The 72,089-nt window shown below is 33.8% G+C and overlaps 1 protein-coding gene and 1 long non-coding RNA gene across 3 annotated transcripts; one reads left to right on the top strand and one right to left on the bottom strand.

Annotated features, from left to right (window-relative positions):
* Positions 1-21,196: 21,196 nt before the first annotated feature.
* Positions 21,197-32,118, bottom strand: LOC134477903 (uncharacterized). Its single transcript, XR_010050188.1, has 2 exons — positions 31,982-32,118; positions 21,197-31,877 (listed from the first exon to the last, which is right to left on the bottom strand). It is a non-coding gene; the product is annotated as an uncharacterized LOC134477903 (long non-coding RNA).
* Positions 32,119-32,155: 37 nt separating this feature from the next.
* Positions 32,156-46,887, top strand: Pex2 (peroxisomal biogenesis factor 2). Of its 2 annotated transcripts, XM_023561677.2 has the most exons (4): positions 32,174-32,351; positions 40,384-40,409; positions 42,674-42,782; positions 45,657-46,887. In XM_023561677.2, exon 4 carries the CDS (start codon positions 45,674-45,676, stop codon positions 46,586-46,588), a length of 915 nt encoding a protein of 304 aa, XP_023417445.1. In that variant the 5' UTR covers positions 32,174-32,351; positions 40,384-40,409; positions 42,674-42,782; positions 45,657-45,673; the 3' UTR covers positions 46,589-46,887. The 2 variants fall into 2 exon arrangements, with proteins under 2 accessions (XP_005008306.1, XP_023417445.1); XM_005008249.4 differs by lacking the exon at positions 40,384-40,409 and having other exon boundaries at positions 32,156-32,351.
* Positions 46,888-72,089: the final 25,202 nt, after the last annotated feature.

Genomic DNA, 72,089 nt, shown 5'->3' with positions numbered 1-72,089 from the left:
TGGCTGGACTGCAAAAGCTACATCAAAGAGATTACTTAGTAAAAGTAAGGTCCAATATCATGGTCTTTAGGCTTGGTTGTGTGTATTCCCAATGAAAGGTGGTAGTGGTGAATTTTTGACATTGCCAAGTAGCAATGTGATGTCACAGGATTCACAGAAAAGGTGAATATTCAAGAAAAAGAATGTATTAATGAGTGCTAAAATCTTAAAGAAATGAAGGAAGATAGTCTCTTCAAGTTCCTTTTGAACGAAATTATTATAAAGAGAAAACAGCCTACAAATAATTTCAAATTAGTTCAATTAACTACCTTAATGTTTCTATCATGATATAATTTATTCTATTCACAAATCTTTTGTGAATTTCATGCAACTCCTGGTCAAATTATCACATATTCTGTTTTGACAAAATAGAAATTAATAATAAGTTGCTCAAGTAGAGAAATAGCATGAATTTGGTGTCATTTTAATTGAGTAACAATTATAATATTTCCATATTTTAAAGGAACAATATTTGTTATTTCTATTTTGGGGGTAATCTTAGTATACAACTTAATAAATAGGTATCAAAACATTTGAATTGTAGGATGGACATATATTATCAAAGCCATTAATGCAAAATTGAAGTTCTTAATTATTTCTAAGTTGTATAAAGTGTTAAATAATGCAGAATACAAGAAAGAAAAAATTGTGTTTTTTTCCTTTGTTTCCATCAAGGTACAGTGTAATAATCTTAAGAAATTAAAGAGACAAATGATCTGATTCTTTCACATTCATCTATTTCACTCTATGAATAGACAAAACAAATTTTGCTATTATTTTATTTCTTACCACTGTCACAATGTCATTTTTTTTTCTTCTGGAATTCAACATACAATAATTTGGGTTATTTGACTTCCTTACTTCAGAGTATCAGTATATATATATAGTGTACATTAGTCTTATTTGTGTTTATGATCTTAAGAAATAATGACAGACAAGTCTAAGAGAAATATACTTAAAATTAAGAGACAAGCTATGGACTAATACTTTAATAATGAGAATTCTAAACATAATAAAATAATGACCAATCTCTGACCAAATTGATAGATAAATATTTTTGAAGAATTGATTGTCATAAAAGAAAAAGATTCAAATAATGAATATTGCATTTGGAAAAAAACATGCTTTGCATAGAATTTATTATGCACATGAAAAATTAGGCATATATATATATATATATGTGTGTGTGAAAGTACATTCATTAAAAATGAATACATATTGATATTGGAGAATATGCACTTACATGAAAATGCATTCTTGGAATTAATGATAAATTTGTTTTCCCTAGTAAGAATATCTTCCCTAACTTCCTTTATGGTAATGATTTAAAAGCAAATTTCAGGAAAAAAAAATTATTTTTAATTAGCACATAGCACAAGAAAATGTTGTGGACAGTTTTAAAAATCAATTTAATTAAAATGAAAACTAAGCGCAACTGAGAAGGAAATAAAAGAAATATCATATACCTTGGAGTCAGTCAGAATCCTGCTGACCTATATCACAGTCCTGCTACATTATTAACTTTCCGGAGCTTCAATTACAGCCTCATTAATGAGTCTGGAACAAGTGAGTGTTTTCACAACTTCTCTAAGCAACACAACTCTGTCTTCAAATGAAAATTCATATGGAAAAAGAAAATATCTTACATCCTTATAAACAAATAAGTAGAGAAAGAGTGTCTGTCCAATAATCAGGCACCATAGGAGGCAAATTGAAAGCCACTGAACCAGCTGGTGCCACTCAATGGTAACATTTAGGAATCCCTAAACTGGTAATGTTTTATTAATCACAACAGCAACACTTATTGAAATCTGGCCTAAATGCTTTATATACTTTACTTTTCATTTACTCATCTAACAATATTAAGTAGAAAATGAAACATAATTCAGTAATTTACCCAAAAGTGACACAGCTGGTGATAGAAACAAAATTCAAATCCACGACAATTTGACTCCAAAGCCCATAAAAATGATATAGAACCATCCAAAAGCTTTATTTTGAGAATTTGTATATCAAGGAATATTTTATTTTATGGTGTCTTTCCTTTGGTGGTACTGGGGATTGAACTCAGAGCCTTGTGCATGCTAGGCAAAGACTTTACCACAGAGCTACATCCCCAGCCCAATATTTTGTTTAAGATTTTTTCCTAACTTAGAATTTTGTTACTATTTTATAATTAAAACGTAAGTAAAAGGGGATTGTAAAATATATATTAAAAATAAAAGACTGGATTTCATCCAGAACCAAATTGGTAATTCTGTTAAAATGTGGATGCTGAAATCTCTGCCTGAGCTGCCTCTTGAAGTTGACCAGGTCATGCTAGTGACTGCCAAAAATCCAAAATTGGCACTTGTTCTCAAGTCAGAGTACAGGGGCTGGCCAGCTGGAAAATTGCCTACGAAGTTCCCATAATTTGAAAATCATCAACATAAATTTTCTCCCTAAAACGAATGCTTCTTCTGGGGAAACTGAATGTGATTCCAGAAGGCTGCTGACACATTTTAGGTACTTTACCGACAGAATGTCCAGGAATTGGCCTGAATTTATGCTCATAGTTCCAAAAGTGACACCCACTTGAAATGAATGGAAATGAGCACAGAAGTCTTAGTTTAAAAACATCCATCCATAGTTATGTCTGAAAAGGGACTCAGTGTTGAGTAAGAGATTTTGTCTGTGGTAGGATCTTCCATCAGTGTTCCTTAAAATACCTGTTGCTGCAAAAAATCATAGCGACTTTTGGTAAAACTGAGCGTAGAACTGAATTCTCTACTTTTGCCTTACAAAATTGCCCTTAATTATACCAAAACAACTACTAACAGAAACATGAACATTTAATTAAACACTAAATCACTTAAGGTCTACTCAAGAAAACCAAGATTCTGATCATCAACTTGCACAATATCTAGCTCTAAAATCAAGTTACATAAGCTGTTTGTTGGAACACTATTTCAGGGTACTTTCACAGACTTCCTCTTTCCTATTGGAGAACTCGTAGCACTTGGATTTGTTTTTTTTTTTTTTTTTTTCATTTATCCTGTGATCTTTCCAATGCTAGAATGAATACTCATCAAAGATGATATACATGAGAACATTCCAAAGAATTCCCAGTAAAGAACGATGTCACACATCGTACTAGAGAGAAAAAACCAAAGAGGGTGCTGAAGCAATCACAAACAGGGTAAGAGTGCCAGAAAGGAGAAGCTGCGATGTTTACATATGTGGCTAATTTGAAGTGCTATCTTTCTGATAGAGGATTAATTCTTTCAAAACATCTGTTTCTTTCAAAAAAGTGATAGACAAAACTATTATTTGGCCTGATGTCCAAACATACAATGATTTAGATCACAAAATTCCTTTGCAATTGGATTTAGAGTTATTTGAGCTATTGAAATCTTTTTATTTTTGGCATCAAGATACAAAGTCAATTTAATGATGAAACAAAAAATATTTAAGTAAATATATTCATTTATCAAACACTGAGTGTCCTTTGCCTAACGCTTCCCTCTCAGTTCTGTTCAAATGTTGCCTTCTGCAGCAGATCATGCTTGTCCAGCTAATCTAGTTGGCTCCTGACAGTTTTGTCTTTATTTCCTTACCCCATCTAATATCATCACTAGTATGTATCTGAACTTACTCACTTTTCATGTCTATTTCTATCCCCTGCCCATCAACCACCCTCAGAAAGCAACTTTTTCAAAAGAAGAAATTCAATCACTAGTGCCACACCTTTAGTTCTTTAAACAGTGTCTGGATCCTGTAGATGCTCGATTTATATTAAGAAAATAATAAACACTTACCTTATTTTGCCTATTGTATACTAAAGGGTGATTTTGAATATAACATTTCAATAACCTCTCAAGAAAATACTACAAAATTGCTACATTTATAAAATAAATTTTGGCATTGAAATGTCAGGTAGATCAGGGGTAAAGAATTGCCTGGAATACTCAAAGCTCTGGGTTCAATCACAGGACCAAAAGAGAAAACACACACACACACACACACACACACACACACACCAACCACGTGTTTAGGAAACATTCTCCTACAATTTCCCAAGCTCATAGTTCATAGAACATAAAGTCAGTTTTCACAGAGTGTAATAACCGTTGAAAGACATCCTTGTTCTCAAGATGTCTTCAGTACCATACACTTGCCAGATTGAGTTCCATCTGCCTTGTTCATTCTATGTTCCAGATGTATGAACAATCACCAAGCCCACACGAACTTTCAGTGATTTTTTTGATTCATAAACAGCATGAAGCACTGAGAACTACTGAAAAAAAACACCCACTTAGCTCCAAGTAACCCAGCTGTGCACAAATGCTAAGGCCTATTTTCACACACCATTAAACTAAAAACAATTTGTTTCTCTGCAAGATAGTATAATTGACTCTACTAGCGACAATCTATTTATACTGTTAAAAACATTAATGTGTCTTAGTTAATTGTATTATTAATTTTCTATACAAAAATGAGGTACATTATGTATTTTAGAATCTACTCACTGTTTTTGATAATAAAAAGTACTGTCATATGGTAAAATGTATTTCATTTTCTTCTGTATATAGTTCTATTTCATCTCTTAGCTTCAAAGTTAAGTGAAATAGTTTCTGAGCTCTAATATGGAGATAATATGTAGTGCTTAATGAATTCTACAGGGTAGAACTCAGAGAACCTAAAGGAAAATAGCGATCTAGCTGTCAGGATGCTGAATCTTGAATGATTACAAGAAGTATATTCTTATAGAAACAGTCCATTTGGACTATGACATACATGTGATATACATTATGTAAACTGTATGTATACATTATTTGAAACTGTTGAGGCTTTATGGATATTCTAAATACCTTTCACATGGCTAATATATTCTATCATGTCATTCATGGTAGAAATTTAACAATTACAAACATACCTCTGTTCTCACATATTTGTTATTGTAGACAAATTTTAAATTTACTATATTGTAATTTTAGATTGGAAATATGTCTTAACCAGAAGTATTTTGTCATATTTATATATCATTATCCAGACTAAGGAACATATACCTATTTATTCAAATCTCATTTTTCATTTATGAATTCTGTTTGTTGTTAGGTTTATTTGAGAGAGCTGAGGTTTTTATAATTGTATACTTTTCTCTACATAATTTTCTTGCTTATGATTTTTATTAAAAGCATTTTATATATATTTTGGCCAATTAAATTACTGGATCATTTTATGCATTCTAGATACTATTTTTCCATTAATTCTCTAGAGTTTTTCAAATATGTAAACATTTCTTTAAATAAGGATAATATTGCCCAATCTTCAGCAATAATCTATAAACATTCTTTACTAATATCCTTGACTAATTTCATTGTTTACATTTCTCAGAAAAAATATTAAATAGCAGTGAAAAAACTAGGTACATATGTCTTATTTTTTATTTCAGTGGGAATTCTTGAAATTTTTCAGAATCAAGGACAATGTTTGCGGGCCAAGGATATAGCTCGGTGGCATGGTGCCTGCCTGGCAAGCACGAGGTCGTGAGTTTGATTCCTGGTATAAAAAAAAAAAAAATCAATGTTTGAAAGTGGAAGAAGAGTATTCTCTTTCTACTTTACAAAGAATTTTTTCTTCTTGAACAGTAGGCAGTTGTACTAGGAGATTTCATATAAATGTTCTTGAAATGCTGAAATATATCATACTTGATCATGGTATACTATACTTGTAATGTAGTACTGAATTTCATTTGCTGGATTTTATTTACTATTTTACATTAATATTCATAAGTAAAGTTGTTTATCATTTTCTTTGCTGTAGTGACTTTGTCAGAGTTTACCTCAATATCATATTTTTAAAGAATGGAATGCTTTCTTTATTTCCTATCCCTGGAATAATTTAAATTGAATGAGAACTGCCTGTTCATTGAAGATGTACATATTTCTATCCATGAAATTTTCCATATTAACACGTGGGCTCAAATTTAACAATGTCATGAACTCTTTCATTGATCATTATTTGATTTAACATATTTGCATGTCTTGCATTGATGTTTATTTTCAATTTCTTACAAAATTAAGAAATCTATTACTTAAATAATTAAATTCAAAATTGGATGTGTTTTGTGCAATATTTTAAATGTATAAATGTAGTAGTTTTGGAAGGTTATATAAAAATATTCTCAAAGATATTCTTCGTTGGTCTTCCACAGGATAGCATAAAATGAGGATACATGGTCAATACCATTAGAAGAGCCTTTAAAACAAATATTGATTACTTTTTTTACAGTATTTCCAAATATCCTGTAACATTTTTATATACATTTTAACTCTTTTAATGTGTGTAACGTTTTCTATAACAGATTATATAACTTTTCCCACTTTATATTAAGGAATATCTTGTGGACATACATCTTCTGGTACAAACTTTAGGAAAGAAGTCTAAAGAAATTTGAAGAGTAAGGTTATTATTGCATAAATATTTTTCAGGATCAAGATTATGATACTCTATGAAACAGTCTCTTCTAGAAAAACCAGAAATATTTTCAGGATCAAGATTATGATACTCTCTGAAACAGTCTCTTCTAGAAAAACCTATCAGAATACAATAAAAATATAATTTTATGCATGAAAAACAGAACCAGTGGAAATTTAAAAAGTCATATTTTAGCTTAAATAACTAGGGACCTTGGGCAATTTATCTCTTATATTACTTAAAATACTGATATTTAAGAAAGAGATATTTGATTCATTGTAAATATTGATCATAAAATAGAAGTTATTTACATTTATTACATTATGGTATGTACAATTTACAAATGATGAAATTGTGTATTTTTTCTAAACAGCCTGTGTGTAAATCTACAGGGACTCAGTCTTTTACAAATTAACCTATAATTGGATCTGGAAAAGTTTCAAAGTCTTGAAGAGTGAAAAATAAATGCTAATGTGAGACTACAGGTTTTCAGTAATACATGTACATGCAAACAACATTCTCAGAAGTTGATATTTTCTCATGTTTTTGAGGCCTTTTAAGGGAAAAATAAATGGGCCCCAATTTTAAAATTATGCTCAAGAACTCAAAATGTGTGAGTAAAGCCTTCTTCCACTTGAAAATTTCTTTATATTTCTTAAAAGCTTACTATAATCTCAGGTCAGGTTAGAAAAATAAGTAACTGAACTTTACTGTCTGTAAGTCCTTGAAGAAATTCAAAGGCCAAAATGGTAACTTTAAGGATAGTTCTTCAAGGTAAGCTGCCTCACATATAATGGCTTCCTGAATTAATTTATTAAAATAAATTTCTAAATCACAATAAAGAGACGATACTAAAAATCATCAAAAAGAAAAAGTAAGTTTAGCAGTGGTATGCTAGAGCTACCTTGTGAAGTTCTAACGTGCCAACTGTGTGCTTCTCTTCATTCGACATCCAAAAACATCACATTATTAACAGCTGGAAATCAGCTATGGGGGGAGAATTTATACCTTGGAAATTGGTAAATATTTTTCTCAGAATGCTGGTTGTTAAACATATAATTATGCAAAATGTATTAACTCCACAACAGCTAATTACACAAAGCATATTAATTATGCTGTTTATGATAAATATAATATAAACTATAAATTCATTTACTCATAAAGATCAAAAATTATATGTACTATATAGGAAACATATTATTAGTTTAACACTCCAGAAATTCTAACACAACTGATGTCTCAATTACAATTTTATTATTGATCTTATTGCTACATAAAATTTTAAAACATAATAAAAAATTAGACTACTTAGTTATTTCTTATGAGAAAGTCAAGCTTACAAAATTTAGGGACTAATTTGAATGGATTGGCATATGAGATGGACATATACTTTTTCCTATATGATAATGTATTTATATATCTCAACATCTTTCCCTAAATTTATAAAAATCTAAATAATACAATTGGTACTTAGGTATCCAGAAAAAATATCATTTATGTATTTGATTCTAAATATTGAGTAGATTCTTGCAGGAGTCATCAATGATTGCATCAAGAAAATTATTTAAGATTTGCTGATTTAAGTATTTACTTAACATATTCAAATTTCTGTACATTGACTTCGATCATGAATTGGCCACAAATTGCTTTCTCGGTGGTATAATATTCTTTTACTGTGAAAATCCTATTTCATATAAAATGTATAGTCATTTATTTTACAGCATATTGAAAAATTTTAATAACAAAGTAGTGCTATAAGATCAAAAATATCAAAGAAGGTATCATTTTTTGAAGCAGATCCTATGTAATACTTTAAATATGCCATGTCCTGAAAAGACTCATATGTTTAGAACTGGATCTATGGAACATTTAAACCTTGGGGGCTCTATACTGAATCATTGGATGAATCCACTAATGACATCATAGTTTGGTGACATTACTGGGAGGTAATGGAAACAGGAAGAGAGATCTAGTTGAAGGGGGTAGATCATGAGTGTGTGGCCTTAAGAACTATATGTGGTTCCCAAACTCTTCCTCTCAGACTTTTTCAGTTTCACCCTTTCCCAAATGCCATAAGGTGAACAGGTTAGCCCCACTACACTTTTTCATAATGCAATTCTGCCTCAGCAGAAGCACAAACTAATGAAGCTAGGTATGAATTGAAACCTCTGAAACCATAAGTTAAAATCATTTTTCTTCCTTTAAGTTGTTTCTCTCAGATGTTTTCTCACAGTGATGGGAAGCTAATACAATTTGATAAAAGTATTTATATTAACACATCTTTCTGAGCCTACACAGACAAAAATATATTTAACTTATATATATATATATATATTTTTTTTTTTTAATTACACAACTCAAACCCTAAAATCAACAATGCAAAATTCTTGCTAGGAGAAAATAGATAATTCAAAAATACCATTTAAGGTTTAACATAGCTAACAGCATTCCTATACATGGCCCTCTGCTGCTTACTAGCCACAGAAAAGGGAAAATAGGACTGAAAGTTGATGCCCAACTCTTGGCAGAATAAAAATGTTTCTTTTTAGGCAGACAGTATTTACTCTTGAAGTTTTTTAGTAACTTCAGTCTTACTGATTGGGTATTTTAAGACTACACTGGGGGCTGGGGATTTAGCTCAGCGGCATAAGCGCCTGCCTTGCAAGCAGGCAGTCGTGAGTTCGATCCCTGGTACCGATAAAAACGAAAAAGACAAAAAAAAAAAAAAAAAAAAAAAAAAAAGACTACACTGATGAGTTTACAGAAATTAAGTAGCTATAAAAGCAGTTACAAAAGTCAAATGAGTGGAAACAAATGTACCTTGTACCTTACTGTAATGGATACTGAACATGATGGGGCACCAATGAATGAGAAATATCTCTTAGCTGAGGGTCATGAGAGTTTTCATAGAGGTTTTTCCTTGAAAAAAACTTTAAAAAATGTTTTTTGTATGTGACAGATATTTCAAGTATGGAGCAGCACAAGAGGAGAAACAAAGGCCAGAACAGCAGGGGACATTCAGAAAAGTGCTAGTATATTTAGTTCTGTTGCAGTGTAGAGGATGGCAAGGATGGAATAAACCTGAAGGTCACAGCACATAGCCTGTAATAGATACCAGAACAAGAGAACTGAGAATATTGACAGTGTCTACTCTGACAGAAAATAAGCCTAAACTGTAGGCAATAAAGAAATAATAATAAGAAAAAAAAAAGATTTCTAGGCATGGAGTTCTCAATGTAGGAGTTAGGAAGCCAGAGATTTTAGTAAGAATGAGATATTACAAATTAATCTTCCAGAAATAAATACAAAATTCTTTCAGACCCAGAGAATTTCAGTGGAGTTGGATCAGGAAGCAAAAGTGGGGATAGCTGAAAATCAGGCGTTTAGGGAAGGAAAAGACTAAGATCTGGTTGGAATGCATCAATGAGGAACAGTGGTAAAAAGGAAATGACAAGCCATAATATAACTATGTTCTTTTACCTTTACATAATTGTAAATTATTTTGCTAATTATTATTTATCCTAATTCAGTAACTTTTGAATTACAATGGTAGTGGAGGATGATATATTTTATCTTTTGACTTGTCAATTTTGTTTGTAAAGGGACACATCCCAATTGGATGAGAATGAGTGTGTCTGTGTGTATGTATCAGGAGAATAAAAGAAAGCAACTTTGGATTTACAGTCATGGAATGAGGCCATTTGTTATTTGTCAGATACATGTTTAGATTTGATTATGATCATTTATCCAATTAGGAAACTGAAATTTAGCAAGATTAAGTAAGATGAAGAGCTAAAACTAAAGACCATACTATTGACAAAACCTCAAACCTTAACATTGTATCAGGATAATTGCATAAATATTTATGTAGGCATAATAACACATAAAAGAGAATTAAAGATTAGGAGTAAGGACTAGAAGGTGTTGAGTAATGCTAATTCCCTTTACTTTGAGATCAGATGTTTTCACTGTTTATGAATTTGTATATGCACAATTGTGTAGGTAGCCATTTATTTTCTAACTTATTCCAGAAAAATTTCCTAAAAGTTCAATGATCATATAGTGTATGTAGTGTACAATGACTGAATTTGATTACACAGATACAAAAGTATTTCTAAAGAAAATTTTTCAAAAAAAATTATTTTTAAAAAAGGTTACTACTTGCAATTTGTAATATTCTAATTACTCATAATTTCATTAATTTATTTATATCCATTGTAAGATATTGAGCCAATATAAAAAAGATCAAATAAATATGCACAATAAGGGCCCTTGAATATTTCTTTATCTAGCATTTACCATTGAAAATAAGAAATGAAGGCACAAAGCAAGTTATATTTGCTAACTACAGCTAGGTTGCTTAGATCATGTTATTATAAAAAAAAAGAGCATACTATGCTGACTAAAAGTATTCAATGCTTGTGATATGATCTAACATGGCAAAAAATCCTAATCATTATCCCCTTTCTTGAAACATTTTTAAAGTATTAAATCAGTTTTCAACCGTATGTTTGAATTACATGACTCATTTGAAAACCTTAGAGTTTTTTCTAAAGTAATATACATGGAGCTAATATTTTTGTCTATCTAGAATATTTCCCTTGCATTCCTTTTTTTCTTTTAGTACACTTGCTTCCCTAGCCAAAATAAGGTGACCATATGATTCATGCCTTGTCAACTGTCACAGTGAGAATGGCAACTGACAAGGTGGATCATATTGGTTGACCCAAGTTGGGGCAATAAGAATCCTGATAGACGTGCAAATGATGAGGAGTTTTATTTCAAGTTTTTCACTGAGTTGGTAAACCAGGAATGCACAAATCTGTGACTATTTTGAATATTTTTACCAGTAACATGGATGAAGCCTATCCTCAGTAGTTGGAAATGGGCTGCCAGAAAGAGAAACCAGTTTTCAAGGTGAAAAAAGAAGAAAGCTGAATGAAACTAAACCCATTGGTCTGTACAGGTTAATACGTTAGATAAAAATATTATATGCACTGAAATAGGGCCAGGCACTCTAAAGAGCTACTGCAGAAGGCAGAAGACATCTTGCAACTGTGGAAGAGACAGACACCTTTGCTGTGGGCCAGACCTCATGACAAAAGATAAAACAAATACACCCACATACTTCCTAAGGATAACATCAGGGGTTGGTATTCTAAACTGACGACCTTGTGGAAGCCAGGAAAAGCCAATCCTCTATAAGAAAAGCCCCTGTTCCGTATTCATTCCTGCTTGCAGTGTCACTTCCCCATTTGATCTTGATTTAATCAATTTTACTTGAACAGTTATACTCTTTATTGGTTGATCATAGTTTTGTCTCACCTAATGCCCACCTTGCAACTTCTCATTTTTCCCCACCTTGGACCCCCCTCATTTAGTGGATTTGCTTTATAAAAATCTCTAGAAAAGGCAGGGCCTTGGGCAACCACTAGGGACCCCTTCTATTTGTCTGTCTATCTGTCTGTCTATCTCTGTCTCTCTCTGACAGAAGCTTTCTTTCCCCTAATAAATATATTCTGCTCTTAACCTCCACTGTTCCTAAAATTCATTCTTCCACATTAGAGAACATGACTTGTATGGAACATCTAGCAGGTTGGGAGTTTCTTTCCCCTGTATCAATACGCTTAGATATGTCATGGCTTTTATCCACTGACTTCTCAACTGCATAACCAACAATTTTTTAAGTTACCTAGATTGTCTTCTGTTTCATATCATTCAAAGAGTCATCAGTAATGTTTCAGATTAAAATACAAACTGATTTGTTATCCTAATTAGTGGTATGACTTTGGGCAAATCTTCTCAATCACTATAAAGCGACTAAAATGTGATTCATTCCTAGATCACTTTTTCCTATCATTACATGATTGTGATTGAATACACTAATTTAAATTATTTCATGTTATATTCTTGTTTGGCTCAAATATTCATTTCCTAACTATTCCCCTGATTATATCCCTGTGTAATCCCTAACGGAATGAACACCAAAGACAGAATACAAAAGCAAGACATAACTAATGGTATTTTGCAGGATTTAATTCTTAACAAGATACTGTTTTCTGTAAAAATATAAACAGTAAGTAAACCACCCCCTCTCTCCTGAAAAGTCATTCATTCTTTATAGGAAAAAAATCAAAGTCTGCTTATGTCTATTATTAAACATTTTATGTTAGAATTTATTATCTGAACTTGAAGCCATAATAATGCCTATACCAATTAGATTTAATTCAGAAAAGTTTATTAAACACTTATTCTGATGAAAAATAATTTACATATCATCCGAACTGGGTCTCTTTGGGTCTCATGCTTAGCGCTTTGCTCTGCACATTAAACACTCAATAAATGTTTGTTAAATTAAATTAAAGGAGTTTCTTTCACTGCATCTCACATGCCCTTCCATGATTAATGAATCATCACTAAGTGAGAAATTAATGAGTGTGCTTTGCGAATCAGGGGGAAAAATGTATTCTGTTTTGGAGAGTGACAAAATTTCACAGCAGGGGAAGATGAGAAATATCTCCAGGAATTAGCAATGAAAAAGACTGCAATTACTGACATGTGGATAAACTCAAACTAACTACCAAAATCACTACCTAAGAGCTGACATTTGTATTAGCTTCAAGCTAATCAAGGCTCTACACTTTTTTTTTTCATACAATTAAAAGGAATTAAAAAAAAAAATCAAAGAATCTATCTAGGACATCTCCAAAGCTGAAAGAAATTCACAAAGTTCACAGTTCTTACTGCTGTCATGTTTCCAGTCCCCCTGCCTACATTTTAATTCCTCCTTACAGAGTAATCAAAAACCAGAGCACACATTAATGACCAAACAATAAACCAGGCTGACCTGAAAAGAAGAGGGAACTAACGATCAATTCCAAAGTACACAAATGGAGTACTTCTAAACCCTTATGTAGCATGTTAGGAAATTATATAGCAAATATGTAAATCTAAATAATCAGCAACTAACGGCAGGCAGATTGCAAAACTGTGAAGCTGCTTCAGAAGATGGAACATAATTATCAGTGAAAGCTGGTACAAACAATAACCCTGATTGGGCAAGCAAACAGAAAAGATGCAGAGACATTTAAAAAATGGTATTAGGTAAAACTGGGTATGATTCAGCAAGGAGTCATGGAGAAATTAAGAATTAATTTTGTCACGGAGACAAAAAATGCTCATATTTTTTGTCAAGATCAGTTATTGTAATTGGAGCACGTGCAATAGGAAAGGTCATTCATATGGAAGGACACATGAAAGTTACTATCCCAAGACTCTGTCAGCTATGAACAGAATTTATCTTGGGCCTATCTCACTGGAAAAAATGATTGAGAGAATATCTATCACAGTAGAACCTTTTAATAGTGCCACATATTCTTTTCTTCAATTATATCATCATAGGCTAGAGAAGAAAATTCACACAAATAAAACACACACTATACATTCTTCAACATATAGCCAGTCCCGCCAATATCTGATTATTTAGATTTTAAGCTGAGTATTCCCATTATTTGTTTTACTGATAACATGGTTTGCCATGAACACATAATAAATGCAAAATTAGTGGCCCTGGGAAATAATGAATTGGGTTAATGAGAAAGAAAAAGAATCAAGTGATGCTGACTGCAGTATCTTAACATAGGACCCTCTTTATTTCAGTATCACTTAGGCAGGAGACAGTTAACTTTCAATTGTCATATATTCCATGGACACTGAATATGATCAAAGAAAAGAAGATTTTTTATTAGAATAATTTATTCACATAAACATATAAAAAGTGTAAAGGAGCTGATTACAAAATCACATCAATGTTACCATTACCCTGATTCTGTCACAAAATTATCCTTTCACTAAACTCCTCAGTCTTCCTTACGTTTTCCATCTATTTCCAGTAGAACTATTTTAGCATAACTAGAAAAGTAAAAGTATACTGTGCTACCAGGATGAAAACTGCATGCTCAAACACCAGTTCAACCAATTTAGTATGCGATTCTGAACCTATTCCTTTGATCAGAAGTCTAATGGTTTGGATTCAAATTTTAACTAATTTTTGTGTGATTGTGGCACATCAATTTTCATTTAAACTGAGAATGTAAAACAATAATATTGATTTGCAAAAATTTGATTGCATTCATAAATGGCATTGGAGGCATGAATCACATTGCCATGCCTTTATTCCCTACCCAAAACATACTTGCTGTTATAATAAAATCTTAGGAAAAATAATTTCCAGTAGAAATTTGTGCTTATTTAAAATTAGTAACCAAAAACTATATACAATTTTTGGTCAAGGTATATATGGGAATAGAATATAGTTTTCAGATTTAACACTAACACTGACCTTACAATATAATGATAAATCATTCAAATTTCTCTTATATTTTTCAATTAAATATAGTATAAAAATTTCTCAGGGGGTCAAGGATTTAGCTCAGTGGCTTAAATGCTTGCCTGGTAAGTGCAAGGTCATGATCTCGATCTCCAGTACCAAAAACAAACAAATAAATGAAAAAAGTTTTTCCCTTACTTAAGTTGTATACTCCTATAGAATTCTTTACTTAGTCACTGACAATTTAGTATTTCAAATTTTAGAAATCTGTGTGAACTAGTTTTCTTTAATTATATTAGGATTTATTTACTGTTTATAGTAAAATATTACCATCATATTTTGTGTATAGTTTTCCTAATTAAAGCACACTATAATTAAAATCTGAAGTATTATGAAATAATTTCAAGCATCTCTCTCTACAAATTATCCATGACTTTAAATCCACAATTCTGTACAATATATCTCAATATGAAATTAAGACTTGTTAAATACATTCCAAAATAAGTATTAAGAAGATGAATAGGTTAATGTAGCATGCTGTAACAATTAGCTTTCACTTCTGCCAACAAGTCATTTTCTTATTTATGATTTTAGATTTTACAATATATTCATTTGACCATCAACAGCTAAACAGGACACAAAATAAAATGTTTTACCAATCTTATAAACAGTTATATTGCTATATTCTTCACTAGTTGAAAGCAACAAGATAGCCTGCTAGGTGTCTGAATATAGAATATATCAGTTATTGCATCATATGCTGTTTCAAAGTAACACCTGATTTAGCTAAGAACATGCTCTTGATTTATTACTTTATTTCTGGAAAGATATGTGATTTCTTGATTCTTTTATTCAAGATACTTTTGATGCAATCAACCTTCATGTTCTCTTTTCCCTTTCTTCAATTCCTGTGAAAAAATACAACCAATCACTTAGGAAAAATGTAGTAGGGTAACTATTCTTTGTCTATATAATCTTCCTTTTCTATCGTGATGTTTAAAAATAAGTATTTTTGAAACACAACATAAATGAAGTGAGTTAGTGGTGAATTTCGTCTCTACATGTCAAATTTGGGTTTCTTTGATTTGTCAGTTTTGATACTGGAAGTTGATTAAAAATGATAAAATTATTCCTACTTTTACATTAATTTGTTTAGCAAAACACACACATGTACACACAGAATTGTAGCTATCAGACCATTCAACAACCATTACAAAATAAAAATGGGTTGGAAAGATCACAAGAGCAATTGGTATAAGCTTCAGAAACAAGTAGCAAGCCCAATGCTGACATAAAAATGAAATGTCATTTTCAATGAGTTAATAATTATTAATACATATTGAATATATGCTGAGAATATTAAAATATTTTGCCTGGATTATTACAGTTAATGTTACAAACAATCCATCAGGCAAATTCTGGATTTAACACCATTTTTCAGTTAAACAGATTTTCAGGGCTAAAGTCCCTGTCTAAGATCACACAGCTAGTAAGTTACAGAGTCATGAATCATAGGCTACTTCACTGCATGGCTTGTAATCCTAAATTCTTCTTCTTCTTATCATCTTTAAAACACAGTTAGTCACCTTTACTCTTGTAGCTTCTATTTCCAAATTTCTAAAATATGTACTATATTGTCTACTTCCACAAGACATTTAGGAAATATATATTACATAAATGAGTGAATGAATAACGGAGGGCATAAACTTTTAGAGATCTAGGAAGCCATGAAGAATCTCTCATTTCAGAGATATTTTATAAGTGAATTACTCAGATATACTATATACAAGGCCTTTGCCTGAATCACCTATTATTTTAGAATTAGGGCTAAAACTCAACAGCTCTGCCAACTATATTCTTTTCTCAACTAACCTAAAGTATAACTTAATCATCTCACTCAACTAAATCCTACTTAAGGCTGGTACTGAATTTTGTAAGAATAAAAATTCTCTGAATTAGAATAAGGTAAAATTGTTACCATAATTTAAAATGTTCAGCGCTAATCTTGATGCTAACAGAAATGCAATTATGGTTTCAAAGTCTCTACAGAATATCAGCTTAAAAGATGAGATTTGGACAAAGTATTATAATAATATAACTAGTTTATCTCTCCAATTTTCAAGGAATAAAAAGGTTGTGTGTTGTTCTGGATTTTCTAACTGGTGAAGATCATAAAAAAAAACACAAAGAAAGCAAAATATTTCTTATATTATGATATAATGAAACAATGGGAAATCCCAATCCACATCTCTATACCAGGTTTTTTTCTATTATATTTGCTGTAGAAAATCAGTGCATGTACATTACATTCTCTTCTTTTCCCTTTCCCTCTACTCTCTTTTTACTGTTTCCAGGACCAGATTTCTTTATATTCAGGTTGAAAGTGAGATTAATAGGCCAAAGGACACATAAAACATGTAAGCAATTGATTTAGTACAATTATATATACAAATTGTGTTTGCAATCTTCTAGTCATTTTTTTTCCAGATCACTGAAGCTTGCTAGACTATTAGCTGCTCTCCAGAAATCTGTGAGTATTCTCACTTCTAGAAACTTCTCCTGTCATACAATGTACATAAACCAGTTTCACTGCTTACACTTCTTTCCATTGAGAATATTTGCCCTGTCTACTATGTTGACTGTGATACATCTGTGCCTTCTATTTTTGGCTTGCATCATCACCTAATCAAGCCACCTGCTATTTGAACTTGGATTTTTTACTCTTTCTATATATGAAAACTGTCATCTGGCCCATGCAGTTATGAACTATTTCTGATCCTTTTTCATCATCAGATTGGAAAGGGTCTTACTGATCTACTTTAGCAATAGTTACCATATCTAGTGCAGTAGCTGCAATCAGGATTTCTACTTATACCTGGGCATGTCTATAGGTAGTTTTCCTGAATCAATCTGCTTGTTGACAGGTCCAGATTGGCAGTTAAATTTTATATATGTTAGACCCTGGATCATCAAGCTCATTAACAGTACCACTAAGGTCCAGCATCTCTACTGGGATAAAATGCTATTTTGATTATACTATCTTTGTGAGTTTAGGTAGGGTAAGTTATGGAGATTTTCATTTGTCCTGCTCTATAATTATAGCCCTTGTGTCAAGAATTCATTGTGGGGATTAATTTTAAACCTACACTCAAGCTTTGATGAAATTATCACCAGGTGGTCATTGGAACAAGACTCACCGTGAATTGCACTTTAGTCAGTAGTCTTTTGTGGTTTAAATTTTAAATGTTCCCCAAACTTCATAAGCTATAGCTTTAGTTGCCAGCTGTTGGGTCATGGGAGATCTAACTTCATCAAGTGGATTAACAATCCACTGATAAAAATCAGAAATTGTTGACATTTTTATGAGGCAATGGGAAGAGGTGGGAATTAGTTGAAGGGAATGGATCATAGTCACCTGTGTGACATTAGTATTATATCTAATTCCCTTCCTCTTTGGCTCTTTTCTGTTTCCTGGCTGCCATGAGGTAAGCAGATTTCTTCTGCCTCGTTACAGGATCAGAAACCACTAAATCAAATGTCCATGAATTTAATCCTTTCAAATTTGGAAACATAATAAGTATTTCCTCTTTTATGTTGTCTTTTTCAGTTGTTTGTCAGGGCAAGGCAAAGCTGACTAACACAACTCCATTTGTTGCCTGGCCCATAGGTAAAACCTGGACTTGAATTAGTCCTGGAGCATGGGAACAGACATCTAAACTTTAATATAAAGAATGGGTAGAAAAGGTGCCTGTACAGAAATTGAGGAAGATGGTGAGAAGAGTCTCAGTAAACAGAAGAGCACGACTGATGGTCCTTGGGCAGAGTTTAGTGGAGCTTCTGAGGCAAGCCCTCATAATACCTTCATTTATAGCAGTGCCATTCTCTGCTGTCATTTTTATTCACAACACTCTATTTCTCTAAACAACCTGAAATATCTTCTTTTATTAAAATAGAAGTTCTATGAATTCAAATATATTTTTGGCATTTTCTCACCCCATTTCTAATACATTAACTTATGAATGAATGTAAAAAGACTTTGTAACCAAAGGACTCAGGACTAAAGTGAGAAAATACTCAAAACAGGAAGAGGCAAAAGGAAATGGCAGATGTTGCAGCATGTGTAGGCCAACATCAGCAATTTGGTATTAAACCTAAGAGCAATAAAACCACATTGAAGGAATTAGCAGAGAAATGTTATGTTCATTATTTTCTTCCTAAAACATTTATCCTCATTGTATGTACAGTGGCTTGGGAGGAATAAAAATGGCTATAGGAAGACCAGTTAGCAATGCCTTGGGGTACTGAAGACAGAAGAGTTACTTGGGCAAGGAGGAAGTATAGATGATAAGGAAAATTCATGATATGTATTCTCCACATATCATGAAAAAAAATAAACTTGAGAGCTATGGCCGCGAGTGGCTCCTAAATCCTCATGATGCTAGTCCACTGCTGGTATGTTAGTAGTGGTAGGAAATCTGGCTAGTCTGTAGATAAAATTATAGTTAGAAAATGAAGTGACTTGGGTAGAAAACAGTGAGATTGTGAGAAAACTCCCTCATTATTAAATGGACTCTTTGCTTTTGGTAGCAAACAAGGTATATTGCAGTATGTATCTTGTCAATATCTAAGTGAAAGATGTATATTTATATAGACAGATAGTCAAGAGTACAGATAGCTTTGAATCCAGCCTTCAATACTGGGATGGAGACTGGAAAGTTTGAAAAGACGTAGGAACTGTATTTGTAGTCTCTTAAGCATATATATAGTACCTACAAGTATTTAAATAAATGATAAACTGATAAACTGAAAGAGACTGAGAGTCATCATCATGTGTCAGACAAGGGAGAGTTGCAAGTGGTATTTCCCACCTGGTGAAGTATACTGACACTAAAATGAGACAGCAGGATTTGGAAGATCAGATGAGAAGGGCTTTATAATGAAATTTATCTTGTGTAGGGATGGGTGACAAGTAATGTTGGTTAGGAGTTCACAGACTTCATATAGGTACCTCTCTAGTCTTGTCACAGGCTTGGAAACAGTGCTAGATAAACTTTCCAACGACGAAGTGGAACCAGGTAAATCAACTTGGTTTCAGCCCATACCCATAAGGTGCAGTCACAAAAGGAAGTGTCTAAACTACCTTTTGGCTTACTGGGACAAAAGTAATATCCAAGAAAATAAAGAGAATTGGAGAACTGGGACTACCATTCCAGGGGTGGCTAATCTTTTGTCCCTGTTAATTTCCTTAGAAGTAAACAAGCATATCTATTTCCTTAAACCAGAGTGTCAACCTAACATTTTTGGCAATGAAGTGTGCAATGTTTGTTTCCCTAGCACTTAAGTGGAACATGGGAGGATGAAGCGACCTCCGAACAGGTCAAGCTAGCTGACCTATAATAGTGGGCTACAGTTGACAAAAACAAGTTAAGAACCCCTCTTGAATTATAATTTGAGGCTCTGATCATGGTAAGTTAGTGACTGAATGAGGAAGGGAAGAAGTACAATACATGTATGCTCTTATGCTACACTCTCAGTAGGGATATGTTACTTTTAAATTTAAATCAATAAAAATTTGAGCTATTTAGTCACACTAACCATATTACAAGTGATTCATAAGACATAAGTGGCATTACAACACAATGGTGCATAAGATATTTACATTGCCGCATAAAGTTCTGTTGGATAACACTGTTCAAGACTTTCTCATCTGTGGGAAAATATTTACTACAAAAAAATAATGGAGATGTATGCACAAATGAGATTATGTAGGTGAACAATGTTTTTTTTTTAAATATTACATCCATAGAGGCCAGGGACGTAGCTCAGCAGAACAGCACCTATTTGCCAAATATGAGGCCCTGGATTTGATTCCCAGTACCAAAAACTTTTTATAAAAATATAAACAAAGAAAAGTATTGCATGCATTAAAGGGTGGGGTAATAGTATGATTGTTTTGTGTTTTCTGGCTAATAGATTTATCTATTGTCAAATGAGAATGAGCAACCTCCAAGTACCTACCTTGTTGCCACTGAAATGAACCATCTCATAGAGATTCAGACTTTTCTGAGAAAATGCCCAAGGCTGGGAAAGGTATATAACCTTGCTGATGAACCTATGGTATACATGCTACAGCGGGTAATACGTATGACTGAAAGTTCTAAACAGTTCACCATCAATGATATACACTGAGCATGGCCTCGTGTGACTAGTTGGTTTCTCAGTTTTTAATGAAAGCTACTGGCTAGAACCTTCTGCAAGACAGACTTGTCATTTCTTGATTATTTGCACCCACATCTAACACTCTAAAACCAAACCTTTGCATCTTTATGTCAATGTTTGGAGTTGACTAGAAAAATGATTTTAGTCCAGTTCAGTTTCCAAGTCATTTAATGGCCCCAAGCAATTCCTTCTTCAGAATTGTACAACCAGTTCAGTCACCAGAACATTTTACTCAAGAGTTTTGTTAGAGGTATCCTCAAATTCTCAGTAATTTTATATTTGGACATTTTGTAAGTGAAATCCAATAGAACACATATCATGTGCATAAGCAGAGGAGCCACAAATAAAACACATGTTAGCTAGTCACATTGTGCTCATGGTATTCAGGAACATAGTTAAGTGGAAACTTAGAGACTCAAATCAACTACAAAATTAAAGTGTTACAACACACCATGGAGAGCAAGGGCACTAACAACCCCATGAAGGCACACTGTCTATTTGAATCAGAACTTGTTTCAAGCACCCAAAGAAAATGATGATGTTCTGACAAACATGAACAACCAAAGAACTTATCATATCCTTTCTCACTCATGTAAATTCCCTGAATTAATGAACTATTTCCACTGAAGATGATGACATAAAAGCAAAGGATAGAAAAAGACTACCTATGTTCTTTTTTCTTTCATTTTTCTATACTCACCAATAAGCCAAAGGTACAGAGTATTGGGAGAATGTGTGTCAAGAAGTGCAATTTTAAAAGTTAAGATGTCTTTCTACGGAGTTCTCACTGTTATGATAAGAGAAAAAGAAAGATATTAATCTGTAAGCTACAAAAAAAATCTTTAAAAAAGAACAGTGTAATTTTGGTGCCTCTATATATAAATTTAATATTTTTATATTTGTACTTAAAATAGGCATTGCACAATATAAATATGAATGACAAATAAGCTAATATTTTAAAATTTTATTTTTCTTAGTATGATAGAAAATGCCAATAAAAATCTATAACAACAAATCTATGGCAAAAAGCCTGGAAAAGCAAGCATAAGGCTTCATATTTTAGCCTTTAATACTTTTTTCAAAAAGTACTGTTTTGAAAAAGTATTTTAATTTTGTATTGAGCCCTGAAATTATGCAGCAAGTCCTGGCCTCAAGCTAGTTATTTGAATTCTTCTCATCTTATTTTTTATTGATTGATTAAGTGAAAAACAGATTTTGGCTGCAGGTGCTCAAGTTTAAAGTATGGCTCCCTTCCAAAACAGGAACAACTGAGGTGCAGACTGTTTTACTAACAGGAGGCACAGCTTCATAATGAAGAGTTGATGCAGTATAGTGTGCCTAAAATAAATTCTGACCCTTTCTAATTTAAACGGGGGTAATTTATTTAAATCTCTTTGTGCCTTATTTTCCTCAGCTATAAAATGGAAATTTGATAACACCAGGGCTTTCCACATAGATTCATACCAATTTTGATTGTATTTATAATAGAAAAATATTTAAGTGTCTGGTACATATTTTGTGTTATAAAATATTATCTATTTCACAAAATAGAGGGAAATAACCTACCTTTAATCAGAAATCTGAGTCACCCTGAATAATATTATTGTGACATAGCATTATTTTAAAAGATTATAAATGACAACACTTAGAAATATTTACTTTCACTAAACACTATATAAGCATATGTTGATATGATTTAAGGTTTAGATAAATAAGCAGCATTTATACTGATTTCCCCAAAATGAGCATTTTTCTGGTTGTCTTAAGTTTATAAACATGTCTAGACACTTTCAGGCAGTCAGACTATACATAACCAGGCTTCATTACTGTTTTGTGTTTGAGATACAAGTGCTTAAGAATCAAGAGAAATTTATAAAATTTTATTTTCTAAATCATATTTTTATTGGATAATCTACTAACCACATAAAAAAGAAAACTCATAATAAAGCTAGCTGCAATAAATTTGTTTCAATGTATCCTAGAGACTTTCCAATGTTTAGATGTTCAGGCACAAATCCTACATTACACTGCTATAACACAACTTGGAAGGTTCAATACCACAGAGAATACAGCCTGCACTTAGACAGAAATGGGAAATAATATTTGTAATTATAAAGTCCAAAGTGCTCATTACTCTAAACAGCTATGAAAATCCTCCTTGTTCCAAATTCCCTTGGAAGTATGTGAATATAAGAAGGAAATAAATGTTTAGCTGTAATAATTAAAAATAATGCTGCAACAGTTACCTTAAAAGAGAGCTTTTTAGACTGGGAAAAGAAACACTTCCGTAAGTTTCACAAGAAGATAATCTTTAACAAAGATTATTGTTTTAAAAAGCTAGTGGACATATTCTCCCTTTTAGAATAATTTCATTATCCTGCATAGTATTTCACATACTTTGATACTTTACAGTTTCTTTTATTTTAAATTTTTTCCCTTTCTCTTGTCATACAAAGTATTTCAGGGTGAGCACTTGTCTCACTGTGTTTGCATCCTCCCATGGTGTCATGTGTAACTAAAAAAAATTAATTTTAAAAAAACCTTCATTTCATTGGTTATCATTGCATGAATAGCAAGATTTTTAAACAAGCATAATTTTTAAAAAATAAACTTTGAAATCAGCAAAGAAATAATAGAAATAATAGTAATATAATCTATTATTCTCTCTCTGTAATAATAGCTAAAAAGAATACTTGGAAGTTACTGAATCTGAATTATGAAATAAAGCATTTAGAGATGGTACAACAGTGGCAAGCTTAATCCTACATGTTTAGGGCTTGTTTTCTCCTTGGGGAAGTTTAGGGCATCTAAGTAGATTAAACTTTCCAGTACTATTCTAGAGACTGGCTAAGCCTCGCTAAGCAGCACTTACATTCACCTTAATGCCTGGGGGTAATCCAAAGTATCAAGAGATGTTTGACAATTCACACTTAGAATCACATAAGTTTAGAACTGAAAAAATGTACAGAATTGATCTCTTCCATACACTTCATTTTCTTTAACATAAGGTAGTGACACCCTCAGAAATGGCATCATTTTCCAAGAGCACTCAACTCAACTGACTGTGCATGATGGACACAAGTGATCAAGCCTCCTACATTCCAAGTCTACTTCTTCTACAGCATTATCTTTATTCAAATTTTAAGACATTTCTGTGACCCACAGCCACTCAGAAGCAATGTTTAGCCATTAGATTCTTTAAAAATCAGAAGGAAAATTGCATTAATTTGCATTCTCAAAAAAGATTTAGACTTCCCAATTCTTTCCAGGCTTTAATTTCTGAAATTGCACTCTATCTATATAACCTTTATTCTTTTCACATTTTTGAGGGATATAAGAATATTGACATCAAACCAGTCCTGAACTTTTGAAGTAATAAATGAAGAATCCTTGTTCAGAAAAACCTTATGCAGGGTTCTTATTATGTTCACAGGAGCTCATTTTGAAGAAATTTCCTGTCTCTAAAAGTCACTGTGATCTTTCAGTATTGGGGTTTGGGGATGAAGCTAAGCACTGTATGCTGGGACTATTAAGGTAATGGTGTTACATTAAATTACCACTGTATTTTTTTTTCATTACCCACTGACTTCCTCTATCATGGCAAAGAGACACAGTACAAATAAAAGTGTGTAGAAAAGGAAACTATTTTACACAGAACGACTTTAAGCATATTACTGTAAGGACAGTACAAAATCTTTCTATTGAGGGGTAGTGGGAGTATCCTCTCAATTATAAGATCAAAACTGAGGACAAGAGAAGCCAAATTTGGGTTCAGCTAAGAATTTAGGGCTTAGCCTCTCTAACAGATGTCATTACGTTGCTATAGGAAACCTGCAGACATAGAAAAAATGACTTCAAATAATACATGCAGAGTGCAAAAGTGGGTTGAAATTGCAACCATAAAAATTGGCCTTTAGAATTCTAATCTATTAAAACATAGAAATATTTAAGGACATGTCAAACAGATGAAAGATTAAGAAACTAAGACCCATGAGAGTTATGTCACGTAACTGTCAAATCAGGTCTCCTCATGTATTTCCTATCTACAGTTGGGCTTAATATTGTTGTGAAGTAGAAGTCCAATTTTTAACCTTAAATAAAATGCTTAAATCTATGAAGTAGAGAATTTTGAAATATATCAAGGACACAGAGAGATTATAGGAAAGGATTACATGTTTTCCTTTGTCATTATTTGGTGAGTGAATTCTCTGTTCTTCCATGGCCACTGCTTTTGGCTATGTTTGAAGCTGTGGAAATATTTCTCCTGGATTCATCTATTCCCTGGAAAGGAAACTCAATCAGACTGAAGCGAAAAAAGTTCTCTCCAAGTAATGATAAATTGTCTAAATTGAAAGCTCAAAGCATAAACAAATTTGAGCAGTACAGACATCGTACAAAATTAAATTTCCATTTAGTGAATTTGAATGATGTTTTGAGAAAAAGAGAAGACAGTATTATAAGCCCTGCTTCCTTCTACTGTCGTTTTTAAGACTCACTCCCAAGTAACTGAAAACACAATCTTGTTTTTTTGAGTTTCTATTATTTCTATATACTTTATTGTCAGTGAAATGTGTAATGTGCTTTGAATGTAATCACTATTAATACTGTTTATACAGGAAAACAAAGGCCCACAAATTCTGATATACAGTGATACATACTTTACTGAAATCAAATATAAATTAAACATATGTTTGAATTTATGAAGTGGTTTAGACACACAAAATGTTTGGTGTCCATTCATATTTTTACATATCACTAGAATTAAATTTCATATTTTCATAAACCTGATTAAACTAGGCATTTCAAATTGACCAGATTATAATAATGCCATTCTGAAGTTTAAGGTAGAACTGATTTAAACTACTGATCAAAAAACTCTAAATTCTGAGTTTTCAATTGGTATCAAAAATACATTATATTTTTATATAACTATAACCAGGCCTTAAAGTACCTTTTTGAACTTCTCACACTTTGTTTTTCATTCTGTCTAGCTCTAAACTGCCTGTAGCAGTGCTACATTTGTTTCTCTTGTTTTGCTTTTATAGTTACAAGCCTTTAATTCTATTCAGCCTTTCCGAGCCAGGTCAGAAATAATGGTTAGAAATAATCCTATAAGTCTTGTAGGCCTTCTCTTTCTTCATGCTCTACCACCTTGTCCCATATAGGACAATGAGAGAGCAATGTTTTAAACTGCTTAAGAATTCACCAATTATACAATCTAGGTGAAAGAATCACCAATCTTTTAACTAACTGTGGACCTTAGGCTTGTCTTTTAACCTTTCTTAGCTCCAAATTCATCCTTATAAAATGAAGCTAATTAATAGTTTTGGTCTCCTAGAATTGTAATAATCTAGCACACAGCAGACAGTCAACAAGTATGAGTTTCTTTTTCCTACTTTACCAAAATAAAAATCCTTATAGACAAGAACATTGGTCAGGGAACCCTGCAGTACTTCACACTCTGCTAAGTAAATGTGACTTTCACCACCCACCAAGGAATAAATGATACTGACATGGCTGTTTGCAGTTGGTAATACTATCTTCATTTTCAAATTGATTCATGTACTTCAGCAGTGACTGACAGAGTGTTAACAGTATGTCAGTCAGACTTCTGGGTCTCCAAAGATGTCCATCCTCCAACCCTCAGAATGTAAGGAAGAACCTTGAAATGGGAAATCTGACTTAAATAAAGTATATTCAATATTATCACAGGAATTCCTCAAAGCAGAAAATCTTGTAGTCATGAAAAGACACATAAAGATAGAATGATTAGAGACCAACACTGCTGGCTTTAAAGATAGAGAGGTAAAATGTGAGCCTCTAGAAGTCAGAAAAGGGGGCCCGGGATTTAGCTCAGCAGCATAAGCACTTGCCTAGTGAACACGTGGTTGTGAGTTTGATCCCCAGGACAAAAAAAAAAAAAAAAAAAAAGAGAGAGAGAGAGAAAGAAATAGATTCTAGCTAAGTCTCCAGAAAGGAACACAGCCTGCTGACACCTCGATGTATTGGACTTCTGGACTTGAGATCAATAATCTAATAAATTTATGTTGATTACTGCCTTTAAATTTATGGTAATTTGTTAAAAGCAAAAGAAAAAATTATACAAAATAATAAAGAACAAGATTATGAGCTAGATCATACACACAATATTCCTAAATATTTAAGGAATATGTAAGGTCATTTTATAAGGTAAGATAATAAAATTCATTTGAGAGCAAAAAAATACTCTAAAAAACAATTATACATTATAAGGCTATTTTTTTAAAAATCACTGTATTTTACAACCATTCATCAAAAGCAATGAAAATATAAACTATTGTGCTTTTCTATAACAAATATTTTAGAATATTTACTATGTGGGAAACAGTTAATACACATTTTATAAATATTAGTCATTTAGTTACCGTGCTTGCTTCGCAAAGAACAGAAGACACAGGACAAGTAACTTTGCCATCCAAAAGTACACAGCTTGCAAATGGCAGAGACAGAATATATTTCAGGCACGTTGGCTCCAGAGTTCACACTTCTTTTCTTTTAGCAGTAGAGACTGAACCCAGGGCTTTGCACTAGGCAATATCCCCAACTATTTTATTTTATTTTATTTTTTTTTAATTTTGAGTCACTGTCTCGCTAAGTTTTAAAATGTCCAGACTGGACTTGAACTTGCAATCCTGCAGCAGTCTTCCATAGTGCTGGGAATATAGACACATGTGACACCAGCTCTGGCTCAATTTTCATTTTTAATTCCCAATTATATTTCTTCTAAAAACATAAACAAGCTGTATAATATGCATCACCAATAAATTGCTTTAAATATCTTTTAGACTTAAACAAAATCCATGTATTCTATATTACTTTTTTTCCAATTCATTCATTCAAAAATCCTATCTACTGTGACATACTGGGCACTAGGGGAAAGAGAAAAGAATAAAACAATGAGCATCTCCTTAAAGAGTTTATAGTAAGAGGGAAGATATATTGAAAGAATGTAATAATTATACTATGACAAAATAATGAGTTCATTCGAGCAAAATCATCACTCTGACCCTATCCTCAATGAGCTTATGCCTTAAAAATTATTAAAATTAAAAAAGAAGACATCAAAATAAACAAGTGATACCTTAGATGCTATAGGAACTGGTGCTAAAAAGCATTTGGAACATACATTTGCAGGAACTAGCAGTAGGGGTGGGCACTAAACAGTCTGAAGAAGATAGAGGAAGTGGAGTTTCGTATTTCAGAAAGATCATTCCAGAAAGCAGCCAAAAGAATGAATCTGTAGTCAGGCTGAAAAGTAAAGTGGTAATACGGTTTTTCATTAAGACAACAGCAGCAAAGTTTAGAAGAGAGTTTAAAAGTTTTGGAACAGTATTAGAATTATAGCCAGTATATGTTATTGTCCACATCCACATAAAATCAGTCGCCCTCGCCAAATAACAAAGATGATGGCGAGTAACGATGATGATAGGAGAACAGTGAGGCCATGTGCCTCTCTGATGTCTGTAAATACCAGGCACAGGAATGACAAGAGAGAACATTTGGAGCACATGAAAGGTTTTGGTGTCTTTCTACAGAGTTTACATGTTGTCTTGGGACAACTAAAATGTATCCCAATGCCTGCAACCTGTGAATATATTACCATAAATAAGATGGCAGTAAAGTTTTAGACCTTGACATAGAGAGAAGCAACCTAGTCAAATAGGTTTTTTTTTTGTAATTTTAAATTTTTAGTACATGTTCCCAGTATATAATGGCTATATTTCTAATGGGGAGTTGGTATATGTACATTAACATCTTAATTTTTTTTCATTCCCTTCCCTCCCTCCATCTCTTGAACTGCTCACTTTTACAAATTATGCATCTTCCTCCCTATTCGCTGTTATCTTTTATTTTACTCTTTAATTTATTTATACTTTAGGTTTCTCATATAAGAGAAATCATGTTGAGAGGCTGAGGCAGGAGGGTCACTGTGAGTCTGAGGTAAGCCTGGGGTATACAATAAGTTCACGATCAGCCTGTACTACGTAGTGAGACCTTGTCTCAAAAAACAAAAAACAAAAAAAAAAAAAAAAAAAGAGAGAGAGAGAGAAAGAAATCATGTGGTATTTAAGTTTATGTCTGATTTACTTCACTTAATATTATGGTCTCAAAGAATATCCATTTTCCTGCAAATGCCTCAAGTTTATCTTGGTATATAGCAGTCTCCATTGAGTAAGGTACCACATTTTGTTTATCTATTCATCTGCTATCAGCACATAGGTTGGTTCCAACTGTTGATAAAATTTTTTAATGGCTATAATTGCAAAGAAATAATAATGGAAGAGGGAAGAGACACAGAAGGAGGCACTCAACAAATCATTGTTAACAAGATGACAGAGGACATGGGCCCAAACTAAGGAAACGGTGGCTTCTGGAAGCTAAAATAGCCCTCAACTGAAAGCAGGAAAAAAAATCCCTTCATTACTACAGCAGCAAGTGACTGAATTTAGTCAAAATCCAAAGCATTCAAGAAACTAGATTTTTCCTTTGATCATCTAGAAAGGAAAAGGAGGTCTGTTTAGTCCACTGAAATCCATGTGGGGCTTCAGAGCAACGGAGATAATAAGATAATAAACTGGTAATAAATGGGTATTATTTTGAGCTGCTTGATAATTTGTTATGGCAGCAATAGTAAAGAAACTTGAGTCTTGTCTAAAAGACTCAAATGTATTGACTATTGATTTATGAACAATGTAATATGCTAACAAATTTACTTACAGTCTTTAATTTTGATGGTTAGAGGTATAAATCTCTAACACTCTACATTTTTATTAAGTTCAAGTTCCTCAAAACATAAAATTCATTAAAAGTCTAAAAGAAGATATAAGTTGCTATTATAAATTTTTCTTTATATATTCTTCAAATATAAAGAAATATTTTTTCTTCTTTCTCATGGTTAATAAATGAAGTCTATTCTAATTATTGCTAGTATTTTTTAAACTTTGTCGTCTTAATTAGACTCTCAGTATACCTGTAGAAATATGCAAATTCTACAATTAAAACAACTTATGTGTTTAAAACAATTAAATCCATAGAAGTAAACCATTTACAGCCAAACACTACAGTGTCGCCATTGTCCGTGGATTTACTGTTTCTGAATTGACACCAATTTTCTTCTAGAAAACAAAGGTCATCTCCCCTTTTCTTGTGACACATTTTTTTTTTTTTTTTTTTGGTCTTTTTCGTTTTTATCGGTACCAGGAATCGAACTCACGACTGCCTGCTTGCAAGGCAGATGCTTATGCCGCTGAGCTAAATCCCCAGCCCCGTGACACATGTTTTTATCAACACAACCTAATAATATTCCTGGCCCCAGAAGGTTTTGGGGTTAAACTAATGCAAATTAATATATTTTTAAAGTAAATATAAAATACTGAACATACAGCTTGCCTGAAACCTCAGGTTTCTAGCTTACTATATCATTAAAGATATACTATGGTGTATTATACGTAGGTTAAACCTAAAACTTTAAACATTTAATATCAGTACATTAAAAGTTATGCATGTTTCCCATTTAATTCAAATTTCTTCATAATTTGGTGTTATTATTATTATCAGTAGTGTGATGTTCACGTGACCCAGATAAAATTCCAAAACTAGAACTGCTTTCTGAAAATATTCTTTACATTAATCTTTTTTATGAGGGTGGGGGTGGCTTTCACTTCTTAAAAATTAGGTACAGTGTATTTGTAGGCTACCCAAGAAGAACAGTACAGCTGCCTTCCTTCAGAACTTTGGATTGAAAGACCTATTTCTCCTCGAAGGGAATTCCTTCCTCTCTAAAACAATATCCAATATTAAAAAAATGTGAATCGCATATGTAATTTTACACTTTCCAAAATATTTTCATTTCAACATATAATCAATATAAAATTAATGACTATTTAATGTTCTCCCTTTATACCATGTTGTAGAAACGCTGGGCCTGTTTCATACTATGAGCACATCTCAGTGCACACTTAGTCAATGGCCACATTCATGGCTGCAGCTTAGGACATCATCACTCCTGCCCTAAGTCAATTACATACCCAATCATTTTGTAGCTTCCACTCCATATCTCATTTGTACTTCAGGTTCACTTGGCGGGAAGGACTTTCATCATCTTCCTCCTCACGCCATTTTTACCCCTAAGTACAGAAAGGAGCACCACATTCCAGGTATGTGATGTCAAACTGTATATCCTTAATGTAAAAACGAATTCGTGTTAGGTGATTAATAATTTTTTTATCTTGCCCATATTTCAGATTTTCAGTAACAACCCTGTCCCACACAGTAATTCCTCAAATTAAATTTTAAAAGTATTTCTGTGACATTGCTTCTACAACAAATTGTTCTAGGAATAAAAGGGGAGGGGCGGGTTGACAAGAAGGTTTCTAAAACTGAGGAAGTGTAGGTATCTTTCATTCTGATTTCACCCAAACCCGACCACCAGAAACACACAGCCACCCATACTACAGAATGAATGACCGCCAGGAGAAGCACGCTTCCGTCGGATTCCGCTCCCAAAACTCTGTGACCGGATTCTGCGCGGCTTCCAATTTACAGCCGTCCCCGCGGCACTGCAGGACGGACCCCGCGGGGTACTAGCCAAAAGGAGCTGCAGAAGTCAGGCTCCCTGCTGGACACACAGGGCCTGAAGGGCAGGTCTGGGGGCCTCGGAGACACAGCCGGCCTGCCGGCGGGCTCTCTCATCACAAGGTCATCCCGCAAGAGGGCTCCTCTGGGCGCACGAGGAGACCCCGAGGTGCTGAGGCGACCCGTAGCCATGTGGCGGCGCTTTTCCCACGGCCCGCTGTGGAATGGAGAGACAGAAAACGAAGTCTGAAGAGCCTCGGCCTTCCCGCGCTCTCCAGACACTGTTGGCTCTACCCGCCTGGCCCACGACCTCTGGCTGACCGGTTCATGACTTTTCTGCCAATCAGACAGGGCTTTCCCGACCAATGACAGTACTCGGGTGTTCTCTTCGGCTCTTCGGCTCCTCGGCTCTTCGGCTCCTCGGCTCTTCGGCTCCTCGGCTCTTCGGCTCCTCGGCCCTTCGGCTTGTTCGCGTCCTTCACAGTATTACTGAGCCTACTCAGGCTCTACATCAGCTCTGTCTGGTGTAATTTCCTTTTTTTTTTTAACCGCTTCCGGGTCCTGCGTCGCTCCGGAAGCCCACAAATTCCGGAAGCCTATGTCACCTTGATTCAGCCAGGAAAAGGCAAGGTTTCCAGAGAATGTTTCTGAAAAAGTTACGCGGAGCATGTGTGGTTCGCAGACTCATAAGGTCAGTGTCTGCCCGAGAGAGCCAGAGTGCAAACCCGAGGTCTGGCTTGCAGCAAGGAGGTCCTGAAGCTTCACAATCTTGTAATTCTCGCTTTTTGGTAGAGTTGCCCTGTTTACTGCTTGGAAAAAGCAAATCAAACTGATTTCGGGAAAAGCAACAGACCAAATCCAAACTCCTAAAAATTTCTTAGAAATTTGTTCAATTGAAAGAACAGACCGGGCTACAGTTGAATCTCTCTTAATTCCCTGAAGTGACATTTTAGAGAGGAACTTGAAATACTTTCCTTCGCACTTAGTAGCCGGTCGTGAAAATATTTGTTTATTATGAATGGTTTTAAGAATAGTTCATTATCCACGCTTTTCTTAAACAAATGAGGGCTCCATATAAGGAGATGTATTTGGTACCAATAGATAAGTATAAACTAAGTAACTTGCATTTTTGAGAGTCCATTGATTGAAAACCAGTTGTGGTTTTCTTATGGTGGAGGAGATATTAAGAATTTTCTTAAAGAATTGCTCGTGAAAAGTTTTTTCATTGACTTACAATAAGGAATATGAGAATCATTAGCATTTTTCTTCTGAAACCTTAAAGGCCATTGTTTATTTAAGTGCCATTTTCCATACATCGAACATATAGTTTAAGGGCTTTTTCCTAAATGAGACTAAGTTGATGAAGACTATTAAGTTCTGTATTACGTAAGAATATTGCTTAAGTGGCACCTCTTGGTAATTTGTTATCTTGACAATTTGAAGCAGTTACAGGGAGACTGTGGCCACCCGCACCAGTTTTGTAAACACCTTAAAACTGGTGTGTTACCTTTATTGAAATGAATTTGAGGTTACTGACGTTTCTTTTTTGTTTATCTCTTCTCTGATCTCATCCATATTATCAATTACTAGAGTGGAATTATTTTGAACCAGAAAATTTGAAAGAAGAGAAACAGCAGAATTAATTCCAAAATCAACCAAAGAACCTTTCGTTTTTTTCTTTAAAAAAAGAAGAGAAATGAAAATGAACAGAGTATAATTGAATCCTAAGCAAAAATCAAGAGACTTGGGTTCTAGTTCTGATTCTGGCTTGCCTCTCACCACCTTTACCTCTTGGCCTTATTCTCCTCAGTCTTAGAATTTGTGTGTTCTGCTTTTGTAATAGGGTTCCGATGAGGGTTTAATTTATATCTTTTATATCGACTAATCTGTTTTTCCTTCTAGCATTAAAATTCTATTCCTTAGGACAGTTATTCATTTGTATTCAGTAGGCATTCACCTGACTGTTACAGTTTTCTAAAATTGTGCCCATATTTAATTTCATTTGTTTTATAGACATGTTTCAAATCCTTTCTTTCTGATCAGAATCAGAATCCCTTATTTTCCTGTGTTCCACATACTCTTAGTTTAGCCATAAAAGTTTTGTTCATAGATGAAAAGCAGGTATTTAATATTTTACATGTTCAGTAGCTGAACTTTAAAACCTTAGAAATATTAACGGGCTGGTCTGCCCATCAACACATCTTGATAGGATTCTGAGTCCTAACCCCATGCTTTCCTCACAGCATCAAGTTACTTCAAAGTTTTTGTGTCTCTGTTGCACACCAGTCTTATGCTCACGCTCCTATAGCACTAGGAAAATAGGTGCCATATGCATAATCTTTACTTGTGGACAGAAGTTCTACTCTGAAGTGTTTGCTTTTTTTCCTCCCTTTTGATCTGGGTTTGACAACCAAGAAGCAAATTACATGTTTCCTTTATCTTTTTCCTGTGAAGTGATAGTATGTCTAAACATTCTGTCCCCGAGTGCCTTTCCTTCATAATATATGAGAAGCCTGAGGAGAAAAACCCTGATTCTTTCCATTTGCCCCTTCTCTGGAGTCCTGACCCAGCCTCTTTAAGCCTACCCTGTGGTTTGTATTCTTGAGGCAGGGATGATGATGCCTATTGATCTTTCTGATATATGCCCAACTATACAATCAAAATACCCTTTGCTATATTGCTTTATACAGTATTACATTTTCATTTTAATCAGAGCTTTCCTTGTTTACCTTCCTGCCCCCCCCCAAAAAAAGTGAGATAAAATTCCATCCAAGATGTCCTTTCTGGTTTCCTACTATCAAAAGACAAAAACAAGTAGCACCAGAGTAATTCTGTTTTGATCATGCTTTTGTAGTGTTCAGTGGGTAGAACCGACATTAATTTTACTTAACATACAGTATACGTTTGTAATAGTTGAATGGTCACACTTCATTTTTTATCTGTATATTTCCTTTGTTCGGATTTGACAGTAAATCATTTTGAATGTTTCTTTGAACATATGTTTAGAGAGAAAAAGGGAAGGACTATAGATGCCATTCATCCCAATCAATCTAGGCAACTTTACCAAATTTCTGTAGTTTCTGTTCCCATCTGTTGTGAAATTGGAAGTCATAATTGAATATTTTGTGCAAGGCAATTGGTTAAGGTAGTCAGTTAGCACTCAGTAACTGGTGATTGCTATGTGCTTACCAATATAGTAAACTAACACTTTTTGGGATTCTCTTGGTTAATGCTTTTGCCTTAATGTAAAGACTCTTTCCTACATGTCCTGCTTTTATTTCTCTATTTTACGCTTTCCAAACTTATTGTTCAACATTACCATTCTGCAATTGAAAATGACTTTTACAAACTTCCTTCTGCTTCCAAGGTTTCTTAAAGCAATTTCTATCTGGATTTTTAGGTAGATTATTTTTATACTTGCTTTTTTCATTCCTGTGCATGAAGATCACGTGGTAAAATGAGCTGTCCAGAGTTTCACAACCTGTGATCCTGGACTATAACATAGAACTAATCAGAGCCTGTTTAACACGCCTCCCAGTCACTCAGCTTCTCTTAATTTTTGCATTATATATCATTGAAATTTATCTTATGTGTGATAGAAAGGGAGGGACAACAGAATAGTGACAACTCATTTAGCAAATCGGTGACAGAAGTGGGATTTGAACTTGAGAGTTGATTTCTAGGCTTATTCAGAGTGCCAGAGGTGAGAGTGTCCTAATATGTCCTAGCCATAGCTTTTACTTCCTTCCCCATGTTTGAAATCTGTTCTGGGAATCTGTGTCCTGTTAAATCCCTTTTTGATGCATGTCCCATTTATTAGTATTGATTTCAATACAGTGTACAGTAAATCTATTCAACTGCACAAAGGAAATAAAATACTAGAGTGTAGATTCAAAACTTAAAATCTCTAGTGGAATTTAATTCACATGACCTCATATTATGAAATTTTAGTTTAAAACTTAAACATCTAGTGAGAGATAAAATAAATATATCATTCCATCAACTTTGATTGTTAAAATGCTTAAAATGGTGTCAATATGTCATTGTCATACTAAAATTCAGTTGATTATTGTGGAGCTACAAAAGAACAGCCTAGCAGGGAGTATATTGGTACATATGATAATTTAGAGATTAGTTAGAAATCACATGTTTCCCGTTAACAAAATTTACAAGACTATAAATTTAAATGTAGAATTTTTGTAGTCAGTATGCATTGACAAATATGTTTAATGGTAATATATTTAGTACTGAGTCTTGGAACAGGTCAATAATAATGTGTATATTGATAGCAGCAACGTAGGAGATGTTACTTGGTATTATAGCTAAAATCCATGTTATCCCCTTAATCATAATTACATTAATATTGACAGACCCTTCACAATACCCACATTATTATTGATAGATTTCTGTCAATAACATGTTTTTAAATAAAATATATTCATTCATGATTTGTGCTATGCTCTATAAAAGCTCTAAAATACATTCTGAAGATTTCCTTATTCCTCAGTGAGATAAAGTCATTCATTTTCTTTTCTCAGTGTGATATAGATGAAAAAGTTTTTATTGGGGGAATGAAAAATCTAAATGAAAATGTACACTCTTTAAGACATAAGGTTATATGTTAAAGCTCTTTGTAAATACATTTTCTGAAGTTCCCCCCCCCCAGTGGGGGGAGGGAAGCTGTGTGACATGGATAAAATGTAATCAGGAGATCTTTTGAATAGTTTTTAGTGCTGGACCATTTTGTCTTAAACATATTTATGTGACAAGTTAATCACACTAATCCTAGTAGTTACTATACATTTTATCTGTTCTTCATTTTTCTTTAAGCATCGTTGTTCACATATCTTTAATGTAGTAGGATCCTTCTTTAACACTAATATTTGTATTTCAAGTTCTAATTAATTTTGTCTTTTTGCATGACTAATAAATGTTTCGCCCAAAGTTAACTCTTTATAATCTTGAAATTAAACTAGCTTGGAAAATTAAGGGGACAGGTGACAGAATTTGTATTAGAAGACAAAAAAGGAAAAATTACTGTTTTTGATGTTCTGAAAAAATAATTAACTAAATTCAATAGTGCTTGTTTTAATTCAGAACAATCTAACACTCTAAAAAAATAGTTAACTGTCTTTTGTAACTATTCATACTTGAGCCTACATTTATGAAGCTAGTTACTAATGTAAAACCAATAATTTGGAAATTAGTACTGCTTTCTTACGCTCTTATAAGCAGTGTGAAAATAAACTGACCAATGGTTGAGCATTGCTATTGTCAGTGTATCACAATTTAGAAAAGTATTGTAGTCTGATTTATAATGTGATCTCCTTTTTCATTTCCATAGTTCTTAATGAAATTAAATTACTTTGACTTACCAGAATGCCATTAGCATTTTGGTTAAACCCTGAATTGTAGGAGTCTCATAACTGATCTTGATAAACACAGTTTTTCTTTGACTTGCTCATTAAATTCTATAATGTTGATCTTTCAAAATTTATAGTCTGTTATGTTCTTCTTTTCAGTGTTCATTCATACGTACAGAATTGGTGCAACTGCCTTAACTTAGGTACTTTTTACAAAGTGGTCAGATTGACCTTTCAGCCAGTCTATACTGCCAACCTCTTCTCTGGGTATAGAAAGTAACTTACCTCTTTGCTTCCAGATGAACATGTTACCACATTGATGAGGGTTAAATAATAAAAGACATATGAAGCTCATGATGAAATTCATCCCCATATATCTTGGCTAGAACATAGCCAGGATCTTGCATGTTTCAAGACTTTTATAGAACCTATTCTCTTGTCCTAAATGCCATTTTTTTTCTATTTTGTGTCTGGGGAGTTTGGTGACCCTTGCGTTTTCTATATTTTGATATCCATTCTTTACTTCAGAGAGCCAGGCCCAATTACACTAACATCCTTTTTCTTTAAAAATGTTTAACAATAAAGAAGTTAACTGATAGTTATGTATATTTAGATCAAATCTCTGATACTTAGGAGAATATCTGGCATTTGGTGCTCCATAAACTTTGTTTCAGTTAAATAACCATTCACCAGAGAATCAGAAATTGCTTAAATACTAACTGCTTGAAGAATAATTTTATGTGGTGTGAAGGCATTTGTTGCACTCTGTCTGTGCTTCATGCTGATTATAGACAGATCTTACTATTGCAATGGAAGAAAAGGACTTAGATAATGTCTTACCAGTAAGGTAAGCCAAATAGATAATGTCATTATTGAACTTCGAGTTGACTTCTAGTTATTTTTATTTGCTTAGCCTCTCTAGCTCCTGGGCATTACCCTTCTCTACAGCCAATACACTATTGTAGAATTTCTATACCTGCCAGAAACGAAAATGTGGTTGGAGTTGGGGCGAAGGGGAAGAAGAACTAAATGTACTGTTAGTGTTAAACCCAAGTTTGGAAGCTTGTCTTGGACTGCCTGTACTATGCGCTGTAGACCAACGTCTCCTGGAGTCAGATATTATCAGTAGTGTTCCTGAGATTTCTTTACTGCCAGACTAACAGGTACAACCATATTGATGGAACTTTTAATAACCATGGGAGTAGATCATGCTGGGTGGAACTCATCCCCGTTCTCTAAGAATCCAACTGTTTCATTTCCACTCAGACAAGATGCAAATTTAGGACTGAACTCTGCTGAACAGTGCCATTGGCCTTTCCTGCCTGGTGCTCCCATTTATACACATAATAGTGATGTCATGTTCCCAATTGTATTTTAAAGGTCAGTAGTTTTTGGAGAAAAATTATTTTGACATAGGTTACTTAAGGCATTAGTATGAGTAGTGGTGAAGATTTCAGTCTTTCAAAGGAGATTTGCCAAAATCAACTCAAGTCTTTTGTGCCCATCACTACTCAAAGCAGCAACAATGTAGTAATAATCCTGCTTTACAGTTTCCAAACCACTTGGATAACACTGTCTTTAATCTCAATAACTTTGTGAGGTAGCTGTTGATTTTCACCTTTTAGGCGAAGATAAACCTAATGAATTTTTAAAGCTCATATAACAAGTAAGTGAAAGACCTGGAGCTTTAGCCCAGACCTGTTTATTTTAATCTCTTTTTTCCTCTGCTGTATTACAGTTGCCTGCATAGAAACACAGAGTATAGTAGAACTATACCACTTGAATAAACTGTGACTTGCAGTGGACAGTGTTTTATGTTTACAACTAAATTAAGTCATAAATAGCTAAAATCTTGGAAAATAAAATCTAAAACAATAATAGAGAAACAAATTATTCATCTCCAGAAGCAAAGACTGAAGAGCAATTTAATAATAAGTCTTTTGTTCTATTAAAGTATATTATAATAGAGAAGAGAGCAAGCCCAGCTGTTCTTAATCAACACTGGGTCCAGGCCTGGGGAGGAAAAAAAAAAAGGTACACTGTAACAGAAGGGATAAGAAAGAATTTTTTGTAAGTATTGTTAAATACTGGAACTGTTAGAGACTGTGTTAAGTCTTCTTTTCTGGCACTCATTAGAAATTCCTGTCTTTACTAAGTGCTCTGAAGCATGATTCCGCCAGACATGAGAGTTTTGAAATACATGGTGCTTCTGAGAACCCACTCTGTTTACCAGTTTCTCACTATCAGTAAGATAGAAGAGATAGAAGTCTTCCTTAACCATCCGGGTTCATCCTGGTATATCTAGATAGTAGATTGATTAGCTACCAATCTGCTTGTTAGTTAGTAGCATGTAAATTCAATAAACATTGAACAGCTGCTGTGAACCCATCTTATGGTTAGTGTGTAAGATGTTCAACAACCACAATATGCAACTGTTGTGACACTAGAAATTAAAGATACATAAATTGGCATTACTGACCCAGTAAGATAAGCCAAATATTTCATCAGATACTGAACTAAAAAACAGAAGGGTATCTAATCCAACACCAAGGGAATGGTTCGGAAGAGTAAGAGGACTTACTGGATTTCTGTTGACATCTTCGATGGTCAGAGCTTTCCAAGAGTAGTTTCTTTATCTTGATGACCACTGAATAGGAATACTTGGAAAATGCAAAGTTGTAGATACTGTCACAATAGAAGAGTTACAGTTAGGAAAGTAGATGTATTCTATGACTGAAATCACAATACATATGGTTGAGGACGCAAGTGGCACAGATGGTTGCCATCAGAGTTAAAAAGCTAATGATGAGTGGAAATAGATCATTGAAGGTTTCATGGAGAATATCAAAATGTGATGAGTAGATAGTATAGAGCAGTGGAACTAGCTAGGGAGGAAAATGGATATGTTAGGTCTATGAGAAAAGACACAAAAGCTGGACTGAAAGATGGTCTGGACCTAAAAACTCCATTGGGGAATGGTGGGATATATTATTAACAGAGATGGAGACAGGCTTGCATTTTTTCTCCAAAATCTCTGTACTTTTATTTCTGGAGTAATGAGTTAAGAAGTAATTTGTTAAATGTGAACAAGTATGTTTATAGATTATGGTTGCTGATTTTCAAATACAGTATTTTTTTAAAAAATTTTTCTCTCTTGAATCACATATATGACACTTATAAATTAAGAAACTTCATTAACTTAAAGTGAAAACAGTGATCTTATTCATTTATGTGTGTGATTTGAAATTCTTATTGAGATAGTTTTGAAATTTGATATGTATCTGAGAACCTCTGATGCCATACACCTATATTGTTGTCCTGATTTTTTTTCTCTTTTTTGCCTGCTGCCTCGCTTTCTAGACGTTAGTTGGAGTCCTTAATGAAAGGTAGGACATGTCTGTATCTCTGTATCCTAAGCACCTGAGCAGAATGCATTGACAACAGTACTTATGAAATCTGAATCTTACAAGTACTGTTTAATAGAAGAAAGGGATATATGAAGCCCTAAAAGATTTATAACCACTTCAGAGGACCCAGAAATGAGAATTAACCAGTAATTAATTGAAGGTCTGGCATCCAGCATTGAGCTGTCTGGGTGATGTGGGAAAGTGGATTTTGCTTTGCAATGTACTAGCCCTGTGATTCTTAATATCATCAGAGAACTTGTTAGAAATACAAAGTTGTAGGTCTCACTCCATGTCTACTGAGTCAAAAATTTGAGGGATGAAGCCCAGCAATCTGGCAAGTTCTCTGTGTGATACTGATGAATTCTCCAGTTTGAGAACCACTAGGCTAGACCAACAGTGAGAATACACACAGGCTTGTGCTGGAGAAGACCACAGCATGCGAATATTGAATATCCAAAGGATGTGTATCTTTATCATAGATATGTATATTTGTGTATCAGTGAACACTATGAGAATAAGATTATATTGTTACAAATACAGCTGAATGTGTTATAAATGGACAAGTTCTACTTGTTTGGGGTACAACTTTCCTCTTGTTAGCATTTATTTAGATCAAGTAGTTTTAAAAATAGATTATTTCTACCAGAAGCACCTCAAACTTATAAAAATCTCCACCCCCATTTCCCCCCATATTCACATAACTACCCACTGCATTTTCCCACTTAGATGCCTCTTACAAGTCCCCATCTCTAAAACTACATGTATGGTCTTTTCCGTCAAATTTTTACCACCTCATATATTTCCTGAACTACATAACTATCCATTCAGTTTACTCATGTCAGTATTATGTTGTGCTGTGTTTGGTTTTATTTAATTCTTTTCACAATGTCAGCTCTGCCACCTCATAACTTTAAAAGGTACTATTTTCCTCTTCATGGCCACTGGGACTTTCCTAATTTAGACTTATCATTAGTTTCTCACTAGATTGTTTTAACAACTTTTAACTGGTCACTAGGTCTCCAATACTTACAGCCTCTGACTCATTCTCGTGGTGGCAAAAACAAGCAGTTTAAATGCAAATCTGATTAATTCTTTGCTTACAATTACTCAGGTACTCTTCATTACCTTCTTGATGAAATTTTTTAGAGCCTTTGGGATCTGTCTTCTGTTTCTTTTCCAGCTATCTCTTGTCCTTGTACTTGTCCTCTGCTATTCCCCTGAACTTGGAGAACTAGCTTTACTAGACTGACACTTCTTACCCTTTCAGAGGCTGTTTAGATACTGCATCCCTGAGAAGTTTCCTGTGACCTTCTGCAGTATAGTTGTATCCACAATACCCTAATTTTTCCCTTGTATACTATTTATTCTATCTTTCTATAAATGCCTTCTTATATAACTTATCTTTATTTTCCTCCTCTTGCCACCATAGTAGATTATATGTCCCACAACTGATATAGCATTTATCACTAGCTCTCAAACATACTAACTGGTAGATAATAAACATACCACAAACTAGTGAAATAAATATTAACCAATATTCTGGATATGGTAATTTAAAATAGTTTTAAAGGTTAATGAGTAGAGTTTCTGTGTTCTGCTGCTTCCCTTTCATCTTGTTCATTTACCCATTCATGGTATTTGTAGAAAGCCCTCTGTGTACCAGGAACTGATAGTTGCTATGATTGTGTTGTGATAATATTCAAAGAATCATTACAAAACAAGGAAGTGGACAGTTAAAAAGTAGTTTATGTACAGTGCAATAGAGACAAAGAGGGAGAAAAATGGCATACTAATAAAGCACATAGCCAAATTTGAACACTTAGGAAGAAGTGATGCTTGTGACAGTAGTTTTCAGTTAAAGAATGAGAATATATGTTCTATGCAAAAGGAAGAAACAATAAAATCTACTATGAACAAGAGAACATGGCACTTTGTAAGTTGGTGCCAGTGCATGTGAAAGTAAAGCAGTGATTGAGTAGGTTTGGGAAGGTTCATGTTTTAGAAAGATGGCAGTGTAAGAAATCTACTGAAGGCAGGAGAAAGTGGATAGACCGGTTTGATATAACCCAGCAGGGAGAGGAGAACAGCCAGTCTAGGAAAAGGGTTGTGGGAGATGGAGAGTGACAACTGCATTAGGAAAATATTTTGAACAAAGGATCGATCGATAGTCCTTGGCAATGGATTGGATTGCTAGCATGACGAAATGGTCTGTGTCTTTCTAACATTTTCTTTCTTTTCTGTAGCACCTGGCAAGAATGATGTAAAGATTTCACAGAAGAAAGTGTAGCAGAGATCCCCATGGACATAGCTATAGGCAGTTAAATCTAGAAGGAGCTGCAAGAACGGGAAAAGGTGAGATCTCAGAATGCATTTAGCATTTATGAGTGAAAAACTTCTCTCATCTGTCTAAGTAGATGAAAAGCAGCACCGAATGACTATTACTTATTACAACTGTTACTCATTGCTCATTTTGGTGTCATGTATTTGAATTTGTTACAGACAAAACATTCTGCCATTTAGACATCTAGGGTCTGTATTAATTAAGGATCACTAGCAAAGCACATTTAATATAAAATATATGTATTATGTGACATATAAAATATTTGCAGGGTAGTCTTACAGAGTCAAGTTTGGAAAAATACAGGATGGCCTGCAGGGTCAAGTGTGAAAAAATGCAAAAGAGCTGTCTGTGTGCTGGCAATCTAAGGAATCCAGTCAAATACTGAAGTCCTGGAGTTCACTGCAAACCCTACTGGAAGCCTAAGGGTCTATTCCGAAAACTGAAAAGCCTGCATTGGAAGCCTGCAGATGGATGTTCAGAGGTGATGGCGAAGACTGGAGTGCCACCGAAGCAAAAGGGAGACTTTTTTTCTTTTCCTTTTTATTCTGTCCGTTCTGCAAGCCTATTGGTTGGTGTCACCACACCCCTTTCCTCTTCAATAAGTCAATCATCCAGCCAACCCGTAATGTACGAAACCAATCTGCTAGGCATTTCTTGTTCAAGTTGACACCATACTTAATTATCATACATCCATGTAGATATTATTGAAGCTTAACATATATAGTATTACTTTGGTTCACAAAATTTGTTCAGTAATTTTGGAACACATGGGCACTTTTGTGTTTGTGTGGGAAAGATGACTGAAGTCATGTCTGTCACCCCATACAGAGATTGAAAACAAAAATAAAATTTTGCCTAAGGTTTCTATTTGTGAACCAAAATGTTTGAAAACAAAGGAATTAGTGAAGCAAGGTATCAAGTGTATTTTTCAGTACTTTTTCCATTTACCAAATAACATTCAGCTTTTTGGTTAAAATCATAAAATAATAAAATTCGAAAAGAAGTAAGTCTTTCTGCCTCTAGACCTTTATTTCGTAAATGAAATGACTTCCCTTAAGAGCACTGCCTAGTGGTGATGAAGTCCTACAGAGTCTGTGCTTCCCTCTTCACTTTTGTGTTCTTTGTCTTAGCTTGTTGGACTTTTCAGAGGTCTTGGAAACATGAAAGTCATTATTTTTTCCCCAGCTTTAAGGAAGTGTAATTGACAAGTACAAATTGTATGTATTCAGAGTGAACCATGCTCTTACATCCATATATTCTGTAAAATAACTGCCATTATCAAATTAATTTGCACAATCATCACTACCCATTATTATTGTGTTTGTATGTCAAACACAGAATTTTTCATATTATAACTGAAGGCTTGTACCTTTTGATCAACATCTCCCCATTTCTCCTGAACCTCAGCCACCACCGTTTTATCCTTGACTTCTATGAATTACATGTTTTTAGACTCTACTTACATAAGTAAGATCACACAAGGATTCATTTTTGAATTTATACTTTTTGATCATAATTCTGATTTTCCAATTCATTAGTAAAATTTTAAATATTTGAATTAGTCTGTATGCAACTGTAAAATGAGTGTTTTAATTGCGTTCATCTGCACATAATGTGTCAAGTAACCATTATTCAACTTAGATTTCAATAAAGATTTTCCTTTTAGTACTTAGTTGTTACCTTGATGTATTTATGAAATTATCTTAGTGTATATCTTTGTGTCATAGATTAGTTTTGTGAAGTACTATCTGATGTGTGCATTTGTAACATTAATAGACTGTCATTGTTTAGATCTAAAATGTCCCCCAAAGGCTCATGCATGTGGAAGGTGACTGGATTATGGGGGCATCACAGCTGATTTGCCCGTAGGAGGTGGAAATCTGCACAGAAGAGGCAGATCTTGTTGACCTGACCTCGAACAGTATATCTCCTTCCGTATTCTCTGCTCCCTGGATACCATGAGTTGAGCAGCTTTCCTTTGGCCAATATCTTCTACCATGCAAGGACTGAAACTTAGAAAAATGTTACCCAAAATTAACCTCTCCTACTATTTTAATTTGCAGGGTAGGGTATTTTGTCCCAGTGATGAAGGAAATCACTAACACAATGACACTGTATGCTTTTTATTCTTGATGATAACATTCAGTAGTATTTACTTTCTGCATTAGTGTGAAAGAATAATAAAAATATATTGTTCATTTCTTTTAACTTTCTTCAAAATTATAAAATAATACATTAGGAAGTATAAGTGACTGGTTGAAAAATATACCTTTGGAGTAAATAGAAGGAATTAAATAGTGGAGTAAATAGAAGGAAATTAAACTGAAGTCTTCAGTGAAACACTTATGGCCATAGTCTATATAGTTCATAGTATTTGTTAAGTTCATATGTTTCTCCATTAGTCATGTTATTATGATTAATAAGTTCAGGATTTTAATATATCAGTATTAAAATATCTGACAGAAGGGCTATAGTTATAGCTTCAGCTCAATGGTAGGGTTCTGTGTAGCACGTGTAAGGCCCTTTGTTCAAGCCTCAGCACTCAAAAATCAAAAACGGGATATCTGACCAAAGAATTTTATTTAGAAGTATGTTTGTGGAAATAGGGTATAGCATTTTTCTTTCTTTATTTTTTTAGTGATTATTCCTTTGATGAGGAAAGGTTAAAAAAAAAAAAAAAAAGTATGGGGAGGAAAATTAAAAAGAAAAAAAAAAGTTCCAAATTGGAAATGATTATTTACTATACTGTTTTTACGTTACCAAAGACCTGTCTTCTGTATGTCCTGTGTGTGATTTGTGAATTCTAGTTTTGCAAAAGTAAGTGGAAGAGAGAGTGTAAGAATGCAACTGTTTGATGGTGTTCCCTCGTTGTATTTTTTTCCTAGAGCCCTTCAGAGAAGACATGGCTCCCAGAGAAGATACAAAGAGTACAAATCGAGTGCTGAGGATAAGCCAGCTGGATGCACTTGAACTAAACAAGGCTCTGGAGCAGCTAGTTTGGTCCCAGTTTGCTCAATGCTTTCATGGGTTTAAACCAGGGCTGTTAGCTCGCTTTGAGCCCGAAGTAAAAGCATTCTTATGGCTTTTCTTGTGGCGATTCACCATCTACTCCAAAAATGCCACTGTGGGACAATCAGTTTTGAATATTCAGTACAGAAATGATTTTTCCCCAAATGCAAGTTATCTTCCACCAAGTAAAAATCAGAAACTCTGGTATGCTGCCTGTACCATTGGTGGGAGGTGGCTAGAAGAAAGATGCTATGATTTGTTTCGAAGTCATCATTTAGCATCATTTGGGAAAGTCAAGCAGTGTGTGAATTTTGTCTTTGGACTTTTGAAATTAGGTGAGTTAGCTAATTTTTTGGTTTTCCTTCAAAAGGGAAAGTTTGCAACATTAACAGAACGTTTTCTCGGCATTCATTCTGTATTTTGCAAGCCCCAAAACATCCGTGAAGTTGGCTTTGAGTATATGAACAGGGAACTCCTCTGGCATGGTTTCGCCGAGTTTCTGATTTTTCTCTTGCCACTTATCAATACCCAGAAATTGAAAGCCAAATTATCTTCATGGTGTATCCCCCTAACTGGTGCCCCAAATAATGACAGTACACTAGGCACTAGTGGCAAAGAATGTTCTTTGTGTGGAGAGTGGCCCACCATGCCTCACACCATAGGATGTGAACACATCTTCTGCTATTACTGTGTGAAGAGCAGTTTCTTATTTGACATGTACTTTACTTGTCCCAAGTGTGGCACAGAAGTGCACAGTGTGCAGCCACTGAAATCAGGAACTGAGATGTCAGAAGTGAATGCTCTTTAGAAACTAAAATTTGTTTCCTTGAGGAAAATGTGGTTTCACATCTGCAATATTAGCCATTTGGATATTTAGACATCTTCAGCCACTATCTTCAGTTTCTTTCTAGGCACAACTAAATTCTAATCAGTGGTAATGGTGATGCTAAACAGATTATGCTAATGTTGATCTTGTAAAACTTACTGGATTTGATTTTTAATGTCAAGAATGATGGTGTTTTTTGTCAGATGACTATTAAGAATGTTCCTTCATTTTGCTACTTCATAGAGTTTGAACTCTAAAAATAAAGTATTTTGGAGACTGAAGCATGACTGTGGCTTATTTTCAGAGATGACATAGCATAGTATCATAATCTGACAATGGTTGTGTTTTAAACCGTAAGATTTAGTGCCTCTTGTAATTTTAAGCTTTTCTTTGAAGCCAGTTTTCAAGAGGTACAGTTCCTAGCTGTCAGTCTCCTTCACTGTTGACTTCTGATTTTAGAAAGTAAAAGTTACTTAAGACAGCTTAGAAATGAGACCCAAAGACCAAGGAGATCAATGGGTATGGAGCACAGTTTACTGTGTCTCCTTCTCTAGTCTTTGATTTAGAGCTTATGTTCTCAGACAGCATATTAGTAATTTTATGAAACACGAGTAGTCTTTCACATACAGGAATATGTGTCAAGATACACACACCTTTTCTCTTGCAGTTTTCACAGTTGGCAACAAGTCATTCCTTGGAGAAACTGGGTAGCATATCATTGTATATAATGTCTAATACTATATTTCCATTTTGTACTTTTTCATAGCGTTCATTTTTTGTTGCTTTTCTTGCTTGTAAGATACCTGATACACCACACACTAATGGCAGGTAATCAATCGATGTATGGCTGACTTTGACATGTCGTGGCTGACTTCGGCTCATTCTAGGACCTGTGCCTCACTGCAGATACTCATTCCTCCTGGCCAACTTACTCTGATAGTCCCAGTGACTTCATTCAATCCCTGCTTCCCTGGACACTACCAGAAGACGCAGGTTCAGTGTTCAGAAATACTGGGTCAGATTTAACCACATAATGAGTTTCTACTTTAACTTCAAGAACCTATCAGTTACGAATGTTTTCCCTTTGGAAAATAAGAACTTTCACACTTTTTTTTTTTTTTTTGCTTCTATTCATGCAAATTATTCTTCATGCCCATTCTTTGTTGTGTATTTAAAATATTCTGTGGGCCTCAGTGAGCATATCTGAATTACTAAGGTATCAATCAGCTACACAAGGCATGTCTTTTTTCATGGCTCATAATATGATTCATACCTCCCCTCCCTTAAGATTGCATTTGTTCACCTATAAAATGGATATTCAATAATGTCTACCTCTTAGATTTATAAAAAGAATTAAGTCGTTCTTTAAAAAGTTATTTTTGTACCTCTACAGACATTCTTCTATGGTGCATTCATGAATAAAGCAAAACCCCTGATCTCATGGAGTTTATATTCATGGACAGATAGTAGACAACAAACACATATATAAAGTGATTTCAGATGTTAGATGTACTTTGAGGAGTAAAACAGGTTAAGGAAACAGTGACAAGCAATGCAGTATTGAATTGAATGTGAAATTTCAGAAGTCTTGAATCGGGGGAAAGCCAAGCAGAGAAAAATACCAAGATAAAGAAATGGCAGGTACCCAGTGTCTGAGAAGAGAATCCTATTACCTGGTCAGATAACAGGAGGAAATCACCATAAACAAGAGAAAATAAAATGGGAAATGAGGGAGTGAGTCAAAGGACTATTGATGAGTGGAGATAGGGCATTACTCCAAGTATTAGGAACCATAGGAAAATTTTAATCGAAGAAGATCACACTTACATTTTGGATGATTTGTGGGAAGTATTTAATGCAAGAAAAAGGCTATTGAAATAGAATACTATGAGTCACAATTATTCTTCCCGTTAGGTTTCATCAACAGTGTCAGCCTTAAGAAATCTCTGTAAATAGACATGACCAAAGCTCTACTCACTGGACAGTATCTTGAGTGCCCATTTAGAAAATGCTTTAATTTGAGTAAGATTCTAATGAACATTCAACGCCAGATTAAAAATAATAGGAAGGAGGAGAAAACTTTTTTAAAACCATGTTTATAATTATAATCAGTAATGGGCAACTTAGTATCTTAAAAAAGTTCATACCATACTAACACAGGAATGCTCACTTTGAACAGTAATTGTGACTTAAAAAATGACTGGATCATCAATAAAGGTACCTTATGTTTTGTATAATTTGGTTAATAAGGCAGGGAGATTGGTCCTGCTGTATTTGAAAAAGCTTTCAAATTAATAGCAGCACTTAGAGGCAAAATTTGATTTATTTGAAACATTCTCTTTTAACCAAAAGCTGTTATTCCTACTAGTACTCAATATATGTTACTGTATTAAGAAAAGTTATTTTCAGTGACACAATTCCAAGCATTCTTTTTAGACAAACCAATTGACCAAGTTGTCTATAGAAGGTGATCTTTGATTCTCTGAATCTAATTCTATTGTGTAATGTGTTTGTATAAAACCAGTATGTTTTTTATATTTATAACCACAAATAAATGAACCGAATTTTGAAATGAACCGAATTTTTGAAATGAATTTTGTCTTTTTCTTTCTGCTTTAAAGCATGTGTAAATTATGAAACAAGATGGGATTTGCCTTCATGTTTCCAAATAGCCCCGTTGCACACAAAAAGGTGAAAAGACTTTTAATTTTTTTGTAATTAAAAATGAAAACTAAACATCATTTTTTGCAGTACTTCAATGAATTCTGAATGGAGTTATTCTGGCAACTGTAAGAAATCAAACCAGGTTAAACCAAGTCATTACTGAGGTAAAAGATACAAAAGTATGGCATTCTGTAAGTAATCTACTTTGCTTTCAACTAATGGTAGAGTAACTCGTGTCTTTACCAAACACTACAACCAATAAACCAAAAATCTAGTTAGGTGAAACTGATTCTCAAAATCAAGTTGATGTAGACATGCTTATACCCACTGAATCTGAAGAATCAGTCCAATGAAAAGATTGTCAATATAGTACTATTCACCATTTTTAAAAACATATGAAACAATATCAATACAATAATATAGCTATGTAACTGACTGAAAAGTTACATAGATGTAGAGGACTTTATGCAAAAATATTTATGAATAACTTTAAAGTGCTTATAAATTAAAGTGAAAGAATAGAAGTACTAAAGTAAATAACAGTCTCAAAAATGAGGTAAACAGAAACATATGTCTCATAATGATAAATACTTCTCATAGTTCAGTTTTGATTTCCTTTATACTATTTTGTTTCCTAGATTTTCTGTAAGGACTATTTTATTTTCCAGGTCTACAATTTTAATACATTATTTCTTTAAAATCTCATAATCAATTTTTCAGTTCAACTGAAAAGTAAAACATCTACACAGCTGGTCAATAAATTTTGAATTTGTGAGAGTGAAAAAGACTAAATTGCTATAGTCCCAATTTTTGCATGAAAATAAAATGTGACTTTATAGCCAACCATAGGTTGAACAAATCTGCATTGTTTCGTGCATCTTAAATTGCATATTAAATATCAGAGTCTATACAGAAAAACTGCATGCAACCTTTGGTGTTTTGAAATAGGCTTTTGCCATTTAGTTCAGGCTGAGCTTGTACCCTCCTGTGTACCCCATGCTGGCCAGGAACTTGAGATCTTTCAAAGTGCTGGGATTATAGGTATTTTAACAGGCTAAATGTACATTTTTTAAAAATCACTTAAAAGTATATAGACCAAAAGAAGAAGTTTCTACTCCTTTTTCCAAAAGTACTTAAGGTATTTGTAAATAAATATGAATTTCTTTTTAAATTTACTTTAAAATATCTAGAACTAATATACCAGATAAGAACACCTGACATGATTATTATTATCTAAGCCTGTTCAAGATTTATTGACTACCTGTGTAGATGTTTGAGTTGAACTGAAAAATTGATCATGAGATCTTAAAGAATTTATGTATTTAAAATTGAAGATCTGGGAAAAAAAATAGTCCTTACAGAAAATCTGGGGAACAAAATAGTCTAAAGAAAGTCAGAAGGCAATCATTGTTAGTGAGATATATGTGTTCCTGTTTACCCCATTTTTGAGACTATTTACTTTAGTATCCTATTTCTTTCATTCTAATTTATAAGCACTTTAAAGTTATTTTCCCAGCTAAGATGTAAACACAAAAATGCTGGCATTCAGAGGTAATATTGTGCTGTTTACAATAATGCAAGCATAAAGTTCAACTGAGACTTTCATCTAAATAGTCAGAATTCTGGGTTAATGGATATTATGATTTAGGTGTAAAATGATCCTAGCAGTCTGTGTTCAGAGATGGAACTTTTGAAAGGTGGTTGGGTCATGGAGGCACTAAAGTAGATTATTCTCTTGTGAATTCTCTTGTGAACATGCATAGTTCTATGTTGTATAGAAGCTGGGACCTGATTTAAAAAGACATCTTCCCGGAGGTGCGACCTGGAAGAGTGTATTGTTGTTCCTAGCTCCTTTCTCTGTGCATCTTGGCTGCCATAGATTGAATAGCTTTTTTCTGCCATATCCTTCCATCATGCCATTTCTGCCTTGAGCCAGCTGACTATGAACTGAATCTTCTGACACCATTAGCCAAAATAAACTTGAGCAACAGGAAAGTCACTAATACACTGGAGCCAGAGGCTTTCTTCTTTTTAGATATTCAGGATCATTCCCTGGAAAGCATGTCTTGCTAAGCACTCAGAAAATTTCACCCTCTCCTGACCACTTCAGTTCTTTCAATTCAATATGAATTTGTAAGACAGCCTTGTAATAATAATAATCTGAGTTGTTTTCAGATAATAAAATTGATTACTTAAATAAAATGATTTAGTGCCAGGTCAAATATAAAAGGAAAATAAGTTTTTCGAGCATGAAGGCCCATCCAATATTATACATGTTTCTTTTTAGTGTCCTTCCTCAGATCTCATAGATTCTCCAGTTTCTCTGCGTAAGGCATTCATACTGTCAGCTTGATGAGGACAGAGATTGTATTTCGCATTTTTGTGATACTGCAACCAAAAACTGACTCAGTATAGATGTTTGGTAAATATTTGAAGAAGGTGGAGCACTGATGGATCTGATCATCAAACTCCTCACAAATACTGAACAGAGAAGTTTGGTGGTGTGTATTGTAGAGGGGTGTTTCCCATATGTTTGCTATAAAGATGCAGAGAGGCAAGCACCCCAGTTTGTCTTTGTAATATGTCTTAGGAGTGCCGTTGTTAATTTAAAATGTTCTTTACTTTGAGGAAAAACAGTAGGAGCACAATAAGAGAATTAATAACTTTTCTTTGAAAATACATGCAATTTTGAAGCTGTCAATTTCAGCTATGTCTCTTTAAATACTTTTTCTTCTAGAATCCAACTGGGTAGGTGATTTTTTTAAAAAAATTCCATTATAGAAGTAATAGCCTTGTTTTGGTGTTTTGTAAGCAGATAATATTCTGCTGGTGACTGTCTTTGCAGTAATGCATTGCACTGAATTCTGAATTCTATTATTTTACCTCTACAGCAGCTTAAAGTGTATTTTTTATAAACAGCAAACTTCACCTCATAAAAATTCATTACATAAGGGCATAAACAAGTGCTTTTCCTTCTAGTCATTGGCAGTAAGTGATTCATCAGTTTTCCACAGAAAACCAATTTCATTGCAGATGTTCTGTAATTTCCAATCTCCCTGAATTGTAGAACCATATCACATAATCCCAAAGCAAGGAATATAAGGACTTTTTAAAGTTCTGTGCTTAGTTCATTTAATAGGATTGAATATCACTTGCTGTCTCATCAGTTTTATTTTTTTAAAAAATTAAGAAATCAATGTCCTGCTTTTGCCTGCATATGTTGATTCCACACATGAATAGATAACTGGTAGAAAAATTCAAAACCTGCATATACCTTGACGTTTGAAAACAATAATAATCACTCTTTTTCGTGGAGTGCCAGTAGAAATATTAAGAGAAACCAGATTTTCCAAAGCTATATTCTTTTTCTTCAATAATATTTACTTTCACTATTTTTAAATTCAGAGTGAGCCAGAAGGGTGGAAAGATAGAAGAAACATAGCAAATGACCTTTCTGCAGTTCATGAACTCCTGAGAGGTATCCTTGGGTAAATTAATTTCACCAACCCTTTTGCCTTCCTAAAGAAATGGAAAATGGATATTCAAGTACTATATATGGGGATTAGAAGAAGAATGAAGCCTGCAGACACAGTGATAGTTTAAGGCCCTATATGAGAAATTAATTGCTCAGGAATAATAATGATGAAAAGATTAAAGTTCCCCAAAAGACTTAGATTAAATTCCAGTCTTTCAAAATAAAACACCTCAATCTTTGGATTGAGAGGATGAATCAAAAATATGACAATCAAATATATTAATCAAATTAGGGTTAGTGCAAGAGCGAAGTGACATTTTTAAGATAATCAGATTCTGAGACTGATTCTTATCTATCCCCCTTTGCCTTCTATTTTTGACACTCACTAAATATCTATATTCTTTAATAAGTAATGCCTACAAACATGTCTCAACAAGGCCATTCTCACATGTTTTTTTAGGGATGTTTCAAGAGGTATAAATATCTTGCACATGAGTTTACCATGGTGCCTAGCAGTCAACTCATCAATGAAAAAACACTATGAAGGCATAGCATTATCTGTAATATGATGAATTACATGGAATGTACTAACACCTCCAGTGGATTTCCTGATGGAGTCAGGCAAAGATTAAAGGCCACCAAAAAAGGGGCAAAACTGGCTTTTATATATTTATAAACTAGGAAAACATCAATAAAAATCTATTTCCTCATTCTCCTTACTCACCTATTATTCCATGTTTCCTCCGTTTACTTTCCTCTAAATTTATTTTAAATTGGCTTCTCTTTTGTATAAACTGAAAATTAAGGACATGTGAATGACTAAGCTTGGTCTTGCTCCTCACTCAATTCAGACAAATAATTATTGAGCACTTTCCTCACCATTTGAACATAAGGAATCCAAAGGTAACAGATCAGAAGCTACCAAAGGAGGACATGTTAAAGATGAATAAACAAAGCAGATTAAGATTGTTGAGAAACAACTGACTTACTCTATCATGCACACGAAGAAGGCTCCCTACACTCTATCATGCACACGAAGAAGGCTCCCTACGGGCAATGCCATTCAAATTGTCTCTAAAATTTTAGGATATTCTCAGGTGAAGAGATTTATAAAAGAAAACGAAATGAAAAAATATATTCTTGAGAATTAACATATTAACCCTCTATTATCCAAAATCAGATGAAGTCATTCAACCAAATCATCAGGGAAGTATAGCGTGCCCAACACTCCGCTGGGTGAGTACAAAGGATGCAAAAGCTTTGTATTTAAGGAGCTCCACATTTTCCTAAAACTAATTATCAATACAGAAAACACAGTCCCATTATGGTAGGATAGGTAGAGTAAAAAGTTCACAATAATCATCATCTAAATAAGAAATCAGAGTCTCATGATCCCAAGTATAGATGTCAAGTGTAGAACTGTTCCAGGGAAAGGGAAGCTTCTGTGGAGCTAAGCATGCCTCAGAAGACAAAGGGCAGGGGCACTGGAGGTAAAGCTGTTGAAACGGCATAGACAGATATTCTCTGAAACAAACTCAGAATCTTTAGCTTTACCAAGGGGCAGGTACTCACCTAGAAATCTTATTCTATGAGATAAAAGTTATAAGCTATAATTCATAAAAAGAAACAACTGAGTGCTTTGCTCATGGATACTCAGCAAATGGAAGAACTAGATATTTCTCTCTCAAAATCCACCCTCCTTATATGATACTAAACCACCATTTGATTTGATTTTATAATTTCAAAGCTGCATTTTTTAACTGGTGTGTCTATATCCTCTTCATTACACTAATCTCAATAAAAGATCAGATACACATCAGCAAAAAATAAAAACATTGTTCGGGTGGTACTATCTTTTGGAATATTACAGCAGAAAAAGTTGGAATGTCCTCAGTAACTATAATTGATAAATAGGAGATTATGCAGTAATACAATAATAATAATAATAATAATAGGATATAAAGGATGCATTCTTGAGATATTTGTACTTACAAGGGAAAACCTCTTTCTATAATCCCCTTTGCTCAAGAAACAGAGATAAGTGTTCAGAAGGGCAAGAGTTCTTTTGAAACTCAATATAGAGCCATATTGGTAGTCAAAAATTTTAGTTGGAGAAGTAAAAGAATAAATATCCAGTAAAAACCAAAATGTCAGAGGTGTTCAGTCTAACCTATATTGTAGCAATTTTGCTGGTGCTGCTGTTTCTAAATAATATTTCCACAATATTACCAATTATTATTATTAGCAGAATAGAAAAGTTAGAATCTTCTTACATTACTATAAGGACACTGGTTTTCAAATCAGATTGATTTTGTTTGAGAAGCTTTAAAATATGCCACCTTTTCTCTAAGAATTTGCAATTCTGTGACTCAGTATTAATATACAGAGATTTATGTAGTAGAGTATATATCTTTATTTACTATGATAAAAATTGGCAAGAACCAAAAATTTCCAAGAGAATGTAAGTTAAATAAATCATGCTATAAAAGAATATTAAATAACATGGCAGCATTTTTATTTGCCATTCAGTAAAAACTAAAAATTTGTCCAACTCAGAATGTGAAATATCACTTTATTTTCATATATGTGTTTACTTATATAAATCTATAATAGAAGACTGAGGAATTTGTAACAAAATATTCCTAACAGCCTTCTTTGTAAGAGTTGAGTAATTTCTATTTCCTTCTATATGACCTTTTTATATTTTCCAAGTTTTTGTATAATATATATATATATATATATATATATATATATTAGAAAAATAAGGAATCCAAAAAATGTAAATGAGCACAACAAAATCAGAAAAGTATTTTCAAATTATATGAAAAATGAAAGTATAATGTCCTCAGACCCCATCCTGAGAGAGTAAAATATATGAACAAACAATTCTCAGAAAAGGAAATAAAATAGCTTAAACAAACTTATATAAATATATTCCACTTGGCTAGCAATCAAAGAAATGCTAATTAGAATAACAGTACACTCTACAAATATGAATATTCATAGATGATGAATACCCAAAATCTTGAACAACTTAGATTTGGCTCATGATTTCCACCTCTCAGAATGTATGATAGGAAAGCAGTGAGAAATGAGGACAATAATTTATGCAAAATATGTATGTCACGTGGTTTTGTGTACTCCCAGGATTCACATACATAAATATTAGAGGAATTTATTGTATAAATCTCAGAAAAGTTGTTTTGACCTGTTTCAACCGAGATTGAATAGGAAGGATTTGTACTTGAGCTCAGATAACAGTAATAAATGACATTATGCCTTGCTGTATGCTCTACCCACACTCATGGAGTAATTATAACCTTTGTATTAATCAAAGTTCTCCAGAGAAATAAAACCAATAGCACAAATATAATTCATTATAATAAAAATAATTTATTGTAAGAAATTGCTTCATAATGTTGTGGAAGCTAGAAAGTCCAGTGTCTGCAGGGTATGCAGGCAGGCTGAACAATTATCTTTTGTTAGGAGAAGGTCAGGTTTTTTTGTTGTGTTCAGACATTCAGCTGACCGCATGAGGCTACTCATTGTAAAAGGCAATATGCTTTACTCAAAGTTTGTGAATTCAAATGTTTGTTACATACAAAGCAACCTTATAGCAATATTTAGGATAACATTTATGTAAATTTCTGAGCACTCAGTGGCTCAGCCAAATTGACACATAAAATCAAACTGTATGTTGGAGGACCTGCTGCAGAAGATAAAAAAAAAAAAAAAAAAAGTGTTCCAGGAAAACTCTGCTAGAAATACGCAACTATTGCACACGGTCCCAAGGGATAGAACCTGGCATAGTGAGCAAAGATGGTTTCTTCTTGTCTTTAGTTAGAACATAGAAAAGGACTGAATTAATGACTACTTAAATTGATATCATTTTGATAACTCAAACCTTTGCAGGCTGGGAACTTGGAAACAAGACCCTATGATGTAGAGGTAATTTGGAAACACAGAAATAGGACTATTATAGTAATACTTTATCATATTGGTTTTAGACCATGTTTGAGACAAAAGGGCAATAAACTCTTAAAGTTTGCTGCTTAAAACAGCAATTTCTGTATAATCACATATAGTACTTTCAGTTAAGTGATAATGATAGTATTCTAAATTCAATAGCAGTATATAATACGGGTCATATTTCTAGTCATTTAACAAATATTAACTGAAGTATTGCCTTAGTTTATATCAAGCCAACAATGACCTATGAATGGAAGAAAGTACTACTTTGGAGATCTTTTGGTTGTCCTTACTATTGCTGCTGCTACTGTTTTCATTTTAATCACCTGTCATATGCAAGGTATTCTATAAGTGAATATTGATAAATGGACTTCCAATAAATGATAATTCGTTTTTTTAAATATGATACTCTACTTGAGTTTTACCAAGGTCATAGATTTAATGTATCATTAATCTTTTCAATGAGTTTCTTACAATCCTGATTAAATTGTTATAATCATAAATTAATATTTATTGTATAATTGCTAAATCTGATATTCTACTTCATTAAAAAGCACTCACTCTTACACAGTTTGATCTTGTTAAAACCCGTTTCTAATCTTCATTGAGGACTATGAGTTGGAAGTTGTATATGTTTCAGGATGCTCAGCAAACCTCTGAACTAGGAAATTGGACCTTTATCTTCCAGACCCCCTATTTATCCATTGAAAAGACAACAGCAACATTAGCTATGTAACTAAATTAATGCCTTCTGTTCTACCTTATGCATTAAGTGGGCTGTTTTCCTTTTTCATTTTTTTTCAGCATTCACCATTGATGAAATTATAACATTCTTAGTTTTTATTTCAGTTAAAGAAACTTCATACATTACATTTATTTGCAAAGTAAAGTTATATGCATGATCACTATTTTGAAACAAAAATGATATCGAGTTTTAAAAAATGTTAAATCAAGGCAATTAATCTTCAGCAACACAAAACAACACTAAATTGCTAAGTATCCAGTTACATGTATTAGAAAATCTAGGGGGTGCCTTCACATTATGTAGCCAAGACTAATAAGAACTTAAGCTCCTACTTTTCATATTAGATTACTCCATTGACTTAAGTAGGATTATAAAGCTAATCTTTTACATACAGGAAAATCATAATCAACTGTAGGGAACATTTTATAGGTATTTAAATATTGAAAATGTAGCATTTTCTGGGGCTTTTGAATTTTTTTCTTGAACTTTTGTATTCAAGGAAGTGTTTCTTTTATATGAGTCAAATAAAGTTCTGCCTCTTCCATACCTCAGATCTTGTCTAGGATCACAGATTTCCTTATTTGGTAAGGGCTCATAAGATCACAGGCTTGAAAGGTTGTTTTGTTTTGTTTTGTTTTGTTTTGTTTTGTTTTGTACTAGGAATCTAACTGATGACCTCATACTTACCAGGCAGGTGCTTATGCGATTGAGCTATATTCCCAACCACATGAAAGAATTCTTATGGGAATTAATTTAGAACATCTTTATCAATTTTATACATTTATTTTTAATCTCTGATAACTGAATTCACTGACAGCCCCAAATAATCATGCTTTAAGCAATTTTATTTACATAAAGCATTTATCTGCTATTTCAAAATAGCATTTGTGTCATAATTCTGCTCTGTAAAGCCATTAGAAAAATTCTAATTATACTTCCACAAGAGATCTTTTATATGTTTAAATAAAGCAAAACATGGCTATCTTTCTTTACTGGTATCTAGTCATACATCTTCTGACTGTTCTGCTGTCCCTCTAGTATCAATGCCCACAACCAATCTGCAGAAGGAAGTGGAAACAAGGAACTGCATGGAACACACACTACATGCTAGTTACTGAGACACAAAAATATATCTACCTGACTGAATAAGAGGGTGTCATTTTATAGTTTTGAGTTCCACTTATCATGATTTCTACTAAGCATTTTTGAAATTTACATTAGCTCAAGAAAGCTCATTCCTATAGAGACAAAGTTGTCACACAGGATTTGGGACTTGTTCTTTACGTGACATGATACCAAATCCCTCCTCTGTAGACCTTTCTGTGTTTCTTATTGCTATCATCATGCCAACATCACTAGCTTCTTAAAGATTCATTGTCCCTAATCTAGTTTTTCCTTGAAGCTGCATGTTGGGGCTGCGCATAAACCTCAGTGACACAGTGCCTGTCTAGCAAATGCAAGGTCGTGAATTTGATTCCTATTGCCAATCAAATCAAATCAAATAAAGTTACATGATGATATACAATAAATTATATTTTAGCCTTATTTTTATTCCGTAATTTTACTTTTCAGTAACTTTTGTTTAATTACTTCATGAAACTCTTTGGCCTGTTTTTCAAACACCACTACACATTAGAACTAACTTGAAAAATTTAGCCCAACAGGTTCAAAAGTTAACTGAGTCTCATTATCTACATCTACTTTTTTGATCGGTTCTTTTAATTATATCACCATATACTTAGTCTCAGTCAAAGTAAACCTGTAGTTAGTTCTTGATGTCTCCTCTCCGTTTACTTTTGGATTCCTAGCTATGTTAATTCTACATTTGCACTGCCTGATATATCCTTTCTACCCACTTCTATCTCTATTTTTTCTCCTCATTTAGATTGTTGTGATCACTGATATCCTTGCCGCACTCCGAATTAATTATGACTCTACACTACTATAAAGTCTTTGATGGTTCCCCACTTAGGTAACAGGAAACATGGCCAATGTATTTGGCATTGAAGAACTTTTCATTCTTTCCCCATTTGCTCTTCATGGTGGAAACTTCCTAGACTTCCATAACTTTTGCCTGAGTGAGTGTGAACTCACTCAAACTCTGACACTTTCCACTTTTTTACAAATTTCTGCAGTCATCATGGCCATAATAACTGATTACCTTTGTATATAAATCATGTCAATTATAACTGATCATACATAGTATTCACTCTTTTTAATCTAGGTAGGAAGTAGAAGTTGAGATTAATTTATTGTGGCTTTAAATCCCTAAAGATTGCACTTTAGATTTTACCATGTTGGTGTCTCTTTTCCTGCCTTTAATGTGTGACATGTCTTGATTACTTTTAGTAGACTCTGTCCTATTATAAATAGCAATAGTATACTGAGTATTTTTAACCTTCTGCCTATTATCTTGTAGTTTGTGAATTTTATATACTTTCTTACTGAGTGGACTTTATTTCTTCTCTACAAGTGCACACAATATGTGATCTTCATTTAAAGGGATAACCACATGTGTTAAGCTATGCTGACTGAAACATTTACTGATCATTTTTTTCTCATACTAAGTAACATCAGAAGCTTTTTTCCTGTGAATAAGCTAGGTCTAAATCTGTATTAAATTTGATCCTGCTATGTTATGTTGGAATATCAAGATGTTTTAATGAAAATATTTAAAATAACAGTTCTTATCAGCAAAAACCTCCATGGCTCCTTGTTATCAAACCCTTCTGACAACTCAAGTAGGGACAGAGTAGCAAAAAGTCTCCCAAGAGTTGAAAACCATTTGAAACTCAGAGATGGAAAGCTCAGCTTAGACAGGTCTGAACCTAAAATATACCAGAGCACCCAGACTTCCTACATTGTCCAGACGTTAAAAAGGCTACTTTTCTCTCTAAGACTCAACATCTTCTTAAACAACAGAGTATTTAAAAATAAATGAATAATTATAAAATGACTTCCCCCAGAGATAACTTAAGTCTTTGAGTTAATTGAGAGACCAATAACTAACTAGCTTTGAGTTTTGCTCAGAGGATTTAAAGTACAAGACAGAAGAGCAAAGAGGTAGGTGGGCAGACTGTGTGCCATAGCGAAATGCTCCAGGAAGCCATGGTCACAAAGAGAAGAAAAGGAAAAAAATAAAACAAGATAAGACATTCTGTGACATCACCAAAGAAGAATGAAAGCACAATCATTTTAAAATTGACATTTCACTTCTTTGTCCTTTCTATGAAATTAATCATTAATATTTATGTCATATTAGTAGTATTTGCCTCCATTTGAAAAAGATCTCTAAAGTTGGTTCTCATTGTTAGCAAACAGTGAGGAGACTGGCGTCATAGTTTAGCTACCTAAGAAGACAATGGCACCATATAATTGTGATTAGTCTGAACCATAACTCCAAAGTCTTTGCAAATCTAATTTAATTTATCTGTTTTAATGGCAAGCATCCCATTACCTCATCTAAACTCTGGTATTCTTTATAAGGGTGTTTGTCAAACTATTTTAGGTCATAAACTGCCACAGTTAATTAGATCAATATAGTAAGTTTGGAACAGTATTTTTGAAAACTGAAATAGAATGAGGCAAAAGAGAAAATGAATTTCCTTCATGTGGAAAGAATAATGTGCTAGATAGGATTAGAAAACTACACTTAATATCCAAATGTCAAAGAAAATGTACTTATCGTATGTAAAAAGTCAATATAGCTTAGAGCCCAAGCAAAGGGGACCTAGTCAGATCTGCCTCTGCTTGCCAACCAGTGTCTCCACCATCAGAAGGCTTGTTTTCCTTGGGCAGCCAGCATGAGCAGGAACACGCAGCCAGGCAAACTCTGTGCACTCACAGACCAACATTGGAGACCCTTGCTTCCTTCAAGCAGCCATTGTCCACCAGAAGGATCAGACAAACTCACTTCTGTGTACCAGCCACCACTGCAGGAGTCCCATTTTAGACACCTAGACTGAGAGAAGAAACAGCCCCACTACCATGCATCCCTGGCCATTGGGGAAACCCCAGTGTAGCCTCACAGGTCTATGGAAACCTGTCCCATCCTCTGCTACTTCCCTGGGAACCTGGAATCAAAGAAACCCCAGGTTCCTTTCCCATTCCCCTACATCAAAGAGGGGCAGCCAACATGAGTAGTGCCTGGCACTTCACAACCAGCTTGTTTGTAGGAACCCAGGAGAATGTCAACATGAAGGAGCAAGAGGCAATCTCAGACCTCCAGCCCACACAGAACAAGCCTGGGAGATATAGTAATGGATGAAAATGGAAGTGACCCTCCTGAAGTCTTCTAGAGGATAGCAACTGAAATAAAGAAATAACTTCATGAGACTGTAATCATATCAGGAATATTGCCTCAGGTAAAAGAAAAAATCACATATGTAATGAAAGAATTGCTGAGCATATCAAAAGAAGACATAGATTATAAAAAAGAGGGGTATAGCAAAATGATGGAAACCTTAAATGAACAATTCATAAAACAGAGTCAAATAGATATCCAGAAAACTAAAATGTCAATCAAAAGCTGGTAAAACCACTTGAAAGAGACTAAAGATAGACTTTCAGACATAGAAGACAGGATTGCATTTTGCAATTATGAAAGGAAGAATCTCTTTAAAATGACAAGGAACCAAGAAATAACAATTCAACAGCTTCAAGATGACATGAAGAAAATAATTTAAGAGTGATACATATCAGTGAAGGATCAGGGGTCAACACAAATGAAATTTTTAAAAAAGCTATTTACAGAAATAATCACAGAAAACTTACCAGACATGGGAAAAGGATCTGGCATGCAGATAGATGAGACATATACAACTCCAACTAGCCATAGCCAAAGTAATACCAGAAATATAATAATCAAGATCTCAGAAATTCAGCACAGAAACAGAATATTAAAAGCTGTTAAGGAAAAGAAACAGATTATCTATAAAGGAAAACCAGTCAGAATTGCAGCAGACTTATCAAGTCAAGAAAAGTTTGGAGTCAAATGTTTCAAATCCTGAGAGAAAACAATTCCCAATCCAGATTGATGTACCATACAAATCTATCTTTCAAAATTGATGCAAAATAAGATACTTCTGTAATAAAGAACAGCTGAAGGAATTCATGACCACCACACCAACCCAACAGAGAGTGCTGAAGCATATTCCAGAAAGAGATAAAAATGACCATGATTTCAGGAACAGCAGCAGAGGAGAATCACCAAACAGGACAGGCAATTGAATGAAGGGAAAAGTGGAGGTCCAACAGCAGGAGAATAGCATGGCAGAGATGCACCACTGCATGCTGGTTGTAACCAATAATGTAAGTGGGCCTCAATTTAACAATAAAAAGAAACATAGGGAGAGTGGATCAAGAAATAAGATCTATCAGTGTACTGCGTACAAGAAATACATTTAACTTGACAAGAAATTTATAAGCTGAAAATCAAAAGAGAGAAAACAATTGCTCCATTTACTAGGTATATGGATGCAACTGGGATATATCATGGCTACTGTTTTGGTTACTTTTCTCTCATTACTGTGGCAAAATACCTGATTCCCAAAATTAGGGAAGGAAAGCTATATTTCTTACAGTTCTTGGAGGTTTCAATCCACACTCAGCCGGCTGCAAGGCAAGGTGGCATGGTGGGGGGCAGCTGTTTCTGGCCACAGCAAACAGCAAGGCACGAACTGGCAAGAGAGAGAAGCCATGCCTTCTTCTCTGCCTTTACACTGTATTCTGGCTCCACTCCTGGGTGAGTGTAGAACTAACACCACCAATCCCAGCACCTGACGACAAACCAATCATGAACACCAAATTTAGCTTCATCCATGATTACATGAGGCTTAAGTGGGGGCCATCTGAGCACACTATGACAGTAACTGTTGTTTGTTTCCTATTATCTTGTTTTGGAGTCCTATAATGTTTTCATTCTTTTGTTTAATTGATTTTATTGTTTTGTTTTCTTTGATCTTATTATGTATGATGGTATGAACAACTATTTTGAAGAAAATGAGACAGTATGGTAGCCATTTTGATTTACTGTCATTTTGCTTTGAAGCCTTATAATGCTTTCATTCTTAGTTTGATTGTTTTTATTTTCCTGTGTTTTATTTGATTTTATTATGTGTGATAATATGGATGGCTATTTGGAAGAAAATGAGCCATTATAGTAACCATTGTTCATTTCCTGTTATCTTGTTCTGAAGTCCTGTAATGCTTTCAGTCTTTTGTTTTTTGTGTATTAGTCTATCTTACTTTATTTCATTATGTGTGAAGGTATGACAGATATTTTGAAGAAAACAAGAGACATTTTGGTAGTCATTACTGATTTCCCATTGTCTTATTTTGAATAATATTTTCAATCTTTTGTTTTGATTGATTTATACTATTTTGTTTTGTTTGATTTTATTACATGTGAAGGTAATTGACCATTACTACTATATCAGACCTAAACAGATTCAAAAGACAATGGAATGGCAGTTCTTGATTTTTCATCATTCTTTTCTCCCATCCAAATAATAACGAGGACCAATCCTGCTGAATTACCAGGATCAAAATAGAACGAGTGTGTTCAGGATGGATAGACTCATCATCCTCTTCCATTTCCTCATTTCTCCAAGCCATGCATTGTCAGAGAGCAGCACCAAAAATTCCCAGAGGCACAGTTAGATACTGTCATTTTTGAAAGAAAGAAAGAAAGAGACTTTTGATCTGGTAAGAATATTTCTGGTGGACTGGACTTCTGATTATTTTTATTCTCTTGATGAACTCTGCATATAATAACCAGATAGTGCTATGACTTGAATTGTGTCTTTTGTAATTCATAAGCAGAAGGCCAAATACCTAATATGACTTTTATAAATACGTATTTTAGAACATAATTAAGATTAAATGAGCTTTAAGAGTGGAGTCCTTTTATGATACCATGGATAGCCTAGAAGAAGGTATTTTTTCTCTGTATGTGTCACCCATGAGGTTACATGTGAGGATCAACAAGAAAATGGTCATTTAAAGACAGAACACATTATTTAACAGAACCTAGCCAGGTACATCCCCCTATCTCAGACTTCCAAACTCCAGAGCTATAAGACATCAGTCCTGCTCTTTATGCTGCCTAGTTCATGATATGTTGTTATGGCAGCTGAGCAGACTAAGACAGATACCTACCTGGCATTATCAATAACGGTATATAGTTAATAAGTATCTTCTGTCTGTGTTGGTTCCTTGCACTTATCCAAACAGTTCATTAGTCCCATCTTTTCACTCTGTACATCACACTCAAATTATCATTACTTGTGTATGTAGTCACCTACTAAAAATGTAGGTTTCTGAAGAGTAAAGACCATTCAAACCTTGAGTCTGCACCAAACAAATGTCAACAACATAGCTAAAATATGCCATTATAAAGTATTATATTATATATTTTATACATGTTATATTTTAATTGTTACATTAAGCACAGTATTATATTGTTATCAACAGTTTGCAAATAATAAAACGGGTTCTAATAGCTCTAATATTACAATAACATGCAATAAGAACTCTGTAGAATTACATTTGAACAAACTTATGTTGAACTCGAAGCCACATTTCTTTTAGTATTATATTATAAACCTCTCCTCTGCTCTTTGCCAACATTTTGGACTTGCTTCAGAACGCTAGCTAAGTAAATATTAACCAGAGACTGGTGTCTAGCCCTTCTTTGCTAATATCAATGATGGTTCTCCCTATTTTCCTTTGACTTTCCTTTTCCTAGATCTTTAGCACAGGGTCACCTACATTATTCTAGTTGATACGTTGATTAAAGCAGTGCAATAATATAACACTGAGTGCTTCTGTATTTAATTATTCAATAATTACTTTTGTTTTTGTTTTAATCATTATAATATAGCTAGTGAATCAATTTAAATAAAAACATATCTGTTCTACTTTCTTTTAAAAATATAATGAAATTCTTTCCTTCACCATATTTATTGCTAAAAAGTCATAAGCTAAATCTTTTACTAAGTTGTTTAAATCCATGGAATTTAAGTGATCAGGACCAGAAATGTTTGTCATTGCAAGTCTTCTCACCAGTAGAAGACATCCACAAGTGATACAGGATAAGGATTTCTTATACTATTGCAACTCAAAAGAACAGCAAAACATTACACTGTTTAAAAGCCATGCACATTTGGATGATTCAGACAATGTGCAATAATATAAATAAAGAACTAAAAGTGATTCGTACTCACTCTCTGCAGTGATTCACCAAAGCATGATGCATTTAAAAGAAGTCCTATAAAAGAAAAGTTAAATATGCCATTCTAAAGCAAATGTTTAGATAAGTTTAACTGACTCTTCTGAATGCATATGATCTTGAAATATGTGTGGAGTCATTTTTGGTTGAATAAAATTCATAGCAAGGCTGGGGATTTAGCTCAGTGGCATAAGCACCTGCCCGGCAAATGTGAGCTCATGAGTTTGATCCCTGGTACAAAAAAAAAAAAAAAAAATCATAGCAAGTCACACTGGTTGGAAAAAAGTACTACTAATAACCCTTGATGTTATTTTCAAAATAAGTCTTTTCCTAATTATTTGTAATATTGTTTCTTATTCTTTGCTGTCTTATTTTTCTCATTGTTGAGACAGATGCCCAAAGTTGAGAAGAAAGGTTTATTTAGTTCACAATTTGTAGAGGTTTCAGTTTATAATTCATTGGCTCCAAGGATAGGGTTACATTGCAGAGGAGAAACAGTTCATGGCAGACAGAAGATAGCAAATCAAAAAGCAGACTTAACAGTGTCTTTCTACCGCTTTTATGTTACCCAGGTACTCACAACTCAAGCTACTCTCATCCTTAATTCTAGTGCCCTTGAATTAAGCATTGCATTCCCAGTCAATTCCAGCATCACATACTTCAGATACAGCCATCTCTGAAAACCCCCCACCTATGACCACATGAGGTTTTAGGGGAATATCTAGACACAATCCATGAGGTCTTAGGAAGACAACTAGACACATTTACCTTGCTATTTTCATTTAATGCAAGCTTTGAAAATTTTCTCTCAAAAATATTCCCAAAACAAGCTTTTAAATGTTAGTAGTCAGTTACAGAATCATTGGAGGTAGACCATGAAGCCATGATTCCAAATAATCTTTTCTCATTTCTAGCTTTAAGAGTCTTTTTCAATTTCTGAGATCAGTAATTTTTCAGAGATAGAATCAAAACTTCCAAATGTGCTAAATTACCCTAACAGATACACTCATAATATTTTGGATATATCAAAAGGAGAACTCTCGATGGTAAGATAAGCTCTTAATGTACTATAATATTTGATAAATGTTGGTCTGATTGCATTGACTTCATAGTTTACAAAAAGACTGAATATAAAGGGACTGGCATTATTACTGAATTCTATTTAACTTTTATAAAGGTTGTTAGTCCTGAGCCATTTGCTCTTCAACTGTTCAGGAAGGTTTAGGGTGGCTTGCAGCCCAACCTCTGCATTTCCATGGAATGTGATCTAATTACAAATATCACTGTTGTTCTTGTGAAGTCATCTAGTGTATATCTTTTGAATGTCTACCATATGGCTGCTGTGATGAGTGAAAAATACAAAAGGAGGAGGCAGAGTTGCCACTTTCAATAACTGTAAAGGATGACAAAAAGTTGTTCAGTGTATTAGGAATCATTGTGCTTTAATCCTTGCAGCTGCCTTGTAATGTGGGTATCACTGATTATTGTTTTAGAGATGGGAACCATAGTAACAATAAACTCAAGACTCATAAACTTTAAGTCTAAGGTCACAGAGCTAACAGTTACAGAATTTGTATTCACATCAAAGGTAATTCTATTAAGTTCTCAAAACCTAAGATCCTTTTATTTTATTTTCTACTGTGTTCTTCTATTAGATTAAATAAATAAAAGCCTTGAGAACTTATCTTGTTTGAAAGTCTTTGCTAAATCGTCCTTATTTATTAATCTTGGAACTAACATTTTCCTGTTTTTAAAATATTTTATTTCTTTAACACAAATAATACTATCTTCAAAATTTTTAGGTGCTAAAATACCAGACAGAGCATGTGCTAGAGATAAATTTTTTACTTACCCCATAGCAGAAAGAATAATTCCACCGAGACCATTCAGCATAGTTCCTTTCTTTAACCCAGTGTTGGGTATGAAACAGCCTTTGATTAGAGGGTGATCATGAAGATGCATGGTCTGAAGGACAGCCAAAATGGACTGTCTTCTTAGAATTTGAGAAGTGACTTTTAATACGCCAGGAAGAAGTGAGTCAAAATGGAAGAATGTAAATCAAAGTGCACGTGTAAAAGGAAAATCACAGTCATTTTTATGCAAATTAAAAAATTAGCTTTTGCCAAAAAGGAAATTCTGGGAAAGATCTCTCCTGCACATCAGCAAAGTGCAGGCGAGTTCCCATTTGCTTTCATCTCTCTGTCATGAGCAATTTTCCCTGCATAGCATGCATGCAGGACTAGAATGGAAACAAGGTGCATGGGAACTCAAAAGATTCCACAGCTTGGGAAATTTAACTCTATGTCAAAATAAATTTTTTTTAAAGCAGGGATGGAGCTCAGTGGTACCATGTTTGCCAATCCTGTGTGAGGCTCTGAATTCATTTTCCAGTACTGTTTAAAGAAAATCTTACCCTACACAAAAATACTGTTGTTAATGACAGAGTTTTCAAAGAAACACTCCAGTTGTTCCTAGTCTCAAAAAGTTTGCTGCTGCCTAGCTTCACTCTTTCCTACAGAGCCCAGTTCCTAAAAGTTCAAAATTCATTGACAAGCATTCAAATTTTTCATGACTACTTTATTATACTGATTCAACTGTACAATCAGTCGCTCAAATATAGGTTCTGTGCTTGTCTAAGCCACCTAAATTTTTAAAAAAAATAAATATTAGGTGATTTTGAACAAACAAAATTTGAGTAAATCCTACAATCCACTTTCTCCTTTCTTAATTCCTTAGCTTTCTGAATGAACCTGTCAAGAAGCAAAGACCAAACCTGAGTTATATGATGATGGGTACACATGTTAGCTTATCCTCATAAATAATTATTGGTTTTTCTGAAAGTTTCAAAATTTGGGAATTTCAAATTTTTAATTTTCAAAAATTTTATTTGCTTTCTAAACTGCTTGTGTATCTCTACAAATGAATTCCATGTATCACAGAAAATAAATGTTCACCAAGTACAAATTCTCAATTTATGTCACTTTTTCCTTTACAAACATATTTATACTAGCAGCTTTTCTCTTCTAGGCTAACTTTACTACTGCTTTACTATTGCTTTTCTATTTTTTTTTTTTTTTTTAGTCTTTTATCTGCCCTTTCTTCCTTCATCCACATCTCCTCCATTTCTGGCTAAAAATATCAGCTTGTCCAAATTAAAACTTTCCTTTCCATTTCTAGTATTCCTTTTATTACTAAGTTCTTCAGGAAAATGTTCAACACTTACAGACTCCACCTTCTCATATCATCTGTCTTCAGGGATTACTTTTAGATCTTATGACTTCCCATAAAATATCAATGAGACAACCATATACTTATTTATCTTGCTTTTTAAATTTTTTATTGTTGTAACACACTTGAAACACGTAATGATTCCATTCATCGTGGTGCCTTGGTACGTGTGCAAAATATATTTTAACCTACTTTACAACCCCATAAATTGGTCCCCTTCCATTTTGCAAAGGATCTATCTGTTTCCTCTTATCTATCTTTTAATTTGTTCTTTAATGGATCTATATTTTGGGTTTGAAATGTAAGACAAACCATTTGATATTTAAAGTGTCTGATTTATTTAACTTAATATTATGGTTTTAAACCGCATCAATTTCCCTGTAAATGACTAAAATCTATCCCTCTTTGTGACAGAGTAGTACTTGTATATAACATTTAGAATCTATCGGTCATTTCTTAGTTTTCTTCCAACTTGACCTCTCCAAAAAACGATACCATTAATAAGACTAAAATTTCTTGTTATTTTGGAAGCTCTCCTTTGGCTGTTATGACAGCATTTTATCTTTCTAATTGCTTCCCAGAGCAGCATTCTACATTTTGGACTGTTTTTTCTAAGTCTCCTCTCCTTACATTTGTCTCACATTCAATTCTCCATCATTTCTTTTGGGCTTATGTTTAGTCGACAGGAGACTGCCTCCATACCTATATTGTTGGTAAACAGCATTACACTGATGACTCTCAAGCCCTATCTTCAATCCTCCCTGCTTAATAGTTGCCTTATAAAAATCTTTAAATAAACCATGCCTCATGTGGCTTATACCTAGATATGCTAATGCCAAAACTTTACATGCTCATAGGTGGGGCTTCCGGGAAGTGACTGGATCATGGGGTCACAATACTGGATTTGTCTCCTGATAGGTTTAGCACAGTCATAGATGTGGATGATGGAGTTACAGAAGAGGGAAGATTCACTCTGGGTGTGAGTGACACCAAAACTAGGCCTCTCTTGGAACCAATCAACAAAGCAAAACAGAACAATGCAAATCAGAACAGAACCATGCAAGGAACAGAGCACTTCATAACAGGAGAACAGGACATCAACAGTGGCTACCATATAACTCTTCTTGGTTTTTTTTTTTTTTTCAAAATAGTTGAACATAACTTCACACACAATAATAGCAGACATAGCAAAATAATATAAAACAATTTAAAAGAATGAAAGCATTACAAGACTTCAAAACCAAAAAACAGGAAATAATGACTACTATAATATCTCATTTTCCTCAACAAAGTTGTCTATACCATCATACATAATAAAATCAAACACAGAAGGATAGAACCAATCAAAACAGAAGAACAAAAGCAGGATAGGATTTCAAAGCAAGATGATAGGAAATTAGCAATGGCTACTATAATGTCTCATTTTCTTCAAAATAGCTCTTCATAGCGTATCACATAATAAAATCAAACAAAAGAGAATAAAACCAATTAAATGAATGAGAGCATTATAAGACTTCAAAGCAATATAATAAGAAACCAAGATTACCATAATGTATACCATTATATTCAAAATAGCTGCCCCTATCATCAGACAGAGTAAAATCTAACAAGACAAGATGGAACAAAGGCAAACCTAACACAATTGTGAAAACAGTACAAGACAGTAAGAAATTACTGACATTAAAGAAATTAAAGACAAGACAGTAAGAAATTAATGGTAATTATCACATTTCCCTCCCAGGTATTTCCTCGTCTATCACTCTTAAAATTACTACTTTGATTTTCCCATTAACTCCTTCTGTTTCTTATGCTGGGGTTCATATGTGTGTTTGAACTGTTTCACTCATGAACATGATCTCCAGTTGGGTCGATTTACTTAAAGGAGCCTTGTGATTATTCTACTTCGTAGTTGAATAGCTTTCCACTATATGAAAAAACCATACCTTTCTTATTCACTGTGTGATTGAGGGGCTAGTTACTCTTACTTTTTTTTTCTGGTTTTCTGTCACTTGGAACAATAGTTTTCTCTCCTTTGATTTTCAGTTTATGAATATCCTTCCCAGTTAAATATGTTACTTGTATACAGTATACAGATGGATCTTGTTTCCTGATCTACTCTCCCTGTGTTTCTTTTTATTGCTGATCTGAGGCCATCTACATTAATGGTTACAACCAACATACATTGGTTTGTCTCTGCCCTGCTATCCTCCTGCTGTTGGGCCTTCACTTTTTCCCCTTCATTCAATTGTGTGTCTTGTTTGATGATCCTACTCTGTTGCTGTTCCTGAAACTATGACCATCTTTATATCTCTCTAGAATATCCTTTAGCACCGTCTGTAGGCTTGGTTTGGTGGTCATTAATTCTTTCAGTTATTTTTTATCATGAAAATGTCTTATTTTTCCATCAATTTTGAAAGATAGTTTTCCAGGGTACATCAATCTGGATTGGAAGTTGTTTTCTCTTAGGATTTGAAACACTTCACTCCAAACTCTTCTTGACTTGATGGTTTGTGTTAACAAGTCTGCTGTGATTCTGATTGGTTTTCATTATAGATAACCTGTTTCTTTTCCTTAACAGCTTTTAATATTCTGTTCCTGTGCTGAATTTTTGAGATCTTGATTATTATATGTCTGGTATAGATTTACTTTGGTTATGGCTAGTTGAAGTTCTATATCCCTCACTTATCTGCATGCCAAATCCATTTCCCATGATTGGGAAGTTTTCTGTGATTACTTCTGTAAATAGCCTTTTTATTTCATTGATGTTGGCCCCTGCTTCTTCACCAATACCTATCACTCTTAAATTATGCTTCTTTGCATCTTCTTGCAGCCATTGAGTTGTTATTTCCTGATCTGTGTTGTTTTGAAGAGAGCGTTCCTTTCGGGATCATTAGCTGCATATCTGTCTTCAAGGTTTGCAAGTCTATCTTCAGTCTCTTTCAAGGGGTTCTGTCAGCTTTTGATTGACTTTTTAATTTCCTGGAGCCTTCTTTGAATCTGTCTCATGCATTGTGATCCCTTTCTATATTCATTCAAGTTTCCTTCATTTTTCTATGCTACTTTTTTTGTCTATGTTTTCTTACCTAATGAACAATTCTTTCAGTATGTTCATGATTTCTTCTTTTACCTGATACATTATTTATGATTGAACTGCTTTTACAGTCTCACGAAG

The sequence above is a fragment of the Cavia porcellus genome, unplaced genomic scaffold, assembly GCF_034190915.1.
Source record: "Cavia porcellus strain 051 isolate PalLab524CR breed Dunkin Hartley unplaced genomic scaffold, mCavPor4.1 scaffold_10, whole genome shotgun sequence".
Classification (NCBI taxonomy): domain Eukaryota; kingdom Metazoa; phylum Chordata; class Mammalia; order Rodentia; family Caviidae; genus Cavia; species Cavia porcellus.
The sequence above is the reverse complement of the archived record's forward strand: the minus strand, read 5'-3'. Positions and strand labels throughout refer to the sequence as shown.

What these genes read in the sequence shown, in the direction of transcription:
- Pex2 (XM_005008249.4), top strand. Translation starts at nt 45,674, where the DNA reads ATGGCTCCCAGAGAAGATACAAAGAGTACAAATCGAGTGCTGAGGATA.